Genomic DNA, 63,086 nt, shown 5'->3' on the forward strand with positions numbered 1-63,086 from the left:
GCACCCAACCCTCTCCTTACAGTAGGAATATGGTGTAACAATACAACATGAGAACAGACTAAAAAAAAGTTCAAAAATCTATTTCAAATGTATTTTTTTATTTCGAGTTATTGACAAAAATTGATACCAGTGTAAACCATTTTTAATTTGTTTTATACAATTAATACAGTTTTGTGGTAATGTTTCCAATGAATTTTCCTTGTAATATTCGTTTTAAAGTTATACATGACGATATAGTTACATCCTTTTAGCACAAATCTTAAAATTCTTGTTTGTTTAGCTTCGTTATTACTACTTATTAAATTTGCCAGTTGGTTGTTCATTAAGACTCTTATACATAAATCCAAGTTTCTCAATAACAAGAAAGTAATTGTTGCGTATGTAGCCAGTCTATTTTGTCCATGAACCATATTACTGTCAGACAGTTTACCCCTTCAGCTCCATGTTTACAAACAAGATTTTGATCCTATTGTATAATTGTAATATATATATATATATCACTGATTTTTTTTTTTAATCAACTCTGTGCTTGTTTATGACAATTTGCTAAATACTATGTATTAATATATTTTTTTGAAAATAAGTATAGGTCAATATCAAAGTAGTCAAATGTCTATAAATATGCATAATATTTATGAATTTTTTCGCCGGTTTGGTTAATTCACTGCTTGTGCCGACGAAAACCACCATTGCATCGTATTAATATTTTTGTGCAGATATTTATAGATACCGGTAAACATTACTACACATTAATGTCAACAACCGCATGTTTATTCATTACCTGCTTGCATTATTATACTCAAACTGAATTATACTGACCTGCCGACTACATTGATTCGCGTTAAATTTCGTCATAATTTACATTGTGATATAGATATAAAGGTTTCATAGTAAAATTTTGGACCACTGAAGATAAAATATGAGGTTTTCTGTATGTTTTTCTACGCTAATACGTTTGTCTGTTTTTCTGTTTTCTATTGGAAGCTTCGGCATATTCTCAACAATTTTCTCAAATTTATAAGTTGCAACTTCACCATAGTCACTAGTACCGAGTTTATGACCTTGAAATTATTTGTAGAATAGGATAACTTTATTCCTTAGAAAAGCGTCTTGACACATTTTACATAACATGATCTATATTATAATAAGACGATAATTGTCTTTGCAGCATTTTCCCTGTCTTCCACAGTTTCATATGAACAGATCTTAATTTAACGCAGTGTCTCAGAAAAAAACAATAAGCTTAAGTCTATTCTTGTGCTCTGTAGATTAAAATTGTCTTTTTTGTGGTCCCAGTTATTTGATTGCTTGCCAGATTGAGAAGATTCAGAATTTGATATATTATGTCGGGTTTTCTTTTAATTTCAGAAACTGTTCTATTTTTCTTTTTACTTGTATTTTGATTATGTAAACATTGAGACAAACTACAACACAGAATTCACACGCAGAAAACATATTCTTGATTTTAACAATAATCGATTATCTATTCCTCAGAATCGGAAAACATTCAAAGCAACAAAAATCCATTCGTCATTATGATGATGATAGACATCTTATCGTTGCAGGGGTATTTTTCAATATTCGAACCGCCCATGCGAGACCCTCATGGGAAGTCAATGTCGTTAAACCCTAAGGCCGTAGTATAGTAGTAGTAGTAGCAGTATTCGATCATGATTATTAATACGTTCATAGTCAAGTTATTTTTCCGGATTTAATGAGAATGGTCGACTGAATTTACACGACTCGCAAACCTTCAGAATGTGGAAGTCTGTATTTTTTTCTTCTTCTTATCAAACGATGTCCGATCTGTATGAATTCAATGTTTCTAACAAAGATTATTATCTTTTGACATTTTAAATACAAGAAATGATGATTTTTATTATTGGATAGTTTTCATAAGTTTTTATTCATATCATCGGCCAACAATCTTTTGTTAGTCGGGTTGTCCAATTTAGAATGAAAGTGTGAAATTGATATTTTAACTGGATTTCAATTGATACCACAAATTTGCGGGCATTTTAGATTTAGGGCTCTAAGTCTACCGAAATGTTTTATATGTTTGTCTTTTTCAAAGACGGAAAACTAGCAGTTTGTATATTGTCGAGGACAAATAGAGACAATCACATTACGCGGGATTCATACATGTACTTATACGCGTTACCGCTCTCTATATGTAACGTCATGGTTGCTATGTATTAACGTCATTGTATCTTACCAGCATTAAATCATCCATTTGTATAGACGTCTTTTTCTCTATTCAAAACACAACGCAACTACAACTTATACGATCACGAGATTGGTACCGAGACCAGGAGAGAAGATGGATTCGTCGAGAATCAAGTCTATTCGAGCTGGAAATAGAGCCGCTGTCACGAAATTCTTCAAGAAACTAGATGAGCTGAACACCGATTCGGAGATGAATATTGACATTGCAGGTCCAATTATTGACGCTATAGTGAAAAAACAAAGTGTAATTCTTAAACTGGATGAACAGATTTTGGAAAATACATCGGATGAAGATATAGAAGTTGAAATTACAGATGCAGATGAGTATAATTTAGATCTTGAAACAAATTTACGCCGTTTTAAGAAATTAGCACAAACAGTTACACGTACATGTACAGAATTATCTCATGAAAGCATCCCAAACACACGCCCTGTCATGAACATGCATGAAGTCAATTCCGAGACCCGTCCTGTAATGAACACAGAATTCTTCCCAAGATATTCATCGCAAACAACTAATAGTTCACTGTCTAGTCAAAATCACCGCTTGCCGAAGCTAACCCTACCTACTTTTTCTGGGGATATTCTAGAGTGGCAATACTTTTGGGAGTCGTTTGAAAACACAATTCACAGCAATCATACACTAACTGATGTCCAGAAATTCACGTACCTACAGTCACTTCTTGATGCAAACGCTATGAATGTCATAAATGGTTTAAACTTGTCCAGCGCAAACTATCACAAAGCCGTGGAGTTATTAGTAAATCGCTTTGGGAAATCACACAAGATTGTGAACGCTTATATGAAACCTCTTTTAGATTTGCCAGCACCCTCATACACGATGAAAATTGATTGAATTCATAGGGAATATATTGAACACATCGGTCAATTGAATAGCATGTAATATCACGAGTTACTCTAACAATGTTGATTGAAATAGCTAAAGGTGGCTGCTGAAAATGAATCAACTTCAATGAAGCTGTCTACCAACCATATTAAGATGATAACGTGTTTAACTCTCTCTTATAGTTTTGCACTCTATACTTCTTCACGCTATAAAATTTATATAGGTGTCAGACCACCAATTCAAAATACCTTCATATTCATATACATATTCAATTTTTTTCAATTTCCACAGCTCTCTAAATAGTTTACAAAAAGTTACTCATGAAACCCCTGCATATCCTCAATTATACATGTATCAACTATCGTTATGCCAATTTTCAACCAATGTATAAATATAAAGTTTTTGTATGTGTGCCAATGAGAACACTGTCCATCCGACTAACTATGTATAAACAGTTAACAATATCTTAAATGTAGTGACATGATGTTCGACTTTAAATAGCATGTTGGGGAAAATGAAAATCTTCGTAAGAATATTATTAAGAACATCTATTCTAAAATCGCATTAGTACTAAAAGGATTACATTACATGCATGTTCCATAATCCGTAATTTTGATTGGCTATCAACAATCAAGAGGAAGTTTGATATCATATTTAAGATTCAACAGCTATGACTTATCGTGCTATCCGTGACAATGTTAAAATAATACATTGAAAAACAAACGAGACGCTTGAAATGACTTTTAGTTTCATTGTTGTTACATAAAAACATAATTAAAATGAATCGAATGATTCTTTTAATAATTTCATAAGGTCGTAAAAGCGTTGATCGTGCGCACATTTTGAAATATAAAACGGAATGTGCTTCGGTCAGTGTTTTTACACATAGTCCTATAATTATTTATTTTTTTAAATCCATTCAAGTCCTAAAATAAAGAAAATATGTCGTTTTATGTTCAAATTAAGGGACGACATCAAACGTTCAATGTAGGATAAAACAAATCTTAATTCACATAGTTTTTTCATTGACCAACTATCTCTCCCCCCCCCCCCTTCCTAACATAATTTGGGAAAATTAATTGACTAATAAGGAAATATGTAAAATCGATGTCAATTAAACAAAAAATGCAGCTATTTTTACCCATTCAAGTTTAAAGGAAATCAATAATAAAAGGCTGATAAATATGTCCCATTGATACCAAGTATTACCTAAATGAGACAATACATTTTGTATGGTTTTATTTCGAGCAATGGTGGATAGTGCTGAAATCGAAATAATGAAAATTGTCGCTGCTACCAAAAGAGAAAAAATGAAAAACTATTGATAACACAATCTGAAGTAGCAAATACTTCCAACAGTGACTTAGTAATATATTTGAGCAAGTTCTTACTGTATTTAGTGTAAGTGATGGAGGTTGTTCCAGACTCGTGCAAAGAACGCACAGAAACCTTTGGCATACACGTTTTTCTTGATAATGCTGTTAAAATATTTGGCTTGATGACTCAATTGGCTTATACATGTAACAACAAGGCTCTCAAATAAATAACAAACCTATTGATACAATTCAGGTAAAATAACAACACCAAAGCATTGTAAGCGACCGTCAATATCAAATTAAAGAAAATTAATTAAGTTCCATCCAAAATATTAGTTTATGTATTTGTGACTAGTCGTAATAAACCTTTTCCTTGACTTTTCAAAAAGGATCCCAGTTTGATGCCCGTTACTTAAAAATTCTACCCATTACATGTTGAACTAATACATAAGTGATAAAGTTTACAAATGGAAATAAAGGCAGATTTCATGAAATATAAGACAAACAATAAAGAGTTGCATGTTTGTCAAGAAAAGATAAAGACTTACAACTAACTGTTATGTATGGTGAATTCTTCATGATATCAAGGTATCTGAACTATCTACCAAATATTGATATGAATATTTAAATTCCTATATGACTATGTAAACATTTTACTTCATTTGCAATTTTTTCTCGTTCCAGTTACCGAAGTAATGCCAGCAGGACCTGTTAAGCGTAGAATACTTATTTGTGGTGGTGGTAATGGAGCACACTGTTTATCTGCTCTAGCAGCGTCTCGCGAGAATTTGGACGTCAATGTTTTAACACTGTTTCAAGACGAGGCTGAGAGATGGACAAAACTTTTAGAAGACAATGATTTAAAAATCTCTGTGACTTACAACGATGGCACCGAATCCGAAATTCTTTCCAAACCATCGATTATCACAAAAGATCCTGCAAAAGCTGTGGAAGGAGTTGCCATAGTTTTCCTTGTCGTCCCAGCCTTCGCTCATGCACAATATTTCACAACTATAACACCTTACCTACAGTCAAATACGTTAATAGTTGGGTTACCAGGTCAGGCAGGATTCGAGTTTCAATGCAGGAGTATGCTAGGCAAAAAGGCAAGTACCTGTACTATTGCGTCACTTGAATCCTTACCATGGGCATGCCGAATATTAGAATTTGGAAAGCATGTACAAATTCTTGGTTTTAAAGAATCACTAGGAATGTCCTTTTTAACTGGTAGCGAATGTAATCTTTTATTTCCAGTCGTCGAAACAGTTCAGGAAGTTCTTGGAGAAATGCCACACATTCAAGTTATTGAAAATTATATTGCAGTAAATTTAATGGCGAAATCAATTATTCATCCGCCATTGTTATACGGTAAGTGGGGAGACTGGGACGGAACTCCAGTACCCGAAAAACCTTTGTTTTATCAAGGTATTGACGAAATTCAGGCAGAACTTTTGTCCAAAGTCAGTGATGAAGTACTAGCAACAGCAAAAGAACTTGCGAAATTAAGAAACGGATGTGATATGTCAGAAGTAATTCATATCTTTGACTGGTACAAAATTTATTACAAAGACCAGGTAGCGGACAAAAGTTCTTTAATGATGGCAATGCGAACAAATAAAGCATATGATGGACTTGTTCATCCAATGACTCCCACAGAGGATGGGAAATTTGTTCCCGATTTTAACTACCGTTATACATCAGAAGATGTACCGTTCGGTCTTGTAGTAATGAAGGGGATTGCTGAAATTGCAGGAGTTGAAACACCAACAATTGACAAAATCATTGCATGGGCACAGACAAAGCTCGACAAAGAATACATTGTTGGTTCAAAACTTACTGGGAAAGATATAGCTTCTGCAAGAGCTCCTCAATCATATGGCTTGCATACTATAGATGAACTTTTTAACATGTAATGTTGTTAGATTTAATTCCTTTTTCGGGATATGATTAAGCTCAGGAAAGTGCTTCCTATGTCTATTTTAAAGGTAAATGCATAAATAATTTTTTTTGTTATTTTCACATTTGTATTGAATCCTATCACAATGAAAGTCTATGAGTGGCCGTTCGTGTCAAAATAATGATACTTCCATCATGATAGTTTTTCCATCGTGATGGTTTTTATAAGTATCACGATGATTTTGACAAGTATCACGATGCTTTTGACAAGTATCATGATACTACTCAAAAGCATCGTGATACTTATCAAAAGTATCGTGACACTTATCAAAAGTATCATGATACTTGCCGAAAGCATCTCGATGCAACTGAATTGAGAAAAGCATCGCGATGGAAGTTAAAAGCATCGCGATGGAAGTTAAAAGCATCGCGATGGAAGTTAAAAGCATTGCGATGGAAGTCAAAAGCATCATGATGGAAATTAAAAGCATCATGATGGAAATCAAAAGCATCACGATGGAAGTGATGGAACGGCATTACGAACCGTTGACCGACGATAACCAATCAAATATATTGTCTTTTATTTTTTGGGAACAATCATTGCATGGGCACAGACAAAGCTCGACAAAGAATACATTGTTGGTTCAAAACTTACTGGGAAAGATATAGCTTCTGCAAGAGCTCCTCAATCATATGGCTTGCATACTATAGATGAACTTTTTAACATGTAATGTTGTTAGATTTAATTCCTTTTTCGGGATATGATTAAGCTCAGGAAAGTGCTTCCTATGTCTATTTTAAAGGTAAATGCATAAATAATTTTTTTTGTTATTTTCACATTTGTATTGAATCCTATCACAATGAAAGTCTATGAGTGGCCGTTCGTGTCAAAATAATGATACTTCCATCATGATAGTTTTTCCATCGTGATGGTTTTAATAAGTACCACGATGATTTTGACAAGTATCACGATGCTTTTGACAAGTATCATGATATTACTCAAAAGCATCGTGATACTTATCAAAAGTATCGTGACACTTATCAAAAGTATCATGATACTTGCCGAAAGCATCTCGATGCAACTGAATTGAGAAAAGCATCGCGATGGAAGTTAAAAGCATCGCGATGGAAGTTAAAAGCATCGCGATGGAAGTTAAAAGCATCGCGATGGAAGTTAAAAGCATTGCGATGGAAGTCAAAAGCATCATGATGGAAATTAAAAGCATCATGATGGAAATCAAAAGCATCACGATGGAAGTGATGGAACGGCATTACGAACCGTTGACCGACGATAACCAATCAAATAGATTGTCTTTTATTTTTTGGGAAGATCTATTAACTCAGGACAGTTATTTTCGATACGCTTTTATCTGTAACTTTTGTTTTACTCAACATATTGTTAAAAGATCAATTGTATTATAAAGAACAGGGTATTTACTTATATTATTTGTAAAAAATATAAAAATAAATAATAAGTAAGTTAAAAAAAAAATACAAAACAACTGTCAGGCAGAATATTTTTTTACGATTATAAAGTTTATGAAATATTCATTCTAAAAATCTATAATTTAGTATTTTTTTCATCTTTTAAAGATCAAAAAAATCTTACAGGACAGTAGCCTTTCACGTTGGAAATTTTGTTGAAATTATTTCAAAATCAAAATACAAAGTTAAATATCTTCTTCAAAATAAATGTCTTGTAAACAAATGTTAGTTCACTGGAAAGTTTAGAATATACATGTAGCTGTATAAAAAAATAAAATTATATGAACTTTTATGTCATTAACACCAAAAACATCTGCCGGGACAGTATCCTACTCCGTTAAATTTTAAGAAAAAAATGGCTGTAATTGTTGAGAAAAGCTAGTTTACATATAATTGTGATATTTTCTTCAGAACAATTGTCTGGCATAATATTTTTGTACGATTATAAAGATTATTGAATAATCTTTCTATAAACCTATGATTTAATATTTTCTTCGTCTTTTAAAGGTAAAAAAATGTGCCAGGACTAGCCTTTTACGTTTTAGAATGAAATTCAAAACAGTGTGGCTGTGACCATTGATTGACACATTAAATTCATCCATTGACTGGGACAATTTAAGTGAACGTTTGTATGTAAAGACCACTGCTCACTATGTACTTTTTAAAGACACTTAAACTATGGGGTCACCAAAGGTTCTCAACACTTAATAAAGTAATTCGAAAAATTAATCAGAAATAACACGATGTTTTGATTTATATCAATTATATAAATCAAAACATAAAGGTTATTCCAGTTAATTTTTCGAATTATTTTATAATTAAAGGCGTCAAGAAACCTTTGGTGACCCACAGTTTAAATGTCTATCGTAGGTACGTCGTGAACAGTGGTCGTTACAGACAAACGTTCATGTAAATTGTCCCAGTCAATAGATGAATTTAATGTGTCAATCAATGGCCACAGCCACACTGTTTTGAATTTCATTCTATTTGGTCAGTACATCAACAGATAACAATTTTGTCAACGAAAATCTTTTTCTTTTATCCGTTAGCCGTCCGTTTGTGCTATCCGGTATGTCTTAAAATGGGTGGGGGGCATAATTTTGTCCCCTTTTTGCCCCGGGCTCCTATACGTACACTGTTATTATGACAATTTTTTTGTAATAGCAATGAAACGAGTCATTTCGAATACCGGTATGAAAATGATAAAATTGAGAATGGAAATGGGAAATGTGCAAAAGAGTCAACAACCTGACCATAGAGCAGACAATATCAGAAGGTCACCAACAGGTCTTCAATGCAACGAGAAATTCCCGCACCCGGAGGCGTCCTTCAGCTGGCCCCTAAACAAATATATACTAGAGACTCTTCTATGACGACTTCTATTTATTGAAGGCACTAATTTATAAAATACAAAATTATTGTATTTATTGGCTCTTAGTAATGTTTAATAGCGTATTTAAATAAAACTTCAAAGAATTAAATTTACTACAATACAAACAATTCTCAGCTCTATTTTAGAACTTAAATTTTAATTCGTAAACTCAAACGAATTTAAAATATTTATCAAATAACCACAAACTCTCACATGGGAGACGCCACTTGCAGAGACAAGTGCACATTTATTATTCGTATATGTATAATGAAATCAATGTTTTTGTGTAAATACACCGAACATTCTCAGCTGGTGCTGGTAACCGCATACTAAAGGTCAGCAAATCTGAAAATAAATAATATAACATTATTGTATTATTTATTTGGAAAAGTGCTACTGGTCACTTTAACTGCAATGGCTCAAATGACTTTAAACTACCTGAATTCACTCGTGCATGAAACTTTAAACCCCATACAAACCGACCTTACTATAAATAACTAAACACATGTTAACTATAAACAGCAACAACATTCTTTCATGTTCGACTTTTGTACAACTTTGATAAATACATATGTAATTTAAACTTGTTGAAACAAAGTTAATTTAAAATTTGTCAAAGTAAGCTTTAAGAATTCCTTTTTTTTCAATTTGTCTTTTAATTTAGATTCATCATGCATGTCTCTAAACAAAGTATGCGACACGTAACAGTTTATAAGTCTTGGTGTACTCATATATTCATTTGATACGGTGCATTTATTTTTGATATATTTCAGACTCCATTTATGAAAGAAAATCTATAGAGCAGAGCATTTTGGGTTTTTTTGTAGCTCTATTTTAGAACATAAGATTTAAACTTGTTGAAATGAAGTCAGTTTAAAATTTGTCAAAGTAAGCTTTAAGAATTCCTTCTTTTATTTTAGATTTACATAGTATGCGACGCGTAACAGTTTATAACTACATTTAAGTGTTTTGATATATGACTTTGATACGGTCCATTTGTTATGGATATATTTCAGACTCCATTTATGAAATAAAATCTATAGAGCAGTGAATTTTTGAATTTTTTTTTTGTGTATCAAGTTATGAACATTTAATAACCTATAATAATAAGAAAGCATTCAAAAGTTGAAGAAGGGATTATTATTGGATTGCTAATACAAATGGTAAGGCTATTACTAATATAAGACAATCTTTAATTATCTTTGGGATGTAACTGTATTATATACACTATGTACACCAGACCTTTTTGTAAATCTTTTTCTATGAGAAGATTTTAATTGATCAACTTTGAAAAAATGTGTGTAATTATTTTCAAAATATTATTCTTGAAAGGTTTTGGTCTGTACCCATTTCAATTTGAAACTTGATTTGACATAAACAAAAACACGTTCTGTAATATAATATTGAGACATTAAAAATTGTTTAAGCTCATGAAAACAGCCTCTGGGATATGCACTCGTTTCATTAATTAAATATATACAAAATAAGAATTGTTATTATAAACCCCAATTAAAAAAGAGTTATATCAACTCTTATTGATGATAAAATAAATAACTTATATCAACTCTTATTGATGATAAAATAAATATCTTAGACGATGAATTTCATTTTTTCTTTAACTGTAAAATAAATAAAAATAAAAGAGAAATCTTTCTAAAATATTATATACAAAAATATGTAAATTTTAATACACTTAATTTTACTGATAAACTCGTGATTATACTAAATCCATGAACACCAAATGATGTAAAAGCAGTTGTTTCTTTTATTAAAGAGTCATTAGAACTGAGGAAAGGAGAACAGTAACTGTTTTTATCATATCTCTTATAATATTGTCGAGTTTTCATTATGTTTGATCGGTTCATTCCCTCTATTCCCACTTTTTATAAATCTGGTAAGAAAAGGTAAAATTTCATGTGGGAATAGAAGGAAAACTTGTGCAAACAAAGGATTATACTGTACAAATATTTTTTAATCAACTGATAATTGACCAGTGTTTTTTTTTTATTAGAACAGGTAATAAGTTATTTTTGCATCTGTATGAATTCTATTTTTTTAAACAAAATAAATAATGAAGTAAAGTTAACAGTTTTCACCCATTATTTTATATCTTTGATTATTGGTCCAAGTATTTAAATTTTAAAGTATACGTTTATTCCCCATCTTAAGCCAACAGGAATCACCAAAAGCATTAAATTATCGTTTATTTAAAGTTACTTTGGAGTTTGAGAAATATTTATTTTGGATGACCGGCAGATATCCTTATTTTTTAAATTTGGAACTTTGAACATGAAATATCCAATACAAACTGGAACATGGCAAAACATAGAAAGAGAAAACAGAAAATGTGTATTGTGTAATTCAGATGCCATTGGTAATGAATACCATTACATTTTTAATTGTTCAGCTTTCGATATATAATTGTAGAAAACAATGTATTGCATTTTACAATAGAAATAGAACATACACATTGAAGTTTTATGACTAATGAATTCCCCAAAATGTACAGAACTGAACGATCTTTGTAAACTTATTAAGGAGATCAATAACAAATTGAACTTTTCTGGGTGAACAATTGTGAACGCCTCTATCTTCTTTCGTACATTATTTATTTATGTAACTGTATTGAAATATGTTTAATTATCTCTATACCTTTCTGTAATTTGGTTTGTGAGAATAAAGATATATATATATATATATATATATATAAGATTATACTTGGTTATAATATTATTTATATCATAATTTATTAATAAAGCAGACAACTTTTTAAAGTTACAAATTCAAAAATTTAAAAATAAATCTAACTCTAATCTATTTATCATATTTTTTCTCTATTTTTAAGTATTTATTTGATGAAAAAAGAAACACATTACAAATAAACAAGGTATTATACATAAACAGTGTACCAAATATGTTATGCTTTTAAAAAAAAAATACAGGTAAATCTTAGGTGAAATTCTAATAAACCCTGATTGTTATAAAAACAAATTATTTATCAAAACATCTATTGTTATTTGCAAGTGGGAATAGAAGGAATAGTATTTTCAAAAAGTGGGAATAGGAGGAAGACACCGTTTGATCATGTTTGTTTTGTCAATGTATTTGCCATAACCAAAATTGGTTTCTGTATGTTTTGCAATTAAAAGAATTATTATTAAAAGTTTTATAGATGTTAGCGTCACAAATAGAAATGTGTGTATCTTGTGAATGGGTGATGAGTTGGCATGCAACACTCCCCCTCCCGTCCCCCCTCACAAACACACAAACTAGACAATACGACGAGTCTGCACGCACTCTGACTAGGAAAGGTTAAAGTCTATATAGGAAAATTAATCTGATATTATTTACGGTATTCTTGTATTCTGTACATGCATATTTAATTCGATAAATAAGTCTGTTTGTTCTATTGTTTATTTTTAGATATGTACTTGTTTTTCTATAATCCGTTATTTGTATTTGTCATTGTTTTAGAAAAAAATATTTTTCAAGTATATTCAAGTAACTTTTGGTTTGTTATATAAACTATTTTATAATTCCGATATGGCATATCGGATCATTGTATTACATGTGCACAGAGCAGTTCAAACTGTGTAAAACGTAATATAGATACAATGACCCTTAAGGTGGCACGGTAGTATTTCCTGGCCCATAAGGGATAATGATAGCCTTTTTAGAATTTTCACCACTTTCTAACACTGCAAAAAATTCTACATTCACAGTTTACTGAAGTACTTTCATTTTACTATTCAGAAATGAATTTGAATATGTATCATGACCGTTTACTTTTTTTGCTATTTTTAAAAACCTAAGGCCATCAGTACTTTTAGGTCTTTTATGGTGCAGTGAATACAAAATTTTAAAAAATTCTCAATAAATTCATTTTCATCTGTATGTAAAATTATCTCATATTTTTCTACACCTGATTCATCCCTCAGTTTGGGAAAGTTGATACTGTATTTTTTGTCCAATCACACTGTTTAGATACATTTACCTAAGTAGGGTACACAAAAGAGCAACCTACATTCTGGAATGCAAATACTACCGTGCCACCTTATACGCTTTCGTAATGAATGGAATTACATAAGTAAAAGCCAAACGTGTCATCTTTCGTCAATCATAGACCGTAACTCCCAAATAACATAAAGAAAAATTGTCAAAAACTTAACACGAATTTTGTTGATATAACAACATAAAATTATCAGAATTTGATAAACGATACACAAAATCTGTCTTTTGTATATACATATTATTATGATATTTTAATAACTAGATTCTTCCGTTGGAAAAATAGGTTATTATAAGAGATTGGTTGTTGTTTGTAAATATTTCATGCATATTTAAACTTTACGAAAAAGCGATGATTTCAATTTTTCCATTGTGAACGTTCCATTTCAGTGAAGCGACTTTCTAGCTTAAAAGTAAGCATTAAGAATTCCTTCTATTTTTTTTTTTTTAGATTTATTATGCATGTCTCTATACATAGTATGCGACGCGTAACAGTTTATAATTACATTTAAGTGTTTTGATATATGACTTTGATACGGTCCATTTGTTATGGATATATTTCAGACTCCATTTATGAAATAAAATCTATATAGCAGAGAATTTTTTTTTTTTGTGTATCAATTTAAAATGTAGATTCAAATATTTTTCACTTCAAACGATAAAGTAAAACTTCTTCAAAACTTATATATAATGTATAGTTCGGCGTCCGCAAAACAGAAGCCATACGTATTTCATTGAATCTCGATATTTATCATGTTTATAATTTTTCTACTAACAATGACGTTCTACCTCCATAAGCCTGGAAATGTCATGCCGGGTCATAATTTTAATATATAATTATAGGTACCATATATTAGTTAATATTATATTAAAATGGGTACATTGTTTTAGACAAACATAGCACACCCCTACCAAAAAAAATCGAAGTTAACCCCTCCACCCAGATTAAAATTGATAATTCCAAGATTAGAGTTGGAAATTGCAAGATTAAAGTTGATAATTCCAAGATTAAAGTCGACAATTTGAAAAAAATAAATAAAAAAGGATGACCCTAATACGCTTTCGTAATAAATGGAACTACATAAGTAAAAGCCAAAAGTATCATCTTTCGTCAATCATAGACCGTAACTCCCAAATAACATAAAGAAAAATCGTCAAAAACTTAGCACGAATTTTGTTGATATAACAACATAAAATTATCAGAATTTGATAAACGATACACAAAATCTGTCTTTTGTATATACATATTTTAATAACTAGATTCTTCCGTTGTAAAACTAGGTTATTGTAAGAGATTTGTTGTCGTTTGTTTAACCTCCAGTGGTAAATATTTCATACATATTTAAACTTTACGAAAAAGCGATGATTTCAATTTTTCCATTGTGAACGTTCCATTTCAGAGAAGCGACTTTCCAGACTTGAGTTTCCTTTCCTATTTTCTTGATAGAGGGTTGCTACTGGCAAGGATGCTGTGTTACCAAGGGTTGCAAATGGTAAAGTTGGATGTATCCCTTTGAAGGTGTAACGGACCCTTTGCCTTGTTTCAATGGGTGTGTGTTCTTAACAAACTTTCTAAAATAGCTTTCAGTAGTATTTTAAAGTGTAAAGAGCGATCTTTGTTAGCTTTCGTAAGCGCGGGGAATCATGATAGAATAATGTAGGATTTTTGAGTTTTGAATTTTGAATTTTGAATTTTGAATTTTGAATTTTGAATTTTGAATTCTGAGTTTTGAATTTTGAATGATCCTTTTCGGCTTTCGTAGCTTTTTACTATCAATTCTTAATTCACTAATCAATCCACGGCGGTCATTGATAAATTATATAGATCCTCTCTATTTAATTTACTTAGTGACGGAATTTCAGAAAAGGTATCACAGTTATACAGTTATAGGTACTTTGGGACAGGACCATTACTAGAAATAAACTTATAATGTGGAGTCTGCCATTTACACCCTTACATGTTTTCTAATGAATCAAATTTGTCATGCACAGTCGGGCGTATGACATTTGCGCCGAATTTGAAAATATTCATTTTTTCATTTGCGCCGATTTCATTTTTTCATTTGCGCCGATTTTATATTTGCTTCAAACTAGATTTACAGGTAAGTTAATACTTGTACATGTACATTGTACTATGTACTGTACTATACTATTGGTAAACTCTGCCAGTCTCTGGTTATAAATGTTGTTGATTTATGTTAATTTTGATTTATATTGTTCTGAAACTTCATAGTAACATGATAGACATATTGCACACTGAAACGAGTCGAGGAGTCAATTCTTTAATCATCGAGGGCCATACATATCTGAAGATAAGTGTCCTTAAACATATCTTACTTATGTACCATAAAATCGTGTACAGCCAGCGTCACCACGTATTCTATTGTCAAAACACAGAACGAGTATAACCATGTGGTAGATGTCCGAAAGACAGCGGGTACAGTCAAGGAAAAAGTCTGGAGATGTACCTTGTAGGACTTCTTCCACCTACCCGTGGTGAGCAGGGGACAACAGTTATATACAAGTTATGATTGATAATTCATTAAATCTGTACAAGTGGCTAACTGAGGAGGTCTATAATGATAAAGGAAAAATAACATGACTTGGATTGAGAGTTCGTTCATTGGCACTCATACCACATCTTCTAATATCTATTCACCTGTAATTTACCTTAAAAAAATCTGCACACATGAAAGAAAAAATCGGCGCAAATGCAAAACGCCGGCACAGTCACATTCCACCACTCTAGTTTACCTTTTTCAAAAAAAAATCACAAGATATTCTATACTAGTTCTAGTTGTTCTACATGCATGACATGTATCCCACCTGAAAAACGTGTAAAAACAAAATTAAACAGTATTTGCAATTGCGAACATCCCATAATCCACTGCATTAAATTTTATTAGTTTTTTCTAAAATTAAAGCTAAATATCTTCTTTACCACACGCTCGCTTTACGGTTGACATGACAGAATATACAAATACACAGTTTTGATGACAGATTGTTAAGCTTAGCACATGCCGACTAAATATTTAGCTATAGGACGACTCATGGGCCGCTTTTTTATGGAATTCTTCTATTATCAAATGAATATTTTTTGTCTTTTCCTAAAACTTTACATCGAATTATAACAACAACAAAAAATAAAAATCTCTTCAACTTTCGATTTTGATTTGAAACAAATTTAACAAGTTAAGACAGAATAAGTTACTGGCATGGCAAATTTTTTATTCACTTTTGCTTATATTTCAAACTTTTCAATGAACTCAAATTTGTTTACCAGACGTTTATTTTGAAGAAGATATTTAACTTTATATATATTGATTTTGAAGTTATTTCAACAAAATTTCCAACGTGAAAGGCTACTGTCTTACCTTTAAAAGATGAAAAAAAATCTAAATTATAGATTTTTAGAATGAATATTTCATAAACTTAAATAGACAATAATAGTGCCTTGACTTGACATATCAACGATATAAGGATGAGGCTTAGAAACGGGGAAATGCGAGGCACTATTATTGTCTTTATACTGCAATCTAAAACAACATTTTCAATGGCTGTTTAATGCGTTAAGGTTATTTATTTGATTTAAATATTGGGGAGAATCCCCTTTAAAAAGGCCTCATATCATGCTCGCATGTATATACAACACAATGAAATGTACATATTTACCTGTTGACACTCACACTCGATGGTGAACGAAATCGTTTGAGTATGGACTTAAATATCAACCATAAGCATGAAACATAATGATTTATAGGTTACAAACAAAAAATATTTAAGAATTGAATGGGGTGTAAAAGCGTTGACCGAAGTACATTTTGTATGAAGCGCGGAAGCGCTTCATACTTAAAATGTGCGCACGGTCAACGCTTTTACAACCCTATAAAGTTACAAAAAAAAGCATTCAATACTTATAATTACATTTTTACCTATAGGATCATGAAAACACGCCTTTTATCAAGTTTTTATTTCATTTACCTGTGCACTTGATTGTGGGACCTCGTGTCATCATGAATGAGAAGTTTTATTGAGTGAAACAACTGCTTACGGAATAACACATGATGTGCAGTTAGCCAATCAGAATAACGTATTGTAATGAAACATACATCTAATGTAATTATTAACAAATGAAATATGTTTTTCCAATAATTGCATAAGAAACAAGGTTGAGTCGATCCACGCATCGTTGTATGCATTGGAAACAAGAACAGGTTGAAGAGGTCGTATGAATAATTAAATTTTATTTCGGCATTTTCTATTTAAATATTCATGAGGGAAAGTGATATCGGGTCAGTGACTGTATATGACATAGAAATATACAGTCAACGCATTTTGACTGCTCAAATAGAACGAGTGCAGTATAAACAAAAATATTCTGCCAGACAGCTGTTTTGTAGAAAATATTTCAATTATAAGTAAACTTTTCTCTGCAATTTCAGCCATTTTTTTCATAAAACTAAACTGTCCTGGCAGGTTTTTTTTAACTTGCTTATTATTTATTTTTATATTTTTTACAAATAATATAAGTAAATACCCTGTTCTTTATAATACAATTGATTTTTTAACAATATGTTGAGAGAAAACAAAAGTTACAGATAAAAGCGTATCGAAAATAACTGTCCTGGTTTTATCTGTTCTGTTAATAGACTTTCCCAAGAAAGAAAAGACAATCCATTTGATTGGTTATCGTCGGTCAACGGATCGTAATGCCGTTCCATCATGATGGATTAATCTCCATCGTGATGCGTTTGACTTCCATCACGATGCTTTTTACTTCCATCACGATGCTTTTAACTTCCATCGTGATGCTTTTGACTTCCATCATGATGCTTTTAATTTACATCGTGATGCTTTTGACTTTCATCGTGTTGCTTTTAACTTCCATCGCGATGCTTTTAACTTCCATCGTGATGCTTTTCTCAATTCAGTTGCATCGAGATGCTTTGGACAAGTATCATGATACTTTTAACAAGTATCACGATACTTTTGATAAGTATCACGATGCTTTTGAGTAGTATCATGATACTTGTCAAAAGCATCGTGATACTTATTAAAACCATCACGATGGAAAACTATCATGATGGAAGTACGTATCATTATTTTAACAAGAACGGCCACTCATAAAAGTCTTCCATGATGGCCTAGTGATCTAAGTAGTTTAACTAGATGTTGGTCTTTTTTTTTGGGGATACGATTGCTTTCAAGCAATCTGTAGACTTTTACCGTTGACTCATGCTGCATTCCCTAAAGTCAACTGTTTTATTCTAAACATTCAGCAACATCTCAGATTCTTATGATTGTCTTGCTTTAAAAGGTAAAACCAAGCAAAAGTATTGAACATAAACAACTTTCCTGTAATGTTATTCTCATAATCTTCATGTTTGATATTTCCCTTGACCTATATGCGTGTTTTTAACAACACGGAAAATCAGAATTAAGCAGTATTTATATTTAGTGTTTTTATAAATTTAGAAACACGTCAGAGGGAATTCCCCAGTTTTGATAAATGCCAGAGTTCTCTGGATTCCGATAATTCTATTTCTGTCATATAAGAACTGAAGAGAAGTTTTTCCATATTTTACCGTTATGAAACTGATATTTAATACTGTACTCTCATAAAGAAATGGAGAACCATTCATGATATCATTTAATAAACGTTCCTGTTCCAAATCGCAAGTCGCGGGTTTATTTATGTATTAATGCGCATGCGTATAGTTTTCTTGATTTCAAGGGGTATCAGATTGAGTGGTTGCTCTGGATTCCCCGCTTCATTGATTAATTTGAAACTCATGAGATTCTTTCTATGTCTGTCTGCTATTGAGGGTTATTGTTGTTGCATAATTTTGAATCATATGCATCATTCAAATTAAAATAAATGTAGTGTTTACCTATACACCCCTTCAGCCGAAGTGGAGTCTTCCATATTATCGTTCCGAGTTGCCTCCCTTCCGGAAGTATTTTCCGTCAAAATCGAAAGTCGAAGTACAATACGACTCAAGAAAAATTAACTCGTTAGATGTCGATAAACGTCGTATTATATTAAGAACGATCTCATTTTAAACAGAGGAGTGTGTACGGAAAGGAGTCATTCCCACGAACCCAAAGGAAATTAATATTTAAAGAGTTACCGTTAGAAATGGGGTTCCTCCTAGAATTAACGGTGATAAGATACGAAGTGAAATACCTTCTCTCACTCTCAGTGACTGCTGTGGGAAAGTAAACTTGGAATTGATGGTACAAAAATAAAACACAATAAGTACATTGCTCATTCATTTGTATCCGGGATTGGCTATTTTTAAAGTTGAGTGACTATTCAGATTATTATATTTTGCATGTGCAGTTGAATTAGTTTTGAAAATAATACTATCCAGCTGTACCAGGGCTGCCAAAAATGCGTGAGACTCACGCATGTTCATGCTTTTTGCGGCAGTATCATTGGATCTGTTTTTCCCCCTCTTTGATCTTTTCAATTTTGGCCAAATCTCACGCATTTGCTTAATGAAAAGTTGGCAGAACTGCTATACATGTGTCAATGAAAACTATGGCAATCGTATCCCTCAGAGCATTCTGCTCTTTGATTAGACGAATTTTGTTGGTTCTCTCCGGACAATCCGGCTTCCTCAAACATCAAATGCTGACCGCCGCGATAAGGTCAACGGTGCTGCAAGGGAATAGACACCATCAATCAAAGTCTTCCAGAACTACTAGATGCATAATCGAAACCCTAGTTCAATGGCCCATCATCCAAAATGATAATAGGCAGGGTTTCAATCAGAAATGCCTAAAACAGAAATCTTTAATTGCAGTTAAAACATTCTCGAAACAAAACAAGACAGTTAAATAACCATAGGAAATTTTAATTTCTTTTATTTGAAAGTTTAAGAAAAAAAGAGACTCGACCTGTTTCCCCCATTTTCCATATTAAAAGTGGTTGGTATAACAATTTGTACAGCAAAATCGTATCTCCTAACAGACTTATAAGTATTATATAATGCTCTCCGCGTAAATAACATCACAAGAAAGGCAACGCGTTTGTGTTTTTTTTTTGTTCATTCCGTCTTGATTTTAGTTTTTAGGAGTCTGTTTGTGTTCTCTCCATTTGCATATTTGTAAAATTTTGCTTCGCTTCCAAATACCAAATATCAAGTCATTCATTTTTTTTCATATATTCAGCAGTTAACACTGAGAAAAGTGTGACGGAAATATCAACGAGTCGAGCAGACGGACATGATTGCAATATAGCTCTGACCTTTAGGTGGGGAAATAACATTCTACTTTCCTTCGACTTAATCACATTGTATTATCCTGCTAAGTAACTTAAAAATACACATAATGTTAAAAAAAGATTCGATTTTTAAACATAGCAGAGATGACCTCCACATGACGCTGTGCTCAATAGATGCAAAACGGCTTTTTCTTGTAACTCGCTTATAGATTTAATTTACATCCTGACTTACAAAAAAGAACAAATTATACTTTGATAAATTGTTTATGACAAGTCAATGCAATTAACAAAGAAACAGAAGCTACCAAGGGGTTATGCAAAACTCATAAGTCGAGGAGGGACTAACAACACTATTGCAAGAAAACAAAGACGACAAAAAGTCAAACAAGTTCATAAATATTTCGTAGAAGAGCTCATGATGATCTCCGGTGATCCTGTTCCACTGTGACACCATTCGTGTCGCTAATTATTACAAATTCAGTGACAAGTCTCATTCAGGAATGTCACAATCGAGCAAAAGAGGAATTATGGTTTATGGCTACTAGTACAATAAATTTGAACATATCAGAATTTCGAACACAGATATTCCATAACGGTCACCACCTTGTATCGGGTTTTTTTCTGTTTTATATCTTGAATTGACATTAGTGTGTACTTATAAAAAAGAAGATGTGGTATGATTGCCCATGAGACAACCCTTCATTCAGAGTCAACTTCGTTTGCCCCTAAAATGAGAAAACCACAAAGTATAAGAAATCTACCGAAAAAGCATTCTTCTGATGTTCTCTATACTAAGTCTGACACAGTAAGTATATATATTCTTACATATTTGCTTAAGGGATCAAACGTCTTACTTTTTTTGTGAAACACTATCAAAATGATCTGATTTTGAGCGTTAGTTATTGATATTTAAACTTGAAATTAGATCTTATTATTTTTAACACAAATACTTGTAACCAAAATGTTGTTCACATCGTTGGAAAAAAATCTTGTCAATGTGAGTTAGGGGGCAATCATCAGATTTTCATGTGGAGATAAGAAGATTTTGAAATTAAATTAACTAGCTTGATAAGAGCTGAAAAAAACCTTTTCCCAGGACAGGATTAAAATAAATATTTTGCAAAACAAAAGTGAAGGAATCTTTTCTGCACAAAAATAAAAAGGTATACCTCCCCAACCTCTCCTGCCCTTATAATTGGTAAATGGTCTTTAACTAATATCTTGTTCTAATAGCTGTATCTATTTATTGAAGGTATATTGCATATACATTTTAGACTTTAAAATATTAAAACATGGTCGAAATGTTTCGATTGATTATAAAGAAATGAACGGACATTGTGTATGACTGTAAAGATCTGTAAAGTTTAGATAATTTATAAAATGCATAAATCTGTACAATTTATGTTAAATTATACCTTCTGGAACTGAAATTGTTATTCCATACTGGATTTTTAAATGAGGACTACCGCCAGTTCGAGTAAAAATGAGCCGCGGATCAACTTAATATAATAAAGAGGAAGCTATATAATGTCAACATCGTATCTTATACATGTATGTTTATCGTAAAGAGCCTTACTTGTGTGAAAAGTGTAGTCGTCTGCAACTGATTGATAAATCCTCCCCAGTATCGATTGTGAACTGACTTTGACATTGCTATAAGGACAACTGAAGGTTGTTTGCTATAGGGCAATCAGTAAGGTTTCCTAAGGTAAGTTGAAGATCTTTAAATTAATCTAATTTTACGTAATTTTACCCGTTATACAATTAAACATGTGGGTATTTGAAAATTTTGTACATGGTATGTATTACCATTGATGCACACATAGTTTGTGGATATTTGTTACAATAAATAACTGTTTTCTCTCCTACCGAATAGATGCATGTCGTCTCTCACGTAGGTATGTAGGCATCTATATCTGTACAAAAATCTTCTCAGAACTTAAATTGTATTCAGTTTAACAAAAATCGCTGAACCAAATACTACGTTTTTAAATGTGTCGGCCTGTGTATTATAAGATATCATTTTGTGTAAACAAGGTCCGATAAAAAAAAGAACTCGTGATAAGAATTTACACTTTGTAAATAGAGAACAAATGTTAGGTCTCCCAATATACCTACGGTTAAATAAATAGTCACAATAGAGAGAGATAATCCTTCATACCTATCCTTTTTCATAAGGAGGAAACCAAACCTCTCGAGCCAAACCTATATATATGTATACGTTATTATTTGGCTTAACCACATCACTTACATTTATGTGTAACTTGATAAACTTTATAGATCGGCACAACTTTTACAACGTATTTACCCATTCATTACTTCACTTCAAAGTAAGGGTAAGTGTTATTTCCCAATCCTTAACGTACAAATGTAATCGGACTCATTATGTCCCCCCCCCCCCCCTTTTTTTCCCTCGTGTCGAAAAATGCTTTATTACAGATGATGTTTGTCGCAAATCATCATGAACTTCAAGTTACATTGATTTGTTCTTCGACATTCAAGGTAAAATAATGGGGAACTGTGTACTTTTTTTTGTCTGGGTCAAATCTTTTTTATCCTGTGACACATGATTTATATAATTGTGGAATGAGCGCTACATCAAATTCAATAAATTGACGATCCCTGTATCGCATGAAAGTGTAATTTGTAATTGAAGTTTGACCTTGAAATAATAGATCTTTAGTAGGTGAAATTTTCATATAATCTTGTCCTACTTAAAACCGCTGGATATATCTTGCAATGTAAAACCATTCCCGGGGTGAGGGGAGTCAATACACCTCCTCATATTATTTTGCTAAATATCTCATAACTGACTAAAAAACACTCAAAATCATATTTATTCCTTACCATTATAATACCTTTGGTGTGCTCTTTCCGCGTTAACCATGTAATATTTTGTGATTATAGTACGTAGTAATGTGAGTGTCTAGGAAATAAACAAATGAAGTGGAAACAGCAATTAAAGGCAACCTTACGGCCTTCAACAATGAAAAAACTTTTTTCCGTTTAGTAAAAATGAGAAACGATTCAAACAAGAAAACTAAAAACAGTCTTAATTATAATAAAATAATTCACTACATACAAATATGATAGACACAAACCAACGACAACCGAGGAACTTGTAGTTCAGTGGACCTCTTAGAAATGACGTAAAATGAATGTGTCGAAGTAAATTGTTTTTTAGCTCTCAACCCTCTCCTTACCTGGGACAGTGGTGTAACAGCACAACACAAGAAAAAACTGTCAAAATATGTCAAAAGAACGGTACGAGACACAAAAACAACCAATATTTAAACAATAGGCACAAAGCACCGATATAAGAGTACTCTCAGTTTAAGAGAAAACAATTGTGGTATGCCAATGATATTTGGTATGAAGTTGTATATATAATTGATGCATCTTATTTTCCTGCAGCTTTTGCAAATAAAAATCTCATTCACTGGGGGATTGGAGACAGAAACAATATCAACATCATCTTTTTACATAGCATGAACTGGAACAGCCATACCATAAAATTAGTTTTCCTTTTTATATTTCTAGGTTCTTCAGAAGAATTAAACATGTCTGAAAAACGCAGAATACTTGTGTGTGGCGGTGGAAATGGTGCTCATTGTTTGTCTGCTCTCGCAGCTTCCAAGGACAATTTAGACGTGCATGTTCTGACATTATACCAAGACGAGGCAGAGAGATGGGCTAAACATGTTGAAAATGAAAACATGAAGTTGACAATAACGAAGCAAGATGGAACTCAATATGACATATTTTCGAAACCTTCACTTATAACGAAAGATGCAGCTAAGGCCATGTCTGGGGTGGAGATTGTTTTTCTTGTCGTTCCAGCATTTGCTCACGCTCAGTATTTTACCGCCATTGCGCCACACTTACAGCCAAATACACTGATTGTTGGACTCCCTGGTCAAGCTGGATTTGAACTTCAATGCCGTCATATAATTGGTGACAAAGCCAGCAGTTGTACAATCGCAGCGTCAGAATCTTTACCATTTGCATGCCGAATTGTTGAATTTGGGAGACATGCTAGGATTCTCGGACTGAAAGATTCCCTTGGAATGTCAGCTCTAAAGGGTAAAGCATGTCAACTATCATTTCCTGTGGTAGAAACAGTTCAAGGAATTCTGGGGGAATACCCTAAATTAGAGCTACTCAAGAACTATATTGCAATAAATCTGATGGCAGATGCTAATGTTCATCCTCCTATGATGTACGGAAGATGGGGAAACTGGGACGGGAAACCATTGAAGGAGGAACCTTTATTTTACCAAGGTGTCGATGATAGACAAGCAGATCTTCTATCAAGGGTCAGTGAAGAATTGCTTGCAGCTGCAAAAGCAATCGAACAAAAACGAAAAGACGTTGACATGTCAGAGGTTATTCATTTGTTTGATTGGTATAAAATTCATTACCCTGATCAGATAACTGACAAAAGTTCTCTAAAGATGGCCATGAGAACAAATAAAGCCTATGACGGTCTAGTACATCCAATGGTAAAAACTGATGAGGGGTATGTTCCGAATTTCAACTATCGGTACACATCTGAAGACGTACCTTTCGGAATGGTAGTAATGAAAGGAATTGCTGATCTAGCTGGTGTACCTACTCCAGCCATGGATGAAATACTTGCATGGGGACAACAGAAACTAGGAAAAGAATATATAGTTGGTTCAAAACTTATAGGCAAAGATATAGGATTAGCAAGGGCACCACAATCATTCGGAATGACCAGTGTAGATGAACTTTTTGATATATGAAGCGGGCTATTCTTTTATTTCAGAAACAAGTTACATGGAGTACAATAAAAACGTTCTAGATTAAGCTTTATTTATGTAAATGATGTTTTTTTAGTGAATAACCTATAAACAATTTAATGCATTTTGTAGTATTATTAATAGGAACATTGCAAAGAATGTTGATGTAATAAAAGTTCAAATTTCGCACTGAATGTTATTGATCTTTGTTTAATGTTCTGTATATTAATTTGGTGTGAGTAATTAGATAGCTGAATTATCTGACAATTTGTCTAACGTACCTTCAATTTTGAGCTATTATGATTATACATTATACAAAAAGATAACAAGCACTTTCACACAAGTTCGAAACCACAAGTAACTAGCTACACCTAGACAGACGAAAAATACGAACAACGTTAACGTGGAGAAACTATGCGTAGGTTGTTTTTGTTTATTGTGTAATATTAGAAATTACCCTGCAATAAAAATACAAATAATCAGTACAAAGAAAGATAACTCTATTCATTCTAGATGACAATACCTAAAATACAATACTCAAACATTCCCTACTGGACAACTATGGTTTTCCATGTTATTGACTTACAAATCTATTTACATAGAATTTTTACTATGAGAAATATTGTTATCATCATAAATTATACATCTTAACATTTCAGAATCTTAAATCCATTGTTTTGGTGGGGTGTTTTTGCACTGAAAACTTTATAAATAGAGATGTCAATAGAGAACAAAATTATCAGCAAAATAAAAATAAAAAAATCAACTAAAAATTAACGAGTTATAAATTTTCAAATTGACAAAATTGTATTTTGAAAGACGCTTTCAGGCTTTTTTTTTTACCTGCAACACACTTTAGCTTTAACCAATCTATCAAGACCATCAACTTATAAAAAACTTAAATGAAATTAAAATTACCAACTTCAAACTTGACCACCATTTTATCTTCAGTAACAGCATTTAAACTGTGGGGTCGCCAAAGGTTCCAAACACCTTAATCAAATGATACAAATAACTAGCAGAGGACTAATATTTGTGTGTTGATTTAAATTTTGAATACTTAAATATTCTTTTTTTCTTTTCGTGTACAAACGTGTACTTTACTCTTTTATTCTATTTCAATCTCCATTGGAAAGCATCTGACATTCTGAGTGAGCGTAAAATCAATAAAAATTTACAAACAAGTTGGAGGTAAAGGATTCAGTGTTATTACCAACATAAGTATTCCGGTTGTCCACGCTGTTCTGAAAATGATTCTATAAACTTAGTTATACTAAAAATCAAGCTCTCAATAGCTTAACTTACTGATAATTAATATAGGAGAAAGATTAAATGTGAGTTTACAGCAATGCAACAGCAACCAAACGACACAAACCAACAATAAAGTTCTAGAGATCAACTGTCTTTTTTAAGTGTTGATACACCTTTGATCAAAATGCTTGGAGTTTTTTTTAAAGCGGTCTTAGCCACTAAATTAAGAAAACAACCATTGTTTATAACTCTACATGCATGTAAATATGTTTAGATAAATATTATTTTCAGTTAATGTGTTTATGAAACATCTGTCCCTGTGCGTTAAACAACAACTAATCTTAAAACAAGCCTGATTCAAATTGTCTCCCTTAAATTGTACATATTTGTGGCGAGAACCAGATCTTTACAAAACAAGACACTATGTTATAAGTTTATTTATAAGGAACTGTAGTCCATCTTATAATACGGTTATTGTAAAAGATAATAATCGTGTATTGACTTTACATGATATACAGTTGGGTCTTAGAAACTAAGGAAAACAAGGCTTTCAGTTTGTCGATCTTTTTGCACCGTGCATGTCGTGCCAGGCTAGCTTCCCGTAATCTTAAATAGAGATTATCTATATACAGTTATAACCCTAATGATTATCGGTAGTGACCACTGTCGCTAAAGAATGACATTTTATTGCAATGACCGACCCCATTTGAGCCCAATAGGTGTTTTCTGTACCATTGTACCAAATAGGATGGTAGTTCACCAGCATATAGCATAAAATTAACCGAGTAGCAATGATGTATAAACTAATACAATCGTGAAAACAAGTCTAAAACCTTTAAAATGTTAATTTTTCAAAAATTCACCGAAATAAGAGTACTCGCAGTAACTTGAACCTATCACATCTAATAAATAAAGCATGATCTGACAGTCTAATATGTTTAATCAAAATGTACATATACGGATAGTTTTGGCATGTTTTTTTGCTGAAATTTTCTGTCGTTGAAATTAACTGTCTTTACTTCCAGATTATTACAAGGGCATGCATTATTGCGTCCTTGACGTCGTCATGGCTACTTTCAATGTTACTGAATGTTCTCAGTATGTTGTCTCATCCCGGAAAAGGAATAGGTAAGGTTTTATTATTTGCTTCCGTCATATCTTTGGACAAAAGCTGTGACTTCTAGATAAGCTGAGTAGTCGAATCTACGAATACTGTGGTATATAGTGCTGTATTGTTACCCTGTCCACCAATCTGTTGTCGATACTTGTTGTAATCGGTTGTTTTCCTTTAATGTAGCTGGATGTCTGAATGTGCAATTGTTGCTTTTTTCTTAAACTTATTAAAATGACTTCTGGGCCAATATGCTTTCAAATTTCAATTTAAAAAAATGGAGTCATAGACCCTGTTTTTTTCATTCAAAATACAGTTGAAATTAACAGTTATTTTATTTGGGTAACATTGGGGGAACTTAATTTGTTCTTGTTGAAGAAACATTAAACGACAGAATGAGTCCTTTTCGAGGGCTTTGTCAGTTGCACCTATTTATTTAATGTGTCTTATATTGAGCAGTAATAACATTTTCCAAGATAAGGGAGAGGGTTCGGCGTCTGCAATCAATATGGTCCGCAAATACGCCAAAAAATAATATCACTAGGACCACGTTTCCGCACGTAATCTATATATATATATTTATATTCCTGTCCCAAGTCGGGAGTCTGTTTTTCATGGTTTGTTGTGTGTTGCTGAATATCATACTAGTATTCGTTTATGTTATTGTATATAAATCGAGGTTGTTGACTTTCTTGTTTGTATCGTTTTGCATTTCGTCATGGTTGGACCATTTATAGCTTGCAATGCGGTATGAGTTTGCTCATTGTTGAAGGCCGTACGTTAACCTACAGTTGCTAACAAGAACGTCATTTGATCTGTGCATGGTATTTAATAATTTGTCTCTTTGACAATCATACCACGTCTTCTTATTTTATACTAAAATCACTTTAATCAGTACTCACACGTGTAGATCGATCATTGTATGTGCATAAGGCCTTTCGTTTCATTTTACCATCTATTTAAACTATAAGATAAAAGATTGAGTCAATATATACCAAACAAGCGATATGATGACATAATCTAAATATGTATACCGAGCATTCAAGGAAGTTCTTAGCAACATATAAAAGGCGATCTTACGACGGGTATTTTATTTCGTTTATTTTCCAGTGGTATTTATGTTCTTCCTCAGATGATTTAATTTAAATGGAAGTTCCCGAACTAAACAAAAATCCATAATATAAACGAGTAGACTCCAGATCAACGCCCCAACACACTGAGTCAGGCAGTGGTAACAGATAAAATAATAAAGTATTTAACATTTAGAAAAAAAAGAAACAAAAAAGTTGTTGAAGAAGGTTAAACAATCACCCGGATGTATATAAAAATTGACTTGCTCTTAAAACTTGCGCAATATTGACAGGCGATAATATCACACAATAAGTGGAGTAAGTATTTGATGCATATTTTGCGATTAATGTCATTCATAATTTATTAATTATTACACTGTTTATAGCCATTTAACAAGAAATAGCATTTGATATTATTACAATATTTATAGTTTAGTACAATTAAACCAAGGCATGTACAGCTTATACAATACTTCAGTTTCATACAGGGGTTAAACAATGAGATTTAAAATATCCTTTTTTATCATTGTCTATTGTTGCCAGTCTATATTCCTTCAGTAGTGCTTATTTTGTTTGTAATTTTGTAGCGGGACAAAGTCGGTCATCAATTTGCCACTGGACAGTAAGCAAACAACAATTAATTAATCAGTTTTCGTATTGATCGCTAGAAATGGAAACCGACTATTCTTCAGTCATCATGTTATTGAAATTGTAACTGTGTATAGAAACTTTTGAATAAAATATGAAATGTAAATGTACAGTTCAAGAAGGGTTTATACTAACAGACTCTGATATCTATTGTGAATACGGTAATATGGTACGTGTTGGCCGGGAAGTATTGTGTATCTTTTCTGTTTTCCCCGACATATTTTTTGATTTTTACTTATTATAATAATCAGAATTTTAAATGTTTTTATATAAATGTAAAAAAAAAACACTGCGGAAACCTTGTAGTAAGCGAGTGTAATTAAATTTCGACAAATTGTACATTTATAAAAATATGTGGGAAATGTTTACTAATTAGACGGAAATGTACTAAAACTACGGAAATTGTAAACTATTTTAGTTCCTTGAAAAACAATATGTATGTTCATTACTGATAACACATATCGATTTATGGTAATCAAACTTTCAATTCAGGCACATTGTTGGTTTACACCGAAAAAGACCCTCTTGCTTATCAAGTTCTCCAGATTATTGTTTCTTTTATACTATTCTACTGCAGTTGTAGTTTGTTATGATTAAGAATCAGTTAAAAATCTAAAGTTTTGATACACTTCCCGAAAGGTTCAACCACGTATTTGTGTCAATCTGTTGCAAATAGAGTGTAGATGATAAATTACATCGGAAGATAACTGGTATGCATTTAACAATAGAATATAAATAAAGAAGATGTGGTATAATTGCCAATGAGACAACTCTCCACAAGAGACCAAAATAACACAGAAATTAACAACTATAGGTCACCGTACGGCCTTCAACAATGAGCAAAGCTCATACCGCGTAGTCAGCTATAAAAGGCCCCGAAATGACAATGTAAAACAATTCAAACGAGATAACTAACGACCTTATCTATATGAAAAATAATGAAAGTTACCTCCCTTGGCATGAGATTCGTAGAGCTTTCTATAGAATTTATATTTCACTTGGTCAGTATCTTAACTTTTCTATGGTGAAAATCATAACTATTTTTGAAAATACTTTACAATCCTATTTAAGATATAACATATTCATATGTAGGCGTTTAACTCATTAATAAAATTTTGCACGATTCTTGAAGAGATTGGTAATTAACTTAAAAAAAACTAGTGTTTCAATTTTGATGATTGACCTGTGTTATTAGTGTAATGAGTAGAAGTGTTATATTTTTACGGTGGAAATTACAGAGCATTTGGTCTAATCATAATCTTTTTAAAAATCTGTTAATTAAATTCAATCAGTATGATGATATTCTCTTATTTTCCCCTTCTATTTTCACTACTTTTGTGATCCAGGTGTTTTTACCTGCAGCTATTAACATAGCGAACTGTTCCGTGATTTTATCCTTGCCAAGACTTCATACAAGTTATATATGTTTAATTTCTTTTCTATATATAAATATTTAGTTTTTTAAAAATCTGTTTATATGTTTTGCACCCAATTCATACAATTCATTTGCAAATAACGGACTTAACATTTTAACAGCAAAATGAATGTAAATAATTATATTCTCTGTAAAACTGAATTGCTTATCTATCTTAGTTGAAAGAGCGCCCTGAAACAAAGTATGTCTTACCCATAGTCGTTTAACAGCGGTGAATATTCGCCAATCACGTAGAACAACAAATATCTGAAGGGCAACACACAGTTCAACTATCTTAATCGTCCTGAGTCTATTGTTAATGTTAATGAATAACACAGAAACTATCAAAGGTCTTCCTTCAACATCCAATTCTCTTAATTGCAAAATGAACGGGTTTTCGATAAACATAAAACCTTTCTAAAATTTTGATTATGAAATATAAGGAATGAAAATTAAATGTTTATGTGTTTTACTATGAATTATTTTATGATGCAAACATATATTTATTTATATAAATATTGACTGAAAAAAATTAATGCCAAAATACATAAAATGGTATTAATTCATCGCAATAACCTTTGCTATTGTGATTAGTGCTCGCTTGGTTTATATCTAGGTTTCTCAAAACAGTTTGCTCGTTCACGAGACAAAGGCCTTCTTTTTCATTACATATGCAAAACTTATATTTTCGGTGTGAAAGTTTGAAAGCTACATGCAGAGATTTAACAGTGCACTCTGTTATAGGTAACAAATAAGAAAATTAAGCCAAACTGAAATTTCAAACAAGATTTAGAAAATGTTCTTCAAGGGAATAATTGGATTATTTTCCTGAACAAGGTGTTATTGCTGTATTTTGTGAAAGTTTCAATCAAATAATGAATCTTAAGATTTAAAAAACAACCTTTAGCCTTATCTAAAGGTTAAAAGTTTGTCCTTCATCGTTTGATATTAGATTTTTTTGTAATTTCGAATATATTTAAAATGCGTTCAATTTACAGTTTGAAAATTAGACTCGATCTACTATAATGTAATCGAAATGTCATCGGTCCCGCTTGGTTTGCCTTTTTCTTATTGCATAAATTGATTTTGATATTTGAAAAACTTCCAACTATTTATGTATGCTACTTTTAGATAGACATGTGCATTATACGTTTTAAGAAACAAAGTTGTTATTTTGATTAAACGACGAAAAACAAAGAAAGGCATACATTTTGTGGAGAGTTGTCTCATTGGCAATCATACCACATCTTCTTTTTATATATAGTATAAGTTGTTCGGTTTTAATTTATTAGACCGAAGGATTTCTACTGAAATACTCTTCGTAAGTATAGTAACTTTTATTAAGAATCTTAACCAACATATGACACAAAACTTTTTTTATTTATTATTTTTACCGAATATGATAAAAAAAAAAGTTGTTATAGTCTACAAATTTATTGGCAGAAGGAAAAATTAAGATATTATTTATTTTTCTCTATTTGATTGATTCTAAGATGGAAGGAAATCAACCACGTTTATAATTTTGGTGGGAGTTGAAAACTCCTGCTAGATGCAATCATAGTTTTATTGTTTCACTGTATATGAAATATAAAAGCTTTTAAAACTTTCGTTACGCGGACATGTTTTTTTTCTTTCTGAAAATGTCCGTCTTAATGCAACCAATGCTTTCAGTTTGACTCACAGGAGCCTTGTTTGTTTAGAGAACATCGTATAATTGTAAACTACGAAATCAACAATTACAGTTTTGTCTAAACTGACTTTAGAATCTTATGATAAGTTGACGACAAGTGAAGACAAACGCCAAATTGACTGGCAATTTTGCATGCTTCTTTTGACCGGATGAGCTTACAGGAATACCAAACGTTTATCATGCCTATCAGGTAACATTATAATTATAAAAGTGTATTTTCTTTCAGGTATTAAACATGTCAAACATCAAAACGACGAATACTTGTCTGTGGGGGTGGAAATGGTGCCCATTGTCTATCCACGTTAGCTGCCTCACAGAAAAAATCAGAGGTACACGTTCTGACATTATTTCAAGACGAGGCAGAGCGTTGGACAAAACTACTGGAGGATTCCGATGTAAAGTTGACAGTTACCGATCTAGATGGAAGCCAGCGAGAGATATTTGCAAAACCAAACCTGGTAACGAAAGATTCAGAAACAGCGATGTCAGGTGTTCAAATCATTTTCCTTGTCGTTCCAGCTTTCGCTCATGAACAATATTTTAAGGCTATAAAACCACATCTCCAACAGAATACACTGATTGTTGGGCTTCCTGGACAGGCAGGATTTGAATTTCAGTGTAGAAGTATATTAGGCGACAAAGCGAACACGTGTACTATAGCATCATTAGAATCACTGCCTTGGGCGTGTCGTATATTAGAATTCGGTAAACACGCTCAGATTCTTGGGGCAAAAGATTCTCTAGGTATATCATACATTAAGGGAAAGTCGTGTACACTACCTTTTCCAATAGTCGAATCCATTCAGGATATTATTGGTACAAAACCTAAAATTGAAGAAATACAGAACTACATTGCAATCAACTTGATGGCAAAATCTATGGTCCATCCTCCAATTCTTTACGGAAAATGGAGAGACTGGGATGAAAAACCCTTACAGGAAGAACCTTTATTTTATCAAGGTATAGATGAAAGACAAGCAGACTTGTTATCTCAAGTCAGTGACGAACTGATAGCTACTGGGAAAAGGTTGGAGCAAGTCAAAGAGGGTATAGACATGTCACAAGTTATGCATATCTATGATTGGTACAAAACTTACTATAAAGATCAAATAACTGATAAAAGTTGTCTTATGAAGGCCATGAAAACGAACAGTGCGTATGACGGACTTGTACATCCCATGATTAAAACTGAAGACGGCTACGTACCAAATTTTAATTACCGATACACAACCGAGGATATTCCATTTGGTCTTGTTGTAATGAAGGGCATTGCTGAACTCGCTGGACTAGATACTCCAGTCATGGATGAAATCATTTTATGGGCACAAAAAAAAATAGACAAGGAGTACATCGTGGGATCGAAACTTTCGGGAAAAGATGTTGGCACAGCCAGAGCACCTCAGTCATTCGGTCTAAAAACTGTCGATGAACTTTTTGATACTTAAGTTAATGGCCTAAAAGGCTTTGAATGGTTAGGTTTCCTTGTGCCATCATATTAAATTATTAATTTATTTTTTATAGCAAATATATTTAAGGACCGTTATTATTTTTTGTTTATAAATCTACCTTATATATATATATACAAAAAAGTTAACTATTTTATTTGTATAGATTATGGTAACCGCTTTAAATGCTAATGGATTTTATCTTAGTAAATCAGCATTACTAGTACATTCTCTTTTTCTTGAATTTAATCATTTTAAAATTTTTGTGCAATACTATGCTTATGGTAAATAATTATACGGCATCTGGATTGCTTTTTTAATTATGCGAGCTTTTTTCAGTATCTGTTGTTATTCGTGATACACAGGGCGTTGTAGTTATCTCCCTTATATAAGATATTTTATTAAAGTTTTGATTTATAATACGTTTTGCAGTCTTTGTTTTATTTTCGCACTTCACCTGTTTTGAAAGAAAAAATAGGTTCACAAAGCGAAAGGGTAACAACCATTGTTTTCCGTCAACAATGGTCAGATACAATTTCATCTAATGTCCCATTTAGGTTTATTTTCGTTATTTTCAAAGACGGTATCAAGTTAATTTTAAAAAGTCATCTTGATACTTCTTGAATAAACAGATACCTCCAAAATGCACACATCTATAGTTACTTGTTTTGCTGAAGGGAGCGCTTTAGAACTGATATAAATAGGAAAAATAAACAGAGTATATGATTTTTAGCATAACCATGCATGCAAAACTAACAGACTAACTGAAGGTAAGTAATTATGTATAAAAAAAAAACAATGTTACATAAACATATGCATACATCAACATGCAACTTTGTTAGTCTTGTATGCTTATTAATTATATTTCATTTATATGTTTCCGAGTTTAGTGTGACGCCCATTTTCACCGAACTAGTACACAATTTTGTTAAAGGTCCACCTTTGGGTGCGGAATTTTCTCTCTGTGTTAAAGACCCATTGGTGGCCATATGCTCTTTTCTGTTCTTATGTCTTATTGTCTCTTTGGCACATTCCCCATTTCCATTTTCAATTTTATAAATATATATATCAATACTATTTTGAAATAAGAAATATCCTCCTTTAATCCACTTTCTCGTATACAAAGACAAAATTCGTTTTTGGAAATAACGTCCGTTCTGAACACTTAGTATGGAACAAATAAATAGTAAAACTAGATGAATACACTTAAAAGTTTACAAATACAGAGTGAAAAGATCAAGAATAGTATCTATTGATTTATTGCATAATGCAAATCACAGATTCTTTGCTTAGCGTATATCATAAAACAACTGACCCTAACGCAATTTTCAAATATACTACACCAACCTCACAATGATTTCATTCTTATTAAACAAAGAAATCCAAATCCTTTACAACCAATTACTACTAATAATGAATAAATGCTATAGAAAAAATAACATTAACATGAATGTGTATATTGGTATGTGTCAATAAAACGAATAGATTTTAGGACTTTTGAATACCGGTACTACTGTTGTCTTTATTTAAAACCATAATGATTCATTAATAAAAGGAATGTTTTCAAGATTGATAAGATGTCTGGTGTGTTTTCTAATCCATCAAATTGAGAGAAATTGCTATTTTTATAAAACAAACTTTCATTGAAAAAAAAAATTTGTTCTTAATAGTTGGAATGTCTACCACCGATTCAAAGGTAAGGTATAAGGGTTTACATCCATTCGCCCATCCACCAGTACGTAATGCAATTCTGTCGCACTTTTTTTCTCGGCAACTACACGTCATAGCTTTTGATTACACGACACCAAGCTTAGTTTGGTTATGCAGTACAATATGACAAGTAATCAGCTCATCTGATGGTCTACTTCCTGTTTTCCAAATTCATAAAACATGCTAATCTTTAATCTATAAAAAATAAATGAAGATGAAAGCTTAAAATTAAAACACACATTTCGAAAAATAGACAAGATTGTCAACGATAGAAACAACACAGACATTAAAAAACGAAATAACAAAAAATACAACATTGAAAACTATTACAAAAGCAACAAGATGAAACAGAGAATGGAAATTGAGAATGTGTCCAAGAGATTAACAACCCGACCAAAGAGTATAAAACAGCCCAAGGCCACTAATGGGTCTTCAACAAAGCGAGAAAATCCCGCACCCAGAGGCGTGCTTTAGTTGACCCCTAAAAACAAAAGTGTATATATACTAGTTAAGTGAAAAAGGACAGCATACTAAACTCCAAAACATATAAATGAACTACAATAAAAAAAAAACACATTATCAACTAACAAAGGCCAGAAGCTCCTGACTTGGAACAGGCGCAAAATTGTGGCAAGGTTAAACATGTTTTGTGAGATATCAACCCTCATCCAATACCTCTAACCAAGTGGTATAAACAAACACACACCAATATATACGCACAGTAAAATTCATATTAAAAGAAGTCCGAGTCCATTATCAGAAATAAACTCATATTTACCAGGATTGAAATTTGTATTTACGCCAGACCTGCGTTTCGTCTACACAAGACTCATCAGTGACACTCTAAAAGTTAAAGAGGCCAAATTAGTACGAAGTTGAAGAGCGTAAAGGATCAAAAATTCCTAAAAGTTTGCCAAATAAAGCTAAGGTAATCTATTTCTGAGGTAAAAAAGCCAAAATGACACATTAACTAACTAAGGACCACATGAAGCTACTGACATGCCAGCTCCAGACCTCAATTAAACTGATTGAAAGTTTTCAAAGAACTCCTTTTAAGACAAATATTGGAAGAATTCAGGTGCTCCGTAATATTAAGCCGTTCTGCACGACTAGTTGCAATCATCTCTTTGCTCGTGAAAAGACAATAGGTGGTGTTACAACCAATGATGACGATACTGTGGTTGCAACAAGTATGAAAATAAAGATGTGCTTTTTCTGTTGTATTGTTGATGGTTTTCCTCACTTTTGTCCGAAAATATATGTGTAAATTCTCCTTCAAAGTATAAAACCTACAAACTATCCAATAAAAAAAGGTATTGCAGCTAGACAGTAAAGTGAGCTCAAAAATTATCCAAAAGTTAAATTAACCTTACAATTGTTTTACCGTCCTCAAAACAAATGTTAAATGCATAAAATACTCAGCTATCTTTATACAAAACCAAGATGCTAGAAAGTCAGCAACTTCATCATTACTTGAAAACGACAGTAAATGTTAAGGGTTTATTAAAAGTTTTAGTTAAGAACAGAAACAGTAAGAAAATAAGAGCTAAATGATATTAAGCAAGCAACACATTGTAAACTTCTATAGGTCAAATCCAATTGGCAAATACACAGTTTTAACATCTAGAATTTCGAAGGTTGACTATGGTATGGAAATATGGTAATTTCTTGACTTCTCAGTCATTTTCGTAATGATACTAAAATCGATGTTAAGTAGGTGTCCATATGGGGTCGCTTGCTTCTATCCAACATGACTTATTTTACAGTGTCATTCGTAATTCCTGTCCTTCAACACAATCGACCCCTTTGCAGAACATACCGAATTGGATTTACCAATAAATCATTTTGACAACTAGCATCAGAAATCTTCAGTACAAACACTTTATTATATCTAAGGAAAGTACGAAAATGTCGTATGATGAAGATCGGTAAGGAAAATGAAAATTTTGGATAAGTAACAAAATGTGTTTAATACTTTACCAATGAGGGTGTTTCTAGAATTAAAAAAAAAAGATTAAAAATATATCAATATTACCAAAATTCAATTTAATTTTACATAATTTCTATAAAAGAAAAATCTCAGTTGCAGTTACATTTTTTTCTTGTGTAAGAAGAATCGTTCATACATCTGTTTACGTGGCGAAAGTTAAATTGGTGACATTTTAAGCCTGTTAGTCACTAATTGTTCTCTAACCATTTTGATTTTTAGGGGAAACGATTTTCAGTATGGAGAGAGTAATATCACCTATCAACTGTATCGAGCATCCAAAATTGCTCTTGAGTTATTATTGTTCCAGTCATGATACAGTATTCTGTGAAAATTGCAAAACTGAAGTACATGGATCTTGTGTTGAAGTTCACACTGTTAAGAATGCAGCAAAGTCAATAAGTGATGGCGAAATTGTAAAGGGACTAGTGTCCCGCATAACGGAAGCAAAGGAGTCGCTATCAGATACAACCGACAAACTTGAAGACAACATTGCTACTTTAAGTCAACAATATGACAGCATTAAGCAAAATATTTTCACTGCGCGACAATCTATCAATCAGTATTTTGATTCTCTGGAGTCAGAATTAACTAACCTTGTACGTGAACACTGCATTAAAGGTGTAGAAGAGAACATAGTTGAACTGGAGAGAAGGAATTATACTTTAGACCAATGGGAAGACGATCTACAGTTAGCCATGCGCAGTGATGATGAAGAAATGCTTTTTACTGTAGTTAAGATCTTAAGTAAATTACAGAATGATATGGAATCATATTTGAATGACATTCTTGAAGAAATAAAAATAACACATGTAAGATGGACACCAATAAGAACAGATAGGGCTTCAATAGTGTCCTTTGTTGGCAAAGTGTCTTTGACTGAAATGTCATCCAAAATTCAAGACCCAAGTTCTGGTAAATGTACGAAAGCCTTGCCACCCGACTCAAGTCGGAATTCGCCAAGCAACATTGGAGCCGTTAATATCGCACAGGAAAGTAAATCAGAACAAGGTCTAGAAAAGGTGTCAATAAAAACACAACAAGGATGGGATGAAATTTCTAGTAAAGTTAAGGACGAGGAAGTAGAAATAACCGGTGTAAATGCGGGCTTAAATCGAGCATGTTCAAAAAACAACATGAAATTAACTAAAACACCCACTGTTATCGATTTAGAAGATGAACTTTCGAAAGAAGTAAACAAGTCTAATGACACAAGTAACCAAACAGAAACAAAAGTAGATGAGAAAATAGACCAAGAAAACAATAGCGAGAAAACCCAACCAATCGAGAATTTACTAAACCAACAGGACATCGATACTATACCTGATAATGCAAGAAAAATGACAAGTACAAGAGGGTCTAGTAGAAGTAAAGCAGATACAATTATTTATAGTGCAAAGTCTAAATTTGAAGCAACTAACTTAGGCCGGAAAAATAGCACAGAAGTGCAGCGAGGATTATTTTTGACAAATGAAGGCATGCTATTCATGGATAAGACTAACAAACACATTTTCATATGCAATAAAGAAGGGCAAATGCTTCATAAAATTAGCCTAAATTATGAACCCCAAGATGTGACAATGTTGGATGAAGATCGTGCAGTGTCAACTATAGGGGACAACGGAATTCAAATGGTCAACATACACAGCTTACGAAAAGAAAAAGCTCACGATGTCGGGGGATTCTGTGGGGGTATCACATCATATAAAGGACAAATAATTGTAAGTGTCGATAAGAAATTACGTTTGCTAGACGCTTTTGGATATACACTGCGTCGTTTACAACATGATGGTAGCGCCTCATTTGTCTGTTCAGATAATGTGGGTAAGATATATTATACCGACTCAATGGATCATGCCGTCCATTGCATAGCATGGTTTGGAATCCCAGTGTTTACCTACAGCAACAAGGGCTTAAAGTGTCCAATGGGTATCGTTGTCGATTCTGATTGGTTCGTCTATGTGGCTGGCTTTGAATCGTGTAATGTTCAAAAGCTATCGCCCAATGGACGATATCATTCTGACTTTCTATCTGAAAAGGATGAATTGCATGAACCATCATCTCTTGCTTACAACGAGAATGAAAATGAAATTTTAGTTATAAGTGACAACAATCAAACAGTAGAATTGTATGATCTGAATGATAGCGTTCGACATCAACAGTAGTAGTTTTCTTCAAGTATGTTCAGACTTCTGTTGTCTCCAGAACTTAAAATGTTATAACATTATATCTAAACAAGGTTTATCCCCAGTATATTAAAAGGGGAACTGTGTTCATCAGCACAGGTAAAATATATAATCACAATAAATGTCCATCATAAATATATTTTTGATCAATCTGCACATATTATTATAGTACCTGAAATTCTGGAATAATAGACAACTTTCGAGTTCGATGCATTTCCGTCAAAAACTCTGGTTTTAGTGAACGTCATTTGTGCGTTTAGGGGCGTCGTCACTTCCTTTCCAATGTTGAGCGAGTGGTTGGAAAACTATAATTCTATATTGTACGAATTATACGACAAATTGAATTCTCAAAATTGACAATCAGCATTGATGTCATTAGGGAATTGTCATTTAGTACCTACAGAACAACCATTATTTCTAGTTTATCCTGCACAATGACGATGATCAAGACGCTTGATGAAGGTAAATAGTGCAGGGATACAGGCGACCCCCTCTATCTGGTAAATGACGTCATAAAGGCGCGTATAATTAACGAGTTTTTTCCGGTGACGGATGAACTCGAAAGTGGTCTATTAAATCGTATTCATTCAAGGAATTTGCCTTTACCACAATTAATTTTTTTTAATCCTAGGCATTTAGAATGCGGTCAATTATTATAATTATGAGAAGGGCTAATTTTTATGGAAGGGGTAACGATACAGTCTTCTTTCACTGTGACAATAACGTATTCTAGTAATTTAAGGGGTGAAATAAAGGTGCGGTGACGTTTACTCTTACGAAAGCTAAATAGCCTCGTTTAGTGAATGACAACAAATAAATAAAAGCAGCAGTAGTACACCGCTGTTAAAAGTCATAAATCGATTGAGAGAAAACAAATCCGGTTTACAAACTTTAACAGAGGGAAACACATCAACTATAAGAGGAAAACAATGAAACAACAGAAACACTAAATTGCAACAAAATACAAACAACAATGCAACATACGTAGAAACGAACTATTAGATAACAACTGCCATATTTATGACTTGGTACATGACATTTTAAGAAAAAATGGTTGTGAGCCTGGTTTTGTTGCTAGCCAAACATCGTGCTTTATGATCCTTTGTGGTAATATTAGATATACGGCTAAAACGAATACATTGTATGACAGGAAAACATTACAAATGAATAATAATACAGGCACATATGATGATCATGATGACTTACGAGAGAAGCCATGAATCCTGAAATATCCACTGGCATATGTTTGCAAACCTTTTTTTATTTCTACCACCAACCTCAATATATCTAAACAGCCTTAATCGCTAACCTGGGTCTTTATGTTATCAATAGCAACTCTCAAATCGATCCATACTTTATTTTTTGCAAACTTGATTCTGACTTTTTATAGAAAATGATGAAAATTGATTTTACATAAGGTTTTCTCCCCATAAATCCCTTGATATTAATTAAACTTGACCATGTAATTCTTTTGCACCTCCTGGGTTTTTTTTTGTTTTGTTTTTTTTTTTTTTTTTTGTTTTTTTTTTTCGAATCATTATAGGGTTTTCACTTAGCTAATTATGATCTTTGTCGTTACTTTATCTGGAGTAACCGATTTGTATCTGGAACTTCTTTAAAATCCGTATTGTTTCAGTTATATTGAATCTTTCTCAAAATTGTAAACATATAATGTCATGGTGCACCTTGTTTTGGTCCAAGGTTTTGGGGTTTCCTGAAAGCAAATCATTAGAATGAAATTAAAATTTAAAGATCAAGCAAACAGAGAATACAAAGAAGCCGTTGTTGCCAATGACCCGAAAAAGGATTATTTTTCTTTATAATCTTCTTGAAAGACACATATTTTAGATGTTGATAGGACGAATAAAAAGACCCTGCAATTATTCGCAAACTTTGAAAACTGCAGTTGAAGGCGAGTTGATAAAATGTATACTTTGGGAGCACAAAACAGCTTTGGTACCGTACTGGCTGTCTCTAAACGATGTATATGCCTATACCTAGATATATGTGATGACGGAATCATGAGGATCATAGAGGATTATGCATTTTGCAACAATTGATATGCTTGGACAGTGACAAATATTTGAAATATATAATTTCGATAAGTTAAGATTATGATGAAATAAAGCGTGTTTGTAAACTATTTTATGATTATATATTCAGCCATGTTAACCGTCTATTTTTTTTTAAAATAAAAAGTAAAATATCAAAGTGGCAGCTAATTTAAAAAAAAAGATAAAAAGCGTTGACGTTTTGTACAGAAGTAGGTTCAAATAATGGAAAAAACGACGTCGACATGCGAGTAACGTTACCATTACTAAACCAAACACCGTATCATCTCATGCAATTTACATACATGAATTTTGAAAAGAGGTGAATAAAAAAGTATCATAATCAAACCTCGCGTTCAAGGAGAATATTTTTTTTATTTTAAATTGAAAAGTTACCAGCCTGGATGAATTAGCGTTTATAATCTGTTTGCAATTTATTCATTCTGTACACGGTATGACTTCTATATATCAACTTTCAATGAACTTTAAATTTGCTAATGGGATATTATATGCATTATATTTATCAACTCATCTTCTCAGCGTGACCTTTTCCATAGATATGGACTTTTTGTTGGACTATTGGTGTCTTTCAAGAAACATATTAGTATTTTAAGAGATTTGAAACTGTTCGTGGTATGTAAAACATATATAAATCTGAGATTGAACAAAACAGAGTTTCATTTATTTTAAGATCTCCTATCATATATCATACCAACGTTTTTTATATGTTGGTTTGAAATCTGGAGCATCCATATCGTCTCTACATGTATCAAAATTGCTTCAAGGCCTTTTTAATAATGGATCCATTTTTAAACTGTGTTTTGTCATACGATCGTATATGTTACTTACTAGTATCTTTAACTATTAAGTGATTTAACAACCATTCAAAGGGTCTATTGCAAATAGTGAAACTTCAATAGAAGTTGGCCTACTGAATAATGTTTCCATTTAAATACAGTATGGTCGAGTGGATTTACAAGCCAGACCTTCAGAATCACACAATACATGAAAATACAAAAATGTAGGTCCAAATTAAACATGATGGCATACTTTAATAGGCAGTACAAATGTAGTATTTTTGTAAAATTTAGTGAAAAATGTTATCTTAGCCAGCTGGTAGAATGTACAATTTTAGAGAGATCCATACACTTAAACACACATGTTATTGTCCTGAAACTAGAAACATGCTTGTGTTAGTCCTTTTTTACCCCTAATTCTTGCATGTTTGGGGCAATTACCCCCAAACTCAATCCCAGCATGGAACCCTGTGGTACAATGTCAGAGAGATCCATTTACACACAAGTTGGAAAATACAAAAATGATTGTTTTTGGCCCCTTTATGGCCCTTAATTCCTAATCTGTTGGCACCATAACCCCCAAAATGAATACCAACCTTCTACTTGTTGTATTAAATATTTTGGTACAATTTCAGAGCAATCGAAATACTTATTTAGAAGCAATTGTCCTGAAACTAGGAAAATGTGGTTTTTGTCCCCTTATATTCCCAAACGATTGGGACCATCATCCCAAAATTCAATCCTGACCTTCCATTTGTGGTATTGAACTTTCTTAAAACATGTCATAGAAATCCATTCACTTAAACTAAAGTTATTGTCCAGAAACCAAATGTGTCTTCTGACAACAACAGAGCAGACTATGACATCAAAGCATTATACGAAACTCAAAAAATGTTTGCAGTCATAAAAAAAGGATATTAGACAACATCAACAATAGTTGATAGTTCAACAGGCAACACCAACCACCAACACTTGTCATTGTCCAGAAAGCTAGACTTTGTAATAGTATGTCTTAATAATTGCATTATGTGCAAGGTAATTCACTTGCAGACTTGAACTATGATTGAGGATATGATAGCAGGCAGACATGCATGTAGATACAAATAAGCTACCAATTCCTTTTTTCTATGTCTGTTTTGTATGATCAGCAACCAGTTCAGTTGCTGTATTATGTTGTATCTTTAATATAGTATGAGACAACACTCCATCCAAGTCACAATGTAAACAAAGTTAACAATTATAGGTCTAAGTATGGCTCCACCATGGAACCTTTGATCAAATCGAACAACAAGCTATAAAGGACCCCCAAATGACAAGTGTAAAATAATGCAGACTTGAAAATCAACGGTCTAATCTATATCAAAGACAAGAAATGACAAACCTTATGAAACACACCGAGAAACAACAACTACTGAACATCTGGCTCCTGACTAAGGACAAGTGCCAACCTTCACCCTAACCTTAGATAGTCAGTTAACGTTCTAACCTGTTTTGTCCACTCTGAGAATTCTGAGCTTGACCTAAATGAATTGACACCTGTCTTTTACTGAAGATTGCTGTCTAATTAATGTATACCCCACATCTATTGTGGTAAAAGTTGCTGATAATGACAGATAATCATGCTAGCTCATTATAAAAGTATTTTTTGATCATTTATTCAGGCGAGAAGAAAAAAATATAAATACATATTTATTTTATATTTTTATTAATGTTAAACAGAAACCATCTACCATATCTTAATTCACATCAACAGAAAATAAGATTTAGGAACACAAAACAAGGATGATATCAACAATGTAAAACATAACAGAATAGTATTCAATAATGAAAATTATGCAAATCAGATTGTAAAAATAAGGCATTGGTTGCACAACATAAACGGTAAACCAAATCGATAAATTCACAAAAACCACAAAGACCTCTTCATTTGATTTGGTTCTAGTGATTCCTTTATTACATAAAAACTGTGGTAAAATAGTCGATGTGGAGTCTTTTTAAATCTCTGTTCCAGTATAAACATGAATATGGGAAAAAATCAAAGGAGTAGGTTCAGTAAGACCCCTTTTTGGCCCCAAAATATAGCAGTTTTACAAAATTGTTAAAATGTAAACCTTTAGTTATTTATTGGACAGTAGAATGCTTCTGCTACATAAATATGGGCTGTTTTTGACAATACAATGCACATATATCCGGTACTAGCACCATTAAGTCATGCTAAATTACTGAAATCCTCATAATTCTAGCATTTTAGTTAAACTTTAGACGGTTTTCGTGTAAAACGAAAGTGGCCGCATTCATGTTCATCCTTAATATTGAAATGTAAGTTGTATTTTATGATAATACATAACATATATGAAGGTTGAGGATGAACACGGATGCGGCCACTTTCATTTTTACCAAAGACCATCTGAAAAGTGACATTTTTCGGCATATTAGGTAGATTTTTCATATTTGAGCTTGAATCGGATCGTTTTTAATGACTAAATCTGTTAAAATCTTTCACATAAACTAATTAATTCAAATCAAATAGACACTAAAGTGTTTAAAAAGTGGTCAAAATCTTTCGTCAGATGAACCTGAAATTTGAGGCCAAAATCGGTCCTTACCGGACCTACTCCTTTGTAAAGACACAAAAAATTATTTGCATTGTTATCTAGAACATTTCTTGGGTTTTAAAACTGGCCAAACAAGTATTTGCATTGTCTTGATGACTCCATTCGTTGTTTTGTCAGTGATAAATGAAATAATGGAACAAGTTCTGAACATTTTTTTTTACAATTACTATGAATAAAAGGAGAAGTGGTGATTATGTCTACCCAGTGAGAAAAATAAACAATATATGTCTTAAACATTTAGGTACATACTAGGTTCTCACTCCATATGGTATCTATCACCTTAATAATGTCTTCTGAAATTTTGCTGTTTTTAAAAGGGAGCTAAATTTAAACAATGAGACAAGAAAAATTTTGAGACAAAACAATTCACCATACGATAGTTTATATAAAACATGTCAAATGGTATAAATTTTCACATAATAAAGACTTGTTAAATTTTTTAAAGAATATAATCCTTGAAAATCCATGCAACATGGATATGTATTCTCCTAAATAGACAAATTTCAATAAAAAACATTCACAGTCAGTGATATTGTTTGCCTTAAATTAGTGGAGAATAAAGGCTTTTTCCCCTGGAGAAGAATCCCAATTTGAAAAAAAAAATGGCTTAAAATTATTCCCAAAAAGACAACTTTTTTTCCCAAACAGTGCAGTCTCAGTAGTAATTGTGCATGAATTCAAACTGAAAAACACTCATTTATACATTTTTCATGCCTAAAAGGAATATATATGCAGATTTGAGGGTCTATTTATGTATCATCACTTATAAAAAGGGGTCTTATTTCAAAGCAGGGTTTGACTCTTGAAAAGGGGTCTGTAAATTGGAGTTTCATTCAAATTCATGGTTTTTCCAAATTTCCCAATTTGATGAAAATTACGAATATTTTCCCAATAAAAAAGGGTAGAGGTAGTTTTGAAAAAAGCCAACAATATCACTGACTGTCCATCATATTTTACTCTTAAATGACCAAATAACATCTTTGAGACGATGAATAATAGTTGCTTTCCCTGCTAAGTTTACAATTATGGAAAAATTAAGGTATTTCCTCAACTGGAAAATATTTTCATTTTAAGTGTGGAAATTATTTTAAGAGGTCTGCCTCCATATTCCAGTTTGATTTATCCCATTCAAGTAGTGGAAACTAAACATTCACCAGATCAGTATATTATAGATTTGAATGACATAATTTAACTTGAGTTGTTTCCCTTGTCCAACATTTTTTAGTGATAAATTGTTGATTTTTTTATTTGACTAACTGAATTGAAACATGTGATATGCACCGGTCTGATAAGAGATACTTATCATATGGAAGTAATGAATTAATCATGGCTTAAACAATTGAAACTTTCTATGTAAAAAACATTTTAAAAGTCTATGGGTCAGTATAACAAGTTGGATATCATATGGTTGATTAATTCTCTAACATAGTGACAAAAGGGAAGTATCTCTTGCTCAAACTGTGACAATCAAAAGCTGTCTTGTCAAGAAAGATCTAAACATAAAATATACATATGCACCAGGCATTGTAAACAAAAATGTAAATAAACAAATAAACAAAAGTATCAATTGACAGATTTTAAACTGCAATGTAAGGTGATATCTGTTTAAAATATTTCATGTAAGTTTTTTCAATAAGACATACAATAACACAAGATTAAATTCCATCAGATACATAATCATTATAGTGAGGCACTGTTATTATTTTTACTTCCACAAGTATGATGTAAAACATATAAAATGCTTTGCAACCCTTAATTAGTATTTCAAAATAGATTTATAATTGCCATTAATGTATTACTCCAGCAAAGATTGAGGTGGTACAGGTAAACAAAGTCTTGATCACCCTACAAACTCTAGATGGTATTGGCAGTTATTTCAAAATATATCATGACACTCTACCAAAACAAAGGCTGAACTGATGATAAAACTCAGGAATGTTAAGGGGAGATAACTTGGAAATTAATACATTTCAAATAAAAATAACCATAAAACTGAACTTAATATAATAAAATTTGAATTACATTTTTAATGTTTTAAAGACAATACAAAAACACTTAGCGATGTTTGTCTTTTTCACACATGGAATTTTTCTCAAAAGCATACATACAAAATATGAAAATAAAAGATCAGATCATCTTATGAATTTCTTGGTTCCCTCTATATTTCTTGCAAAAAATTGCTGAGTTAGGAAGTTGAGTATTATGTTTTTCAACTTTTTCATCTTTATCATGCAGCACACAAAATAATCTCTGTTATATTTATTTGACACTTGCAGATCTTAAACTAGAAAAAATTGAAGACACCATTTTTATCAAGATACATTGTATTATGCACAAAGGATATCAAATGAGTATGTCCGTTTCACAATTTCAATCTTGCACATATACATTATAATGGGGGTCTCATTGGTGGGTTCTTATCCTGGATCCCGCTTACACTATATAGGTAAGCAATTCTCATTTTTTTGTTATTTCTTGTGTCCCGCTAGACTTCATTTCCCATTTTCACGTCACAATAATTTGACTTTTATGAGTCACGCTTACTAAAAATCAGCAATCCCGTGTCACGCTTAGACCCCAATGAGACCCACTATAATTAGTTTATTATGATTAAACATTTCCAGATCTTCATAAAAACTACAAGAATGTCACAAACATAATAAGATACATTGTAGAATTCTTGTGTTGTATTTACAATGCACCTTTTAAATATCAAAGTCATTTTTAAATAGATATGCTGAGATTCATGATTCTGTCATTACCATGTAACATGAGATTTATGGAAAAATGTATGACTGTTTATGATTTTGAATTCTTTAAACACCATTTTCATCTAAACAACCTTTGAAAAGAATGTTTAAAGCATAATGGTCACTTATGTAATACAAAGTAAACATTCAATTGAGTCCAAAAAGACAACTTCTACAGGGGTGTATAACAACCTTGGCTACCAATGACTGACATAGAGAAGCTGATCCATCAGTTTAGAGAGTTAAAATTTCAAATTATCATGACTGAATAAAAATAGGAGGGTGTTAAGGAAATTATGATCATCTCTGCTTTAATCACCTAGAAAATTTCACGGTTTATTATAAGGACATTTTTTAATGAACTTTGGTTTGTCCAATTGAAAAAAATGTGAAAACATGTATGGTCCCTTTTTCTTTACAAAAATTAAAGCCTCCCAAATGCATTTATAGAATATATTTAAAAATCTTGATAATTAATTTTTTTTAAAGTTTTCTTTTAGAACATAATAAAAATACAACAGGGGCATCACAAAGCAACCCCTCACAAAAGACCTTGTGGCTTGCCTTTGATATTGGCTTATGTTCTCCTAGTTTTTATTATAATCATTGCATGGAATTTCCTCATACCAATTTTCTAACAGATTCAGTTCTATAACTAACATTGGTTTATCAACATAAACATAATGAATGCTTCAGTTAAATAAAAACAATGCTACCTTATGCATGTTATGTCAAGTACATTTTAAGAAATAAAAAAAAAAAAAATTTAAATCACAATTTGAAGAAATTTTTTGTGTGTGAGTCATAAGTTTATATAAACTTGTATGAAATAACATTATTCATGATCAGATTTCATTAATTAGTAAAAAAATTAATCTCAATCTTTTGTAAGTTATCTTTATTAACAATGTTGAGTAAGTTCTTTACTGACAATTGTGTGTAAGTTCTTACTGACAATCATGTGTAAGTTCTTTACTGACAATTGTGTGTAAGTTCTTACTGACAATCATGTGTAAGTTCTTTACTGACAATTGTGTTTAAGTTCTTTCCTGACAATTGTGTGTAAGTTTTTTACTGATAATTGTGTGCAAGTTCTTAATGCCAATCATGTGTAAGATCTTTACTGACAATTGTGTGTAAGTTCTTTCCTGACAATTGTGTGTAAGTTCTTTCCTGACAATTGTGTGTAAGTTCTTACTGACAATCATGTGTAAGTTCTTTACTGACAATTGTGTTTAAGTTCTTACTGACAATCATGTGTAAATTGCTTACTGACAATCATGAGTAATTTCTTACGTACAATCATGTGTAAGTTCTTAATTTCAAACATGTGTAAGTTCTTTACTGACAATGCTGTGTAAGTCAGAGGCGTAGCACCCTAACTTATATTGGTACGGCATCCCGCCTCGCAGAGGAGGCTATTCGGCAAGGGGTTCGGGGGCCGCTTAAGGCCCCCGAGAAAATTTTGATAAATAGTGCAAAATCCTGCATTCTGGCGATCTCCAGACACTTAAATTTCGTTCCCAAAAACCCTAGTTTTATGGGTAACAATTTGTTTGACTCTTTTTTTTTTTAAATCAAAAAAAAACTTGAATCTGCATTCTGACGATCTTCTGACATTAAAATATCGTTCCTAAAAAAGTTTAACAATATGCAGATCGATTATTTGCCTCTGTCGCAGATAGATCGGCACGCAACAAGATTGGGACAGCTCGTTTATAATTCAATCATGATAACTTAAACTTTATGGTGCATGGATACAAAGTAACTGACAATATTTTTGTTGCAAAAAGTAAAATAACAAAAATACCGAACTCCGCTGAGGAACATTCAAAACGAAAATACTGTTATCAAATGATGGTAAATTCAAGAGCTCAAAGACATCAAAGGAATGGATAACAACTTTCATATACAATGTCCTGGCTTGGTACAGGTATTTTCTTATGTAGAAAATGCTGGACAAAAACTGGTTGTATAGCTAGCTCAACTTTTATCTTGTATGACAGTCGCACAAAATTCCATGCTTGCCGCACAAGGTTTGTTTCTCCTTTTGAGAGTGCTAACTTTTGTTATTCCATGCCATTTGTGTTTAAACCAGAACAATTGTAGAAGGCAGTAACATGCTATTGAAAGTACTATGATTGTTCATGACCATGATCAATTATAATCTTTTGTAAGTAAAAAAATCCGTACTTTGATTAATGCAGGGCAATGTTTCATAACTAGTTACCGTATATACTACTTATACGAGTTATCGAACTTTGCTAAGTATTAATGAATGTATATACCGTATATTGCTATGACTTCTACATGGGCTTTTCTATCATTATCATTTTCTGTAAAATCTTTATTTTCTTTATTCTCATTGAAAAACCTTGCTGTTTTTATATTTTTTATATAAATTTTAGGTACGGCATGCCGTACCAACGAACATTATTGGTACGGCGAGTGCCGTACCTGCCGTACCGGCTGCTACGCCCCTGTAAGTTGACAATTTTCAATAAGTTGTTTACTGACAATTTACTGAAAATCTCATGTAAGTTCTTAACTGGCAAGTGTGTTGTCTTTATCTTATAGTTGTATACTTTTCAGATGAATACAAAAGCAATGCTGTTTTTTCATAAAGTGAACCATAGTCCTGTAATCTGAAAAAAACAAAATAAAATAATTGAAATAATACTGAATAAGTACAATAGAACTTATTTACAAACTTTAAAAGAAATATATTTGTTCTTACTAATTTATGTATAAGAATGTTTGAATACTTTTACAAATGCAATAAAGTACATATACATGTAAGTCAGTAACACCTGTAGATTTTCACCTGAAGTACACCCAGACCCTGGACATACATGTACAACAGTACCATGCTTCACTTCACACATTTTCTCAATGTCGTGTACTTTTAAGTATCAAGGTGACTTTCTATGATCATTGTAACAATTAATGGGTTTCTTTTTTCAAGGTTGGCTACTTTTGCCCCGCTAGTCATTGTATCTATGGTAATAATAAAAAAGAATGTCTAATTTGTCAAAGTACCAATTACCATCTCAGAAATATGCAACATATGCAACTTTTAATAGTTCTGTTTAATAACCCCTCATCAATATCAATAATAGATGTATAAGTGTTGATGTAACCTGAAGCAAGTACAGACCCACTAATAGATGTATATAAAAATGTATAAGTGTTGATGTAACCTGAAGCAAGTACAGACCCACTTAAAGCTTGCATAACATAACAACATGATCAAATCTATTCTAGACATTTATTGTTGAAGGTATTTGCTTTTGTAACATAAACATGTCACCTGTTAAGTTAAGTTTTAGGTCATCAAAATAAATGAACGTGGCTTTTTAAAACTTTTTTCAGTTAAGAAATTGTCCATGCAAAACATAATAAACATTTAAACTGGATAAATCTTTGATTTCTTAACATGTTTAATCTATTATAACACAGCTGACAACAGAAAAGTAGCTTTATATTTAAACTAGTCTTACAACACACGACATGACATTTAAGGGTAACAAATGTACTTTCTGAATTAATTTTTTTAAAAGACAGATGGGTCTTTTACACATGTTGTAATACATCAGAATATAAAAGATTTTTTTGGCAGACTATGTATACAAAGGTTTAAATCTGTCCTACATTTCTGACATACATCTACATGTATATTGTATTGGACCAAAGTGGGAAATTAAAATTGTGGAGTAATATACAAAACTGTACATGTATATATGCATGAATAAAGCACAGAAATATTTCTTACTTTTTAATTTGTCTTGCAAATTTCCACTTAAATTTTAAGAAAATTGATACCAATGGATACTATTTGTAAACTTATTTTCAAAAAAATTATATATCCATGACATAAACCATGACCTAATTCTTTGTATTTAAATTAAACTTCTTATCTCAGTCTGGCACTTAAATGTCAATGAACGTACTGAATTCAGCTGGATCAAGTTCAACATTTTACAATACAAAACATGTACATGCCACATTGTCAGATTGTATGAATTTGGCATTATTTTAGTTAAAATATTGCTTGCTAAATGCTAAATTACACAAGAAATGAAACAATGAAATTTCATTTAAATAAATAGTTTTCTACAAATACATGTATATACAGAAATTCCAATTATTGTGATATGTCATGACTGCAAAAGATATAGTTTGTATATATGCATTCAATAAACATTTAACTTTTCACTTCAAGTAGTTTGAGACAACTGTACATGTTACCCATACAAATGTATATTCAGGGGCATAATAAAAGTTTTAAAATGCTATTAAACATTCAAGGGGATAAATGTAAACTGTAACCATTTCAAGTACAATAATGTAAACTTATTAATTCTTTTATTTGTATTTGTATATAGTAATGAATCTCTTTGAAGCATAATGAAATTTAATTGTAACATGAAATACATTTTTATGTACATGTATACAATAAATGAGAATTCAAAGACTTCAATCACGAAAAATCACTATCACACCTCGAATGATAGTCAAAGCATACACAATGTAAACCGAATGTTTGTTTTAGTAGTAATTTTATCTTCATTTTATCAAGAGCAGCTTAAAAAAACGATGCAGGTCTGAAAATAATAACATACATGACATAAAGATTTTACTAACTTAAGTATAAAATCATGTGTCTTAAGCAAAATGTCTTGTATTTATATTAACACGTCAGAGCAATATCGATTTCAATGTCTTGAAACGGTCCAGGTGACCAGCTGCCGGAGTTATTGGATCTTACAGGCATTGTTTTTCATGTTTTATGACCAGCTGCAGGAGTTATTGGATCTTACAGGCATTGTTTTTCATGTTTTATGACCAGCTGCAGGAGTTATTGATATCTTACAGGCATTGTGTTTCATGTTTTAAGACCAGCTGCAGGAGTTATTGGATCTTACAGGCATTGTTTTTCATGTTTTATGACCAGCTGCAGGAGTTATTGGATCTTACAGGCATTGTTTTTCATGTTTTATGACCAGCTGCAGGAGTTATTGATATCTTACAGGCATTGTTTTTCATGTTTTATGACCAGCTGCAGGAGTTATTAGATTTTACAGGCATTGTTTTTCATGTTTTATGACCAGCTGCAGGAGTTATTGGATCTTACAGGCATTGTTTTTCATGTTTTATGAGCAGCTGCAGGAGTTATTGGATCTTACAGGCATTGTTTTTCATGTTTTATGACCAGCTGCAGGAGTTAATAGATCTTACAGGCATTGTTTTTCATGTTTTATGACCAGCTGCAGGAGTTATTGGATCTTACAGGCATTGTTTTTCATGTTTTATGAGCAGCTGCAGGAGTTATTGGATCTTACAGGCATTGTTTTTCATGTTTTATGACCAGCTGCAGAAGTTATTGGATCTTACAGGCATTGTTTTTCATATTAAAAAGTAAACCCTATATACAGTGTATCTTGACAGCCATAAAGTACAATGTCAATGAATGTATTAAGCACAAAATTAAAAAAAAAGACAATAGAAACGATATACTAATCTAAGAGTACATCCAGTGATCAAAAGACTGGTTCTAAACTAGCTTCAACTAACATAGAATGTATAACAGTGCAATTAATCATGTTTTCCAAGATTAAAATATCAACCAGTACACATCAAACTGATTAAAAGCATGTTAAGTGTAAAGATGTCAATAACCATGTTAACAGGCTGAGAATAAAAAAGTTTTTTCTGTTAATTAGGTACATTGTAGTCAACATCACCTGCAGGTATTTACCGTATTATATACTTACTTTTGAATTGTAGGGTATTAGTTCCATGTCAGTTTTTGAGTATTTTTACATTCATGTAAAGCTTGGAGAGTTTTATCAAAGACTTCCCTTTGTCTATTGTAGTCAACCCTGTGAAAAACCAGAAGGTACATGTAGTTACACATAGACCATCCACTGGACGACAACTGGAATCTAGCACTAATTGTTGGGGGAATGTTCACTTCCTGAGCTAATATTCCCATGTAAGCATCCTCGTTTGGAATGATTTTAATGTACTGACTAATGTTAACAACTTTTTTAACAACGTCAGCAGAAAGTAAATAGCCTACACCACTGACATAAGGAGGATATGTTTCCTCCTCATATTCTTCTTTTAGCACATGCCACCTACTGTCTTGATCACGTATAACTCTCCGTTGTTTAGGGTCTGACTGGACATGACCCATGTATAAACTGTTTGCATCTTGATGATGTATTATGATATTATATAAGTTATGAGTATGAACAAAACAATCATCGTCAGTTTTTAATATGAATTTGGCTGGGCAATACCTGCTTGCCCAGTGGAATCCTTGCATCACTTTTAGCGATAGGTTTCTGTAAGAGTCTGTATAGCTGCCTGAGATTATATCCCTGAAAGACTTGAATTCCTCTTGTAAACTGTCCTGTAAGTCACTAGACTCTACTTTACCTATAAGAAACAAACATTGCCACGCATTCTTGGAATGTTTGTACAAAACTGGATTACACCAAGTCTCTCTTATAATTTGTCTATTCTGTATATTTTTGGGTGCAGACACTATAAGAATTAAAAATTCTATACCACTTTTGCATATATTTCCTGGAGTATTTCCTAAAATCTCTGAAATGTTCCATTTAAGACTATAATAATGATTCTCCATTGCAGCAAATTTTGATGATCCACCAAATTTTGGAATCAATTTAATTCTGCTTTTGTGAGAGCTGTGGTATGGAACTGTAGGTGGGAAATACTTCAATAAAAAGGTATAAAGCACTATAAAACCAATGGTTATAGCAAGGACAGAAGTGATACTAGCTTTTAGTATAACCTTTGGTGATGTCCTATGCCTTCGCATTACTGACTGAACTTGAAGTGAGACAATATATTTAGTATCAATGGGAGATTCTGTCTGATGAGACGATTCGTCAGGTGTTGCTATTTGGCACTTCAGAGGATTTGCCTCATGCTGAAGATGGTGCATGGTGGGGACTTTGGGTGTCCCCATGGCAAAAATGTTTGTCTGTCACAGGTCTTCCACATCAAAACTCTTAGTAGAGCAAAGCCATATCCTACTAGTATTCAATAATCTGAAAGACAAAATCTGATTTGATAATAATTCCACTTAAAAACTGAAATAGGTTATTGGTATGTATTTTAAATCAAACTAGACATATCATGCATATTGAGACAATTTACTACTGCTGACAAGTTACGGCAGTACAGTATAAACATTATTTGGTTATATAATTTCAATTGGATATTTTTGGGTAAGTTATAAATTACATGTACAAAACTGGGTATCTATTTTTTACATGCAATATGTACACTGTATTGCAAGATTCTCATTTTCAAATCCCTGATATTTTAGATCCAAATACACATACATGTTCAGTTTACAAATTAAGTTTTATTCACGTTTTCTTATTATTCCACTTGTAAGAGGGTGGTAAAGGGGGTGCTTGCACGAAAAAAACGTGAAATATAAATAACTTCACGTTGGAAGAGAAATAATTTCTGTAATGAACGTTGCACGAAAAATAAATACTTTTATTTGAACCTTTTGTGACTGAGTCACTGTCTTCTTGTATATATTAACTCTTTGTTTTACTTGATATTCCTGATTTAGTATACACATTTATGATATATTGGTTTACGGCTTTTAAAAAAGTATTTCTTGACGATCCCTGCCAAGTGTTTTTATTTGAAAAATACCAAGCAGGTAAAATAAGACTTTGAAAATCACGATGCACGTAAAATTAAATAAGCAGAACACGTTGAACGTGGCACCCGTCTTGCACAACTGAACGTCAAATAAAAAAGTAAAAACATGTTGAACGTGAAATAAAAAACGGCGATCACGTTGCATGAAAATAACCCTTTACCACCCTCTTGTAATAATATGTTTACTGTGACAATTTCTTGCCCTTACAGATAATAAGACAGCATCATAATAATAATAAATAGTTTGATACACATGAACAGTGTTCATTTGACAATGATTCCTCATATTTATAAATGATAATTTTTTAATGACATTTTGGATTCTGTTTTAAGAAAAATAATCTAAATCAATATAAATTGAATGATGCATTTGCATGTGAACAAATTTCTGCTTACACAAAAATTGCAATTCATAAAAAAACAAGTCTTGTCCAAAAATCAGTTTAGATAGACATGATAGAAATATAGATTAACAATGTAATTAGCAAAGCATACATGTTTGTAAAATATCAATGTTCATCTAATGATTTTAGGACATTTTAGCATTTTTTAAGCTTTATTCTAAACAGGTATGATTTTTTTATCTAAAAAATTTAGCACACAAATGTATACACAAAATGGTGCTAGAGTGGCTCTGGTGTCTTTTTCCATCTTGGATTCTGAAGTAGCAGATTACAGTACTAGTTGTTCTAGATCTTTGATGAAATGTGCAAATTTTTAGAGTAGTATGTAATTAATGTGTAAGACTTTTGGTATACATAAAGAAAATTATGTGTTTTTTATCATATTTACAGCTGCAATTTATAAAAAAAAAAACCACCATATTCGTGTTTGATTCATTCCCCCCCCCCCCCCCCCCCCCCCCCCCCCCCAACTTTGCAAAATAAGGGGAGATAACTCAGATAAAGCAATTTTGTAATGGAAAGTGTTGTGAATTAAATCAATTTAATATTTCAACAAGAAAACAAGTTGGGTGACTCCATTTTTCTTTTTCTTATCTGAAAGTATGTTATAAGAGCTATATTCTCACATTTATCTTAAAATTCTATCGTGTAGGTTTTTTTTTATCAAACAAAATTTGAGTTCCATGCATAATCTATACAAAATCTGACAATTTTGCACAACCTGTAGCATGAAAAAAGACCTGTGACACACACTTTTTATTATATTTTAAAAAAAAGCATGATAAAAACTCTCCCTGGGTTCCCTCTAAATCCACCTCTGGCTATTTAAAAAAAAATGTGTAGAAAACAAAGGAATGACCAGTCCAGGGTTGGCAAAAACCCGGGTTTTTTGAGTATTGCCCAGCCCAGTGGGAAATACTGGGAAAACCCGGGTTTTACTGGGTTTTAGTGGGTTATACTGGGCAATACTGGGTAATATAAAATATTTGTCTGAATTTTAAAGAGGATTCAGTGATAAACACACTGCAATACATTTAATAAGATATTTATACCCTATTTTGTTTGTTTAGCATTTGTCTAGATTGGCAAACTGTAAATAGAAAGCACATAAACCTTTTTTTTCAAATGAATATAGCTCCTATTAAGAATTAAAAATTACATGTATTAAAGAAACATCACATTTAAATAATGTATATGTACTATCACTAATTAATAAGTAATTATTCAGATTAGAACACAGATTTGTTTATGTAACAATAATCAGTCCTTTCAATTTTATAGTGTTAATGGCACGACCCTGAAGGGTGTTTATTTAGCAATATGAATGTATAACAATTAAAATTAACAATTCACTTAAACACTGCAATAAATTCATTTCTAAAGTTTGGATTATTGAAACAATACTTGGTAATTATAAGGTATCTTTAAATGTGCAAATCTTGTATTCTGCCTACATATAAAATTAATAGAGAAGAGAATGAATTTTCTAGAAATGACTGTCAATAGTTATCTGTATAAAAAGTATATATTTAGCTGTTATAATATGAAACTATAACAAGTCTTTACTATTTTGTGTTAAAATAAGCTTAAAAAATCATATTGCCCAGTAATGCCCACTATTACTCATTTCTGGGAGTATTGCCCAGCCCGGGAAAACCCGGGTTTTCCTGCACGGGAATTCCCGGTTGGGTAATACTTTGCCAACCCTGATGACCACATGTACATTTTAACAATGTACAGAAATGTTATTCTCTAATTTTTGTGATATTTTCACATTTCCTGACCAGTGGGTGAAAAATATTTCTCCTCACTTGTGAAAAATCTGTTTTCGGCAAATGATTGGTTAAAATTTAATTGTGACGTTAAATTTAATTGTTTTCTTCTGCATTTTCTTATTGTGACGTCATGCATGAAAAAAGGTGACCATGTCTGATGATGTCACATCAAAATTACACAACTTTCCTCAAATCTTTGAAAAGGAAGGATACAAATCATTAGAGAAACAGATTACACCACTATATCTGTGGTATTACGATATTTCTCCACTGTACAGTCAGAACTCAGACATAAATAAGTCTGAATCTGCTTTTGACTCATAGAGGTCTAAATTTGTAAGTTTTAGGATTTGTCTCCCTTCAATGCAAGACAAAATACGACTTTAATAAGTCAAATATTGTTAAGCATGAAATAATTGACCAGAATCAAAAAGTTGCAAATATCGACTCCTACAAGTCAATAAGTTATCAAAATTGGTGAACTTCAAGACCCACACATATTTATAAAAAGGTCATGCATCTAAATCAAATAATGACAACATTGAAAGACAATGCTTCGTCTTCTAAAGAAAAATATGAATGAGAGTCTAAAAAATCAGAGATAATGTTAATTAACCTTACAATGCAACCACCTGGAACAGACATGTGACAGAGTTGTCAAACCACAACTGGAGATTTGGAAATTTTCAGCTGGAGTTTGGGTCTCATAACTGGAGATTTTTTATTGACCTTTTTATCGACATACGCAAGATTTTTTTGTGTGTGTTTAAACTGCATATATATCTTTCTTTTTTGTTAAAAAAAACAATGATTCCATACCTTTTAACACCTGCATAGCCATTTTTTACTCAGTTAAATAGAAGATAAGGGGGGTTCAAATATTTATTCATCATATATAGTTCCAAGATAAAGTGATCAGCCATCATACATGGCAAAAAGTACCTTTTCTTTAGCTACATTGTCAACTTTAGTACCACTACTAAACATGTTTGTAACAGAAGGTGTTGAATTGATAGAGTTGTGGGTCTTCTGGTGGGTAGCTGTCTCCATATTTTTAGTCAAGTAATTAGGGCCGCCATAGTCAGTTTTGTATGAAGTGTAGTAAGCATGGTCTTGACCCTTGGCACTTGACTTGCACCATTTTAAAATTTGGCTAAGATACTGTGTCTTCTTTAATTTGATGCTGGGGTATTTGGTGATAACATACAGTTTGCATTTTGTCAAATCATAAGACAAACACACTTTAATATGTAAAGGTATTTCATTGGATTTGATAGAAAACAAGCCATACATGCCATACATATCATATTTGAGTTGATTTTATTGTCTTTAAGGTTCAGTATAAACTGTAAGTCTGTTCCATGTTTTCAACAGCATCAAAATTGATGCTTATACGTATATTTAACTAGCTAGTTGATTACTAGGTAAATGCCAATCATCTTTTATTGTTGTATATACAGTCTAATCCTTAACACCTTCATTGATTACTCGAGGCTATTTTCCTATTTACCTTTTTGACACGAATTTCATTACTGGAGACTTCCGGTTTTCTCTGACTTTTCCCATATCAATTTTGAGTTTCTCTGACCTTTTCCATGTCCTTATCTATTTTGTAAACAGAAATGTCTACTGAAATTTTTTCGAGATTGACATTTTCAAAAAGCGGAAGATTTCAATTTTTAACGGGAGGGACGGAAGAGGGTCTGAAAAGCGGGAGATTTTAACTCCCGCCGGAAGAATCACATGTATGCTGGAACCACACTTAATGAGGTAAAACATCTGTGTTCAGTAAGAATGTTCAGTTAGATAATTAAATATAGATAGCTTAAGTCTTTGTGAACTCTATTGTTGTCATAGGTGGTGTACTTTGGCCACCAAGTAAAATTAAGTTTTTTCATCAGCATAAATAGACCTATTAAACAAGTCTGTCATTTTCTGACTTAGAAAAGTCTAAAATTGAAAACACATTTTTATAATAAATACATGTTTTGACTTCTTTAAGTCAAAAGCAAAAATCGACTTGTTTATGTCTGAGCTCTGACTGCTGTACACAACTTTGCAAATCTTTGAAAAGGAAGGATAAAAATAAAATCATAAGGGAAACAGATTACACCACTGTAACTCGTGTATTGCGATATTTCTCCACTCTCAACAGTTAAATTTTAATTATTTAAAGAGCTCTGCAACCCTCGGGCTTTAAATATTAAAATTTGACTGTCTCGAGTGGAGAAATATCGTAATACACTTGTTGCAGAATCTATATTTACATATCAAAAAGCACAGGAACTTGTTTCTGTCAATGTGGGGTTAACTATACACACCTGTACGAAAGTGATTTTTTGTACGGTGTGAATAGTAAACCCCACATGCACATTGGAAGAAACAAGTGCCTGTGTCAAAAAGCTCTAAAGCCTAATCCAGTCATATTTGGATGGACATATTTTCAAATAATTACCCATACAATTCATCAAATGTAGGCTGTCACTGCCAATAAGAGTGCTACAATGTGCTAAACATAAATGTCATTATTGTGGAAAATCTTGGAAAATATAAAACTTCACGTTTTTTATACTTTTATAAATATTTTCAGTCTAAGGTTAACATGTGTGATGAATAATCCTACCTGAACATGTCTGTGATCATTGATTTCTGTAATGTGGGTTGATTACATCTATAAAATTTTATTGTTCTTTATCAACTGATGTTTTGTTACAATATTTTGACTCCTTACCTTTAAAACAACCTGTGTTTTTGATAAACGATAAACGAATACCACGTAATGCCAAGCGCCATTTGGTGTTGTGCCAACAAGGTCAAGGCAATTTATTATGGGAGACAACTCTACATTTTTGACACACCTCTTCCGATTTCCACAGAGTCCAAAGTTCACTTTATATTTTCTTATTTTTTTTATGGGAATTTGCATTTAAAATAAATAAATAAACTTTTTTTCAATATTTTTATGTCAAAACTCAATATATTTTATTTGTAGGTAAAGTGTATTTTTCCAGTCGGACATTTTTTTAACATCTAAAACTGCCGCAATCTGCCGTAATTTTTCATACTAACTATTAAACTGAATAATGAAATGCCATGAATGGCATGATAAAGTTATGAAATAAAATTTAAAAGTATTCGAGAATAGAAAAGAATAGAATAGAATATTTTTATTTCCCAAATTACAGGGCCCATAAAGGGCATAAAATCAGATACAATTGATTTACATAATTGGTAACAACAACAATAGAGGCATATACATATATATTTGGAATATAAGCATTGGTCAGAATCAAGCTAAAAACCACATACATTGTATATATTGTGAATAAAAGAATAATAAAATTACATTATACATGTATATGTATTAATTCTCAAATTATTTACTTGACTTAGTGTCAGTGTTCATACCTGATCTCCTTAATTCAAAACAGTCACAAATATAACAGCCCAGTTTTTCCATAAGAGTAACATTTTCTTGGGTCAAGAGCCATACAAATTAAGAAGATTGATTTAAATTTGTAAAATTACAACAATTGTTAGAAATGTCTTTAAAAAAATCGTCCCTTTGAATATCATAAAGAGGGCATTCTAATAAGAAATGAAGCTCATCTTCAACTTTACTAAGTGAGCAATTAGAACAAAGACGCTGAGATCTTTCTATATGCTTTTTTGAATATCTGTCTGTCTCAATTTTTAAAGAGTGAGCACTTATTCTTAATTTACAAATTGACTGTCTTTTTTTGAAGTCCTTCAATTCTAAATATTTTTCTTTTTTAAAACATTTTTTTTATAGAAAAATAAGTACCAAGCTTCCCTTTTTGGGAGTTAATTGTTTGATACTTAAGTTTATTCCAAAATGTGAAATAACTTTTACATAGTTTATTTTTAACATACTGACATAAAGAACCAATTGATTGGTCAAAATTTGGTAATTCAATCTCTCTCTGAATATAATCTATACTAGAATACCATGTATTTACATTAGAGCTATGTAACTGTTTACAACATATAAATGCATCAAATAGTAATCCTTCTTTCAACTGTTCCAGTCTATGACAATATTTTAACATTGATAAAATTATAGTAAAATACATAGGAAATCTACCAAGCTCTGACATTACAGCAATATTACTTGACTTTCTGTTTACACCAAGAATATATTTCATAAATTTGGTATGAGCTTTTTCAGAAGAATCCTGACCAAAGACTTTTTCTAATATATAATCATTATCTTTTTTACAAGCAGCTGAATCCGTTCTAAACATTCCCCATATTTCACTGCCATATAATAGTATGGGTTTAATTGTATGATCATAAAGATGTAAAAAAGTGGCAATACTAGGGTTAGATGATGACAAGCATCTCTGTAGCTTAAAACAAGCTTTTAAAGATTTGTTGTATAATTCATCTTTACACTGCTTAAATATACCACTAGGAGTAAATGTGATTCCAAGATATCTATATAATTTTGCACTTTCAATCTCTTTACCTCCAAAATGTAAACAGCATTTTAAAAATTTTCCTGGCTTGTTAAAAATTATACTTTTTGTCTTTTTTAAATTTACATCAAAACACCATTCTAAACAATATTCATGTAACATATTAATTCTCTTTTGCAAGCCTTCCTGTGTTTCTGAAAAAATTACTACATCATCAGCATACATAAGACAATCTACTCTACGGTCATTAATATTTACTGGATCAGGACAAGATAAAAACTTGTCAGGTAGATCATTGATAAATATTTTAAAAATATTTGGGCTTAAAACATCACCTTGTCTAACCCCTATAAATGATTTAAAACATGGAGTCATTTCATTTTCAATTTTAACACAGAGGTCACTTTTATTATACATATCTTTAATGATAGAATAAAACTTTCCAGTAATATTGTTTGTTAAAAGCTTATATCTGATACCCTCATGGATCACTTTATCAAAAGCCTGTTTAAAATCTACAAAACAGGCAAATAGTTTACCCCCCTTTTTACTTATATATTTATCGATAATGGTTTTTAAAACAAAAACATGATCAGATGGTCTACATTTTTTTGAAAATCCAATTTGACATGGATTAATCACTGATTCTTTTACCAAAAATTTATCTAGTCTGTTATTCAAAACAGAGTTAAACAATTTACCAACACAAGAGTTAATGGCAATGCCACGATAATTATCTGGTTTACTTGGATCACCAGACTTAAAAACAGCAGATAAATAGACTGATGACCATTGCATTGGATAAATACCAGATGAAAAAACATGATTAAACAGTTTCTGAATTAAAGGATTTAGAACTAAACTTCCTGCCTTTAGCATCTCGTTA

General features: G+C 32.0%; 5 protein-coding genes and 1 long non-coding RNA gene across 9 annotated transcripts; 4 read left to right on the forward strand and 2 right to left on the reverse strand.

Moving 5' to 3' along the window:
- Positions 1 to 5,084: 5,084 nt before the first annotated feature.
- LOC139488823 (opine dehydrogenase-like) lies at positions 5,085 to 6,368 on the forward strand. Its single transcript, XM_071274796.1, has one exon. The coding sequence runs from the start codon at positions 5,085 to 5,087 to the stop codon at positions 6,300 to 6,302; it is 1,218 nt and encodes a 405-aa protein (XP_071130897.1). The 3' UTR covers positions 6,303 to 6,368.
- A 3,845-nt stretch (positions 6,369 to 10,213) lies between these two features.
- On the forward strand, positions 10,214 to 25,408 carry LOC139493405 (opine dehydrogenase-like). 3 transcript variants are annotated; one of them, XM_071281800.1, is made up of 2 exons: positions 10,214 to 10,305; positions 23,919 to 25,408. In XM_071281800.1, the coding sequence occupies exon 2, from the start codon at positions 23,939 to 23,941 to the stop codon at positions 25,142 to 25,144; it is 1,206 nt and encodes a 401-aa protein (XP_071137901.1). In that variant the 5' UTR covers positions 10,214 to 10,305; positions 23,919 to 23,938; the 3' UTR covers positions 25,145 to 25,408. The 3 variants fall into 3 exon arrangements, with proteins under 3 accessions (XP_071137901.1, XP_071137890.1, XP_071137909.1); XM_071281789.1 differs by lacking the exon at positions 10,214 to 10,305 and adding an exon at positions 21,948 to 22,086; XM_071281808.1 differs by lacking the exon at positions 10,214 to 10,305 and adding an exon at positions 22,252 to 22,272.
- LOC139493432 (uncharacterized) lies at positions 19,938 to 22,053 on the reverse strand. The gene is made up of 2 exons (XR_011657003.1): positions 21,955 to 22,053; positions 19,938 to 21,103 (listed from the first exon to the last, which is right to left on the reverse strand). It is a non-coding gene; the product is annotated as an uncharacterized lncRNA (long non-coding RNA).
- A 2,019-nt stretch (positions 25,409 to 27,427) lies between the features above and the next one.
- Positions 27,428 to 34,192, forward strand: LOC139493420 (opine dehydrogenase-like). Of its 2 annotated transcripts, none has more exons than XM_071281818.1 (2): positions 27,428 to 27,520; positions 32,552 to 34,192. In XM_071281818.1, exon 2 carries the CDS (start codon positions 32,808 to 32,810, stop codon positions 33,768 to 33,770), a length of 963 nt encoding a protein of 320 aa, XP_071137919.1. In that variant the 5' UTR covers positions 27,428 to 27,520; positions 32,552 to 32,807; the 3' UTR covers positions 33,771 to 34,192. The 2 variants fall into 2 exon arrangements, with proteins under 2 accessions (XP_071137919.1, XP_071137928.1); XM_071281827.1 differs by lacking the exon at positions 27,428 to 27,520 and adding an exon at positions 28,641 to 28,891.
- Positions 34,193 to 34,225: 33 nt separating this feature from the next.
- LOC139493390 (tripartite motif-containing protein 3-like) lies at positions 34,226 to 39,837 on the forward strand. The gene is made up of 2 exons (XM_071281767.1): positions 34,226 to 34,540; positions 37,690 to 39,837. Exon 2 carries the CDS (start codon positions 37,707 to 37,709, stop codon positions 39,630 to 39,632), a length of 1,926 nt encoding a protein of 641 aa, XP_071137868.1. The 5' UTR covers positions 34,226 to 34,540; positions 37,690 to 37,706; the 3' UTR covers positions 39,633 to 39,837.
- A 4,352-nt stretch (positions 39,838 to 44,189) lies between these two features.
- LOC139493438 (beta-1,3-galactosyltransferase 1-like) lies at positions 44,190 to 60,591 on the reverse strand. The gene is made up of 4 exons (XM_071281842.1): positions 60,493 to 60,591; positions 53,641 to 54,948; positions 50,343 to 50,511; positions 44,190 to 49,219 (listed from the first exon to the last, which is right to left on the reverse strand). The coding sequence occupies exon 2, from the start codon at positions 54,864 to 54,866 to the stop codon at positions 53,658 to 53,660; it is 1,209 nt and encodes a 402-aa protein (XP_071137943.1). The 5' UTR covers positions 54,867 to 54,948; positions 60,493 to 60,591; the 3' UTR covers positions 44,190 to 49,219; positions 50,343 to 50,511; positions 53,641 to 53,657.
- Between the last annotated feature and the right edge of the window lie 2,495 nt (positions 60,592 to 63,086).

The sequence above is a fragment of the Mytilus edulis genome, chromosome 1, assembly GCF_963676685.1.
Source record: "Mytilus edulis chromosome 1, xbMytEdul2.2, whole genome shotgun sequence".
NCBI lineage: Eukaryota > Metazoa > Mollusca > Bivalvia > Mytilida > Mytilidae > Mytilus > Mytilus edulis.

Coding starts and splice junctions, on each gene's coding strand:
- LOC139488823 (XM_071274796.1), top strand. CDS start 5,085: ATGCCAGCAGGACCTGTTAAGCGTAGAATACTTATTTGTGGTGGTGGT.
- LOC139493438 (XM_071281842.1), bottom strand. CDS start 54,866: ATGGGGACACCCAAAGTCCCCACCATGCACCATCTTCAGCATGAGGCA.
- LOC139493405 (XM_071281800.1), top strand. CDS start 23,939: ATGTCTGAAAAACGCAGAATACTTGTGTGTGGCGGTGGAAATGGTGCT.
- LOC139493420 (XM_071281818.1), top strand. CDS start 32,808: ATGTCAGGTGTTCAAATCATTTTCCTTGTCGTTCCAGCTTTCGCTCAT.
- LOC139493390 (XM_071281767.1), top strand. CDS start 37,707: ATGGAGAGAGTAATATCACCTATCAACTGTATCGAGCATCCAAAATTG.